Raw genomic sequence first — 72089 nt, 5'->3', positions numbered from 1 at the left:
TAGCTACATATTATAAATCTAGTTCCTACGAACTTTTCTATTTTACTGAAGCGAATCGAGCTATATATTATATTCTTTCATCACAATTTCGTTCAAGCCAGAGTAAAAAAATACAAATGTAATATATATATAATGCGGGCAAAACCAATCTAAACGTAAATGCCGTTTTTGCCGTTATACCTGTACTCGTTCAATCTCTGATACCATCGGGGTCAAAGGCAGGCAAAACTATAGAGAAACAGGTTACTTTAATGGTACTCAAACAAACCCAATCACGTGGTATTAATTCTCATCAATATCGGTGGTGCAATTGAGTCATGAATTTTGTCAATGAATTGAATGAATGTAGACAATATATATAGATCTATATAGATTTAAGGAAAGTGTTTTTTTCAAGTTCATATAGCACAGCCCGTGAAAAGTTTTTGCGTGACGCTTCGATGACTGGTACGATATGAACCTGTATAGAACCAGAAAAGTGGATACCCACACTCGCAATGGAGCTATTTATGTAACCCAAGCTTGTACTTTAACATTAATATTGAACCTGTGCAATCTGACAGGCTGTCTACTCCGGACAGAAATGGTGACTCGGATGAAGTTTGACAGTTAACAAGACTTTGTTTAAATTTCCGAAATCACAATACAATACATTATTCCGGAGGCTGACCTGTATGATCTTATCCTTGAGGCTGACCTAAAGGATCTTATCCTGGAGGCTGACCTGTATTATATGATCTTATCCTGGAGATTGACCTATATGATCTTATCCCGTAGGCTGACCTAAAGGATCTTATCCTGGAGGCTGACCTATACGATCTTATCCTTGAGGCTGACCTGAAGGATCTTATCCTGGAGGCTGACCTGAAGGATCTTATCCTTGAGGCTGACCTGAAGGAGCTTATCATGGAGGCTGACCTATACGATCTTATTCTGAAGGCTGACCTGAAGGATTTTATCCTGGAGGCTGACCTGAAGGATCTTATCCTTGAGGCTGACCTGAAGGATCTTATCATGGAGGCTGACCTATACGATCTTATTCTGAAGGCTGACCTGAAGGATCTTATCCCGGAGGCAGACCTGAAGGATGATGGCTCATCATTTTCAACTCTAGTTTTGATATAAGTATGCAGACCTTCGACTAAAATAATAAATAATTTACGAAGGAAATTCAAGTTCTTCAGTAAATGTGTCATAAAAACACAATATATCAGTTGATTTTCAAGTCAAATTTGCATTCAACAAAAATAAATCACGGTGTGCATGCTTCCTTGGGATCAAAGTATATTTTCTCTTCCAAAATGGCACATGCATAAGTGCATAAGATCTTTACCTTTGGACAAGCAAAGCAAAAAATAAACACAAAACCAGTACAACAGGCTGTATTTTCAATGGAATATGTGGTGATAGTTTTCTTGTCTGCATTTATTAAGACATTTTCGAAATTCCATAGGTAACGCTTACTTACGCAAACCGCTGAATAATTCGAGAATGGTATCAATATCAATATCAGAAAGTTACTTTGGAAATGATGAGCCAGTATCCTTAACTTTAATATACTTAACTAACACACAACGACAGTAACAACAAAGCAGGTACCTACGTGCTACGGTACGCGATGTATTAGAGTACCATACAATATACGTAGTATATCAATCAATCAGTATAATGTCCAGATTATAAGTCATTCAAATACAAAATCATGCATGCTCATTATAATATAAAATTGATTTAAAACACAACACTATCCAGAGACACGAGTGTACAAATTACAGGCGACTGAATACAAGTTCATTTTTTGAATAGTCATTAGATATATAAAAAAACCAGATTGAACATTGAATAAGGCGACATTCTTTAATCTAAAGAAACTGTTGAATTAGAAACGGAAATAAAAAAAACTTTGTATGAAATTCCTGTTTAAGGGTTTGAAATTTTCGATATTTTTCTACCAAACTTAGACATCTACTTCCCAAACTTTACAACATTCAGTAAACACGTAGGTACACATTTTATGAAGGCATTTTTACAACTAAAATGTCATGGAAGGTGCTGAAAGCGTTTACACAATTTAAGGTAAACGTATGGTAGCTACATATCAAATAAGAACAGTTAATTAAAGGAAGAACGCACACTTCAATTAACTATAACCATGCGCTAGTAATTACTGACACGATTTATTACCATTTATTCTGTTGGACGCATTCTTCTCTCTGTGCATGCTTGTCATGCCACCACTTCCGATCCCATGCAGGCGCGCATTGGCGCCGTCGACCCTCGGGACCACGTTTTGCACCAAATGACCCCCGGGAACGATGTCCATATTTATTGTGTCTTCGTTTCGTCTTTGACCTAATACGGAATATATGACGTTAAGGTAGTTCAAATTATCATAAACGGTATATATATTAAGTGACTTCAACGCATTTGAAAATCTTTAATAAGTTTATTAAGAACTTTCCAACAAAAATTGCAAAAGGATAGCTGCTCTAATAAGGAAACTGAGTATAAGTGTATGAAACGACAATTCTTGGTAGAGATTGGCATCCTCACGGCGAAATTCAAGGGTCCCACTCTCGACACACAGAGACCGTAAGTGAGCTAACCGCTGGTATTTCTAGGATGATGGTCATATGACGTATTCGTACGGGTAGACTAATAGCAAAAATTAATAAATAAGTGTATATTTTTAAATATAGAAAGATAATCATTTTCGCGAAATGAATTATTCAATCTATTTACCAGGAACATCCTTTACTTAAAAGCGCCTGATATTCTTTTAGTAGCTGTCAAGAGCCTGTGATTTACTAAGTCAAAACATACCGTCGACGAAGACGATCCTGGCTCCTCCTGCCTGTAACACTTCCTTTACGTGACGCCAACTACCTCCGGCCCGACCCATACGTAGCCTGCAATGGAAAGGCAACAATTGTTTAGTAAAATGTTCACGGACCAAAATGCATTTCTTGTAACATTATGATAACAGCGCACCACCAAATCGCGTCATGTTCGATGGAGTATCGTTAATCCGCACTTCAATAACACTTCCCGAATATTCCTGAATTTTAAACAAATTCCCGATCTATCAAACTAGCAAATTGATTTGACTTGACTTCAACCTTTTTGATATAAATACATGTGCCGTTAACCAGGGCTCAGTATCTACGAATCAGTCGTACCTGGGGGGTCCAAAGTTTGGGTGACTTTTGTTTGGCCATTGTTTACTGATGGCACGAAACGCCTTGTGGAAATCATCGTAGCCTGCATCCTCGGCAAACCGCATGTGGGGCGGTGCTCCCTCCTCTATCTACAAAACACAGACAATAGGTGAGATACAGAGGTCAAGGTCAGTTAACCAGGGCGGTGCGCCCTCCTCTATCTACAACACACAGACAATAGGTGAAATACAGCGGTCAAGGTCAGTTAACCAGTGCGGTGCTCCCTCCTCTATCTACAACACACAGACAATAGGTGAGATACAGCGGTCAAGGTCAGTTAACCAGGGCGGTAATCTCTCTCCTTTATCTACAACACACAGACAATAGGTAAGATACAGCGGTCAAGGTCAGTTAACCTGTGCGGTGCTCCCTCCTCTATCTACAACACACAGACAATAGGTGAGATACAGCGGTCAAGGTCAGTTAACCAGGGCGGTAATCCCTCCTCTATCTACAACACACAGACAATAGTCGAGATACAGCGGTCAAGGTCAGTTAACCAGGGCGGTAATCCCTCCTTTATCTACAACACACAGACAAAAGGTGAGATACAGAGGTCAAGGTCAGTTAACCAGGACGGTGCTCCCTCCTCTATCTACAACACACAGACAATAGTTGAGATACAGCGGTCAAGGTCAGTTAACCAGGGCGGTGCTCCCTCCTCTATCTACAACGCACAGAAAAAAGGTGATATACAGAGGTCAAGGTCAAGGTCAGTTAACCAGGACGGTGCTCCCTCCTCTATCTAAAAAACATATGTAAAATACAGAGGTCAAGGTCAGTTAACAAGGGCGGTGCTCCTTCCTCTATCTACAACACACAGGCACTAGGTGATATACAGAGAGAGTTCAAGGTCAATTAATCTGGGCGGTAGTCATTTTATCTACAACACATGGCAATCTGGTCAAATACAGAGGTCAAGGTTAATAACTTAGTCGAATATCGTGTGTGGGGCGTTGCTCCCTCCTCTATATACAGCACACTGTGCAAATGTCAAATATACAGAGGTCGAGGTCAGTTATCTAGTAAAAAAAAACTGTGTGGGAGGCGGTACTCTCCCCTCTATCAGGATATTGGTCAAATGCATAGAGGTCAAGATCGGTTACAAGGCCACACCATAGTCTTGACAGACCAATCACACAATAAGGTTATACAGGGCAACACTTTATGTCATACAGTGGTTTACTGACCCATCGACACAATAACGTACGTCACATAGGGACACATGGTAGACTAAACGGCTCATCAACACATTGTAGTAACTGACACATCAATTCTACAGGGACCCTACATTAGTCGCATTAAACGATCATGAAGTGAGTTTACAGCAGGCGTATTATTTTCACAACCCAGCACATTTGTACATTCAATAGTATTTATATCAGTGAAGAACTTGTATTGTACAGAGGCGTGCGTAACTGATAATAATAACTCTAAAAGTACTTCGGCTCGATCACGGGTATTGTGGTTTTGATATGCTAGATCAGCAGATTTTTATACCGGGTTATACATTTTTGTGTTTCCCCTGACATTGACCAGGCCCTGACGGTTGCTTTGTGTATACCCGGGGTCTGCGTACACACCAGACCAAATGCTTTGTTGTGGGGAGGTGTCGGGTAGCCGACAATACCGACGGTTAGGGTATAGAATATACATTTGTGTGGCGTTTAAATATAACCACGTTATAACATCCTTTGTGTCAGTGAACCGTGTCAAAATCGAGTCACAGCGATCTATTTTTCATTCCGTCAACAGTTCCATGCACACGTTGTTGTCCCTTGATTGACAGGTTCTGATATTAATATCAACTGGTTCGGAGGGGGGGGGGGTAGTCTTTGTATATCCCATCGTTCTTATAAATTAAACAAACAAATAATCAAATACTCCTCTCCTCTAAAAGAGAAGAAAAAGGAAAGATCCACCAATTGGTGTCCGACCAAAAGGATAGGACCGCCTGTTTGACCTGTGTTGTGTTCAATTGTGTTGAAAAAACACGTGGTCGGGTGATGCAGTGGTAAGCGCATTCGCTACTCGCCCTTTGCCAAGACGGCCGGGATTCGATCTGATGTCAAACGTATCGGGTCGACTACCCGACCACGTAGTTTTCTCCGGTATTCCGATTTCTTTCCTCATTCCATTTTTTTTATTTATTTTTTGTTAATTGGTTTTACACATACTAAGTATGATATCAAAATGAAAAGTTGAACCGAAATGACCTCGCAGGGGTTTTAATTCCCTGTGATCCCCTTTGAAATGATCTCCATGTGACAACAATTTGGAGTGATACTTACAGCGGCGGCCTGTGCATAGCCCCGGGGAGACGACTGGTCCATGTAGGGGTTCTGTGAGCGCGCCACTTTCTTGCCATACACGGCACTTTGGATTTCCATGTCGGCACGTGTCCCTCTAGTGGGCTGGGCCATCCATTGCGACATTAGTGCATAGTTTGTCCTGAAAACGAGAAAACTAAAGTTTTAATGGAAAAACCTACAAAATGTATGTCTCATACGAAGATACTTGATATCACTTCCGAAAAAAACGTATAAGGTCTGAAATCCAACAATATTGTCTTAGATGAAGTTTGCCTTTGGGTGCTCTTCGAAAACATTGACTTGTAGCAACGATTTCTAGTACAGAAGAAGTTAACATCTTTTTTTATCTTTTTTTTTTTTAATTCCGCGATCTTTTGCTAGAATGTTCGCAACCGTATCTGCTTGTTTTTCTTTTACATGACATACAGAGCAAAATGTTATATGAGAACAGAAAACAGAATGTCTAATAACATTATACGGTACAGAGCTCACAGAAGTCGAAAACACATAGCGCAGGCGGAACAATACCCTTCCATAGATACAACGCCAAGAACGACCAAGAACGACAGAAGGACCGAAGTTATAATTCGGGACAGGGACTACCTTACGGTGGCCGATATACGTCCATGGTAAAGATGGGGCCCATGGTATAATATGGGCGGAAAGAAGTAAAATCGCATTTTACTGGATAGAACACACAACATAGATCTAGAGATGTCAATAACCTGCCATGTGTGCCAAGACTTTGCTCCGTTGCGACATGTTCATTTTTTTCTGGACTCAAAACTAAGTGATAACATATTATAGAATCAAAATAACACAACTAATATTGGTAATTTTATGGAAAAGTAAAACCTGGATTAACATTGATGGTCGATATTCCAGACCTGAAATTTAAGAGGTAGTTAAAATTGGCTTTGACAAATATACGACAATTCTCAAAGACAACAATGGTCCGAAAGTTTTGAAGATTATGTCAAAATTGAAAAAAAAGATGGAAAGCGTATAAATATTCTGTTAAAAAAAAGTGGTTCCCGTGAACATTATAGTACGGAAAACGGGTTTAGGTTCATTTTAACAAAGATAAGCGGATTTGGTAAAGGCCTACATGCATATTAAACGGATTGATTGTCTCTTTGTACGTTACCTACCTTCACAAACAATACAGTCGTACTCTGTATATTTTATCTCCCCCCCTATCCCCAGGTTGTATGAGTTATTTAGATGCGTGTCTTCTTGCAACAATTCGTCACGTCCCAAAACAAAGCAATCACTCAGCTACGCGACAATAGGGTGACGTCACAATCTAGAATCTCAGCAACTCGCGAGATTGGACGTGATGACACGTTATCTGATTGTTGGTATGCACGGCGTAGTTTGACGTGCCCTGCTTAATGAAGGGTCTGATATTTGTGTAAATTGATTGATTAGAGCTATATAACTTTGATTTAATTGTTCAGCGTTGCAATTGTCGTTTCATACAAAATTATCCACGCGGAAACCTCGCTTTTAAGACACTCTATTCAGGCACCACGCGGAACTAATCACATGCACAGGGACCTTAAAATTTGTTACAGCTATATTTGGACCTAATCTAAGGTGTTCAGAGTAATTTTACATGTTTAAGGGGTTTATATCGACTTTCGGTTGAAATGCCACCCAATGATTATAATAATTGTTTTAGGGGTTTAGATCGACTGTTGGTGAAATGCCACCCCCAATATTACTCTGAACACCTTGCTTTAGGTAAAAATATAGTTGGAACAAATTATCAGGTCCCTATGATCACATGAACTGATTTAAAAAAAAAAAGGTAACCTTATTCAATTTACAACATTTATGATACAAGCTACTGCAATCACTCTTGTTGGCCCGGATGTCAGCACACACCGTCACACGAGATCTTGATGTGGAATGAAACCGGAGTTACCGGAAGAAAGCCTACGTGATCGGGAATATATATTATTTCACGTCCGATCGGGGATTCGAACCCTGGCCTTCGTCTTGAAATGGCAAGTTCGCTATCCACTGCGTACTAGACAACTCAACTGATTGATATAACAGGGGTATGAGATATACATCTAATCCTTAATTTTCTAATTCCAGGCTATTTCGGACATCAAATACATTGCAAACTCGTCCTTGCTATCTATTATCCCAAACCAAGATGTAGCTCTTGATAATCTAACTGGAAACCGTCATATGCTTGTAATTCGAACGATCGACGGTAACATGTGTATTTCCCGTTACCACACGTTTTTATTCTTAACTATTTACTTTTTAAGTAGAGTTTCAAATTTCGAAACCTTGTTGTCTTTGCACAGCTGATCGCGGTCCTATACTAGTGGTGCTACTTTTGGATTATTCAACTTTTTTTTTTTTTTTAAATATTCCAACAAGCTGGACATAAGAGCACGATACTAATATGATAACAATGTAAGATTTATATTGGAACGTGGTACAAAAAATATAAGATAATACATTGGAACGTAGTACTGATATAATATTTATATAAGAACGTGGTACTGATATAATATTTATATAGGAACGTGGTACTGATATAATATTTATAAAGGAACGTGGTACTGATATAAGATTTATATAGGAACGTGGTACTGATATAATATTTATAAAGGAACGTGGTATTGATATAAGATTTATATAGGAACGTGGTACAAATATAAGATAATACATTGGAACTTGGTACTGATATAATATTTATATAGGAACGTGGTACTGATATAAGATTTATGTATGAACGTGGTACTTATGTAAGATGTATATAGGAACGTGGTACTGGTACTAATATCAGATTTACAGGAACGTGGTACCGATATATGATTTATATAGGAATGTGGTATTGATATAATATCTATATAGGAACGTGGTACTGATGTAAGATTTATATAGGAACGTGGTACTGGTATACTATTTTGATATGAACGTGGTACTAATATAATATTTATATAGGAACGTGGTACTGATATAATATTTATATTGAAACGTGGTACTGATATAATATTTATATAGAAACGTGGTACTGATATAAGATTTATATTGGAACGTGGTACTGATATATTATTTATATATGAACGTGGTAATGATATAATATTTATATAGGAACGTTGGGCTGATATTATATCTATATAGGAACTTCGTACTGATGTAAGCTTTATAAAGGAACGTGGTACTGATATTAAATTTATATAGGAACGTAATACTGATGTAAGATTTATATAGGAACGTGGTACTGATGTAAGATTAATGTACGAACGTGGTACTGATGTAAGATTAATATAGGAACGTAGTACTGATGTAAGATTTATTAATGAACGTGGTACTGATATAATATTTATACATGAACGTGGTACTAATATTAAATTTATATAGGAAAGTGGTACTGATGTAAGATGTATATTGGAACGTGGTACTGATAAAAGATTTGCACAGGAACGTGGAACTGATATAAGATTTACATAAGAACGTACGTCTGATATCAGATTTACAATGAGATGAGGTACAAGAATAAGATGTGTCGGGTGAACTTTGTTTAACCTACCACGATATAAAGCCCAGTTATACTACACATTGTCTCACTATTAATCGGCCACAGATCAGATTATAACTTGACATGACCTATACAGGTTTTAGTTAAGATTAACACTAAGTCGATACTGTCCCAAGGTTTATTTATATTAAGACCATATGGGACCCGGTTAGGCCAGTTAAACGATATCCCAGTTGTCGCAAATAATCAAAATAAAGTCAGTTGTCGTTTTTCTGTGTATCAACATGCTTTCCTTATATCGTGTTCTAAACGTTAATTGAACTCAATGTTTTATGGTGGTATGGTAATTCTGAAAATAATATTCATAACTTAGGAGTCAAAAGTCTATCAACAAATTGGCCAATGCGTTACAGTTTATTTGCCGTCATGGCCACAAAAAGACAGAACACAGGATACTCGTATAACGTACGGTCTGGCCAGTGGTAAAACCGAGTCCTGTAATGATTAACACTATAACCAATCAAACTCGTCCGGATGTAATTATACAGGGACGGGGAATAGACCTGGGGGTAGGTGATATTTGGTAGGGGGTCTGAGTAGGAGTTACGGACTATTGGGGGTCGGGTATAGCGGGTTGGTTCATCTGTATATGTAACAAGTAACTTTGGACAATATTATCAGATGGTAACACATGTACAGGGACTTGGGAACAAATTACAGGTGGTATGTTCGGCCCTATACTAATGTGTAGAGATTCATTAAAATATTGGATATTTTAGTAGTTTGGATCAACACTCGGTAAACACGCATTAACCACCATTAAGGATGGTTCAGATATAAACCACTAAAACGTCAAATATTATATTCACCCCCTACACATCAGGATAGTGCCACACATAGATAACGTACATTGTTCTCTGGCCCCTGTGACCGGTAGTACTAGTGTCCTTCCATAATGCCGTTAATGATTTCATTAGATTTCACACGGATAAGTCTACCTAGACGCCGTGCCATCCGGCCTATATTACAAGTAGCTATAGACACGGGTCAATGACAGGCACCCTGCACATACTAGCAACCTTACACGTATAGATACACAATTTGGCAAAAAAATTGCAGATTTAATAACGATTCACCTATCAGCGCCTTTGCTAGACCAAAAGTTTATCTGGACTCTTTAAAACAATCAAATTGAGGCATCCTAATTTAAAACATGTAGATAGTTGGCAGCATTGAAGTTTTATCTGCCAAAATTCTACCCCTGCATACTGAAGAAGTTGGCGTTTGTTTTGTGGACACCGAATAGTACACGATTGTTTGTTGAGAACCCGACTTCATTTTTCAGTATATAATGTAAATGGACGTACGTAGCAGTTCTAACAGTGATGTCCTTTTAGATAGATAACGCTATCGTGTCGTTAGTCTGTGCTTCCTTTCACTTTTATTATATCTCATAAACGCCAGGGGACTGCTCAAGGAACGCTTGTAAAAGGCAATACCGCTAGGTGTATCTTTAGGATTAGAAAAAGTCTACAGACAAACGGTCTAATCTCAAAGCATAAATTACTACCTACTTTCGCGGTACCTGTAATTGCAGTAGTGAACTCGCGATCATTCAAACCTTATTATTGTTCGAATTCTTGCTCGTGAATAAAGATCAAGTTTACACTTATGAATGACAACCAATCATATCGGAGCTCTATTGTATGTGTTTTGAAGGATATTTATTTTAAAAAAATATATACGAAATTGAGTTTACTGATCTACCGATCTAGGTAAGACTGTCTCTGAGGCTAGGGTTCTTAAATTTATTACACTATTGTGTATTCGTGATACCGTCCCCACGGTATAAGTACCGCGTCAGGCTAGCTGAATATGTCGGAGTTTTAATTCAATGTGTATCAATTATAAACACTTCATTAAGATGTGTGTATGGAACTTTAAAGTACGTTATATTCGTTAGTGTATAAAACTATGTGGAGTATTTTGACACGAACATCATGTAAATCAATCTTCACTAAAACCTTGATATACACTGTATATATAATGTCTGGCCAATAAGTCAATTTATATATATTACGTACCACTTGTACAACGCTCAATGTCAATGAATAATTTAATACACACGTATCGGGATTATAGCGTTATGATAAATGGGGGGCTTACAACAGCAACTATGGTATTTATTTGCGTACTCGGAGACATTCTAAAGCGTTATTTTACTAGTATTGATTTTTAAAATTAAAACGTACATTGACGTTATCGCTTGTAAAATTGTTTTCAGTGCAGTTTTGAAATATGGCGATCTTGGTTATTTATAAACCTACACAGGTAATCTTACCTGGATAGAACCTACATCAGCAGTAGCATTAATGAGACACAAGATAATATATTACCTGGATTGTTCTCACAAAGGTGTGCTATTGGTTGTAAGTATTATACTGGATAGATAATAAAAGGCAGGGGATAAATAATAAAACACTCTCGCTTCATATATAACATGTATGCATGTATATGTCAAGAAATTATAAAGGTCTACTTACCTGAAACGGTTGTCAGGACGGCTGGGTCTGTAGGTAAATTTCTTAAAATCCATCGACATTTTGGTTGAGTTTATAGTTCCCTTTTAGAGTTTATAAGACTAGATTTGATATTGCTGTTTTACAAGTGTCTGGCGTTATTTTCTGTTAAATAAACACTCAAATTGATATGTGTCATACTCCCGCGAGTGTCAGCTCCATATCTCAGATGTTTCCAGGTATTAGTTAATAATTGCAGGTTTGAAATTAATTAGCAGCACGTGGAAAGTGTCTAATATCGTTTTACATTGTTGTTACACCTGCCACTTTCTCCGTCAGACTTCCGAGACTACCCGAAATAAGTCCCTACCAACCAAAGGCAGTGTCCTCAGAAGCATTAACGACACTGGCAGATTGGGGGCGATAAGCAAACGTTTAATCGACTAAGCTGGCGTTATAAAGGTATATTATTGTGCTGGATCACAGGTATATATACCTCATATTGTACACCTATATATGTATATCACAGTCAACTTATTATACCGGAACAAAGGAGTGGACGGTCACATGTACACGTCTGGATCAACTCCTCCAGTCAGGCGCAAAATGTGACATACATAATACCTATAACTTATACAGGGGTATATTTTACGAACGGTATTCATGAAATCCAATATGGAATTATATAAAGAAGAAGAAGAAGAAGGTTAACTTTCAGTCACAAAGAATTAAACTTTATGAAAGAAAGATATGTACGTAGAGAGGGAAATGCGGTGCCAGACCGGGAATTCGAACCCGGGACCACAAATCTCTATTGACGCTCTAACGAATAGAGCGACCTGGTCGCCGACGATCGACCGAGTCCAGTTCCATTACAGAAAAATACAACCTGCATTAGCATGTTTAAAGTCTGTCTACGATGAGCCACATCTATAACTAAAATAAATAGATCGAAAACTAATAACTTAATGAGGATGACATTGTTCCACCATTGTTTATAATTAAATCAATATGTTATAGGTACGGGAAGTATCACGTGAAATTAATGATGACTGTAATATTTGAGTAGTTTTTCATCATGTAAAATTAATACACCATCAAAACCTTCGATATTAAATTAAGCGTATTCGAATGGTATCATGGCCATTTCGTGTCTATCTGAGGTGAGTCTGGCGTATCCGTTTCGTGTCTATCTGAGGTGAGTCTGGCGTATCCATTTGGTGTGGTGTACTTCCTTAAATGCTTCAACCATACAACATTTAGCCAACATTTCAAACTTTGTGTATACGGTAATATCTCCTTTGACTGTGGCTTTAAGTTAAATCATTACGACGTCAAGTAGATACTTGTATATATAAATGTGTGTCGTGATCCTTTGACAGTTGATTTTTATTATTATTTGAGGGTTCTGATGAATGTATTTCACTCTGAACCATTTAAGGTTTGTATAAATGGTATTGCTCAACGATCACCCCGCTAAATAAACATTAAGCTGTATGTTTGCCCGAGCAAATACCTTATAAAAGCGCAAACATTAGAAATTATTTATTTTCAATGACATCAGCATGCACCTGTAAAATTCTCCGTCGGCAAGCATACCGTCTTTTCCGCCCTAGCTTGTACATGTATTTTGTAACTTGCGTAAACTCTATCTCCGAAATAGTTATGATAGGTACTAGGAGTGTAGCGGTTTTCTTGTTCTTGATTAATTTCGTTTTCAAACGTCATTCTATAATTTTTGTGCACTTCCCAAAGTTTTCACTTTATCGTAAGTTACTTTAAGGAGACTGGTTCAAGAAACGATGACGTTTTTGGCTTGATACTAGCTATAAACTAGGTTTAATTTATTCCAACATGTTGTAAAGATGTCTTAATTTCAGGTTGAATTGAAATGAGTTGTATTTAAACAAGTCTTCATAAGATCCGATGTTGAAGTAGGTAGGGCGCAACCGTTTCTTCAAGTACAAATCAAGCAAAACACATTCCACGGTCTTCTTGTAAGGGCGACGATGGTTCCAGTTTGCGCAGAAAGTTTCCAACATATTTTGCATGTTATGGGTAGCATTAAGAACACACTGTATGTTATAGTTAGCATTAAGAACACACTGTATGGTATGGTTAGCATTAAGAACACATTGTTTTATAGCTAGCATTAAGAACACACTGAATGTTATAGCTAGCGTTAAGAACACACTGTATGTTATGGGTAGCATTTAGAACACATTGTATGCTATGGGTAACATTAAGAACACACTGTATGTTATAGCTAGCATTAAGAACACACTGTATGTTATAGCTAGCGTTAAGAACACACTGTATGTTATGGTTAGCATTAAGAACACATTGTTTTATAGCTAGCATTAAGAACACACTGTAAGTTATGGGTAGCATTTAGAACACATTGTATGCTATGGGTAACATTAAGAACACACTGTATGTTATGGGTAGCATTAAGAACACACTGTAAGTTATGGGTAGCATTTAGAACACATTGTATGCTATGGGTAGCATTTAGAACACACCGTATGTTATGGGTAGTATTTAAAACACATTGTATGTTATGCATTGAGAACACACTGTTTGTTATGGGTAGCATTTAGAACACACCGTATGTTATGGGTAGCATTTAGAACACACCGTATGTTATGGTTAGTATTTAAAACACATTGTATGTTATGCATTGAGAACACGCTGTATGTTATGGTTAGCATTAAGACCACACTGTATGTTATGGTTAGCATTTAGAACACACTGTATGTTATGGTTAGAATGAGGAACACACTGTATGTTATCGTTAGCATTAAGAACACACTGTATGTTATGGCTAGCATTAAGAACACACTGTATGACTGTATGTTACGGGTAGCATTTAGAACACATTGAATGTTATGCATTGAGAACACACTGTTTGTTATGGGTAGCATTAAGAACACACTGTATGTTATGGTTAGCATTAAGAACACACTGTTTGTTATGGGTAGCATTAAGAACACACTGTATGTTACGGGTAGCATTTAGAACACATTGTATGTTATGCATTGAGAACACACTGTATGTTATGGTTAGCATTAAGAACACACTGTATGTTATGGGTAGCATTTAGAACACATTGTATGCTATGGGTAGCATTAAGAACACATTGAATGTTATGGTTAGCATTAAGAACACACTGTATGTTATGGTTAGCATCAAGAACACATTGTATGTTATGGGTAGCATTTAGAACACACTGTATGTTATGGTTAGCATTAAGAGCACACTGTATGTTTTGGGTAGCGTTAAGAACACACTGTATGGTATGGTTAGCATTAAGAACACACTGTATGTTATGGATAGCATTAAGAACACACTGTATGTTATGGTTAGCATTAAGAACGCACTGTATGTTATGGTTAGCATTAAGAACACACTGTATGTTATGGGTAGCATTAAGAACACATTGTATGTTATGGTTAGTATTTAGAACACACTGTATGTTATGGGTAGCATTTAGAACACACTGTATGTTATGCATTGAGAACACACTGTATGTTATGGTTAGCATTAAGAACACACTGTATGTTTTGGGTAGCGTTAAGAACACACTGTATGGTATGGTTAGCATTAAGAACACATTGTTTGGTATGGTTAGCATTAAGAACACATTGTATGGTATGGGTAGCATTTATAACACATTGTATGGTATGGTTAGCATTAAGAACACACTGTATGTTATGGGTAGCATTAAGAACACATTGTATGGTATGGGTAGCATTTAGAACACATTGTATGGTATGGTTAGCATTAAGAACACACTGTGTGTTATGGGTAGCATTAAGAACACACTGTATGTTATGGTTAGCATTAAGAACACACTGGATGTTATGGTTAGCATTAAGAACACACTGTATGTTATGGTTAGCATTATGTTATGGGTAGCATAAAGAACACATTGTATGTTATGGTTAGCATTTAGAACACATTGTATGTTATGGGTAGCATAAAGAACACATTGTATGTTATGGTTAGTATTTAGAACACACTGTATGTTATGGGTAGCATTTAGAACACACTGAATGTTATGCATTGAGAACACACTGTATGTTATGGTTAGCATTAAGAACACGCTGTATAGTATGGGGAGCTATGGGAACAAACTGTATGTTATGGTTATCATTAAGAACACACTGGATGTTATGGTTAGCATTGAGAACACATTGTATGTTATGGTTATCATTAAGAACACACTGGATGTTATGGTTAGCATTAATTATGGTTAGCATTAAGAACGCATTGTATGGTATGGTTAGCATTAAGAACACATTGTATGGTATGGTTATCATTAAGAACACACTGTATGTTATGGTTAGCATTAAGAACACACTGTATGTTATGGTTAGCATTAAGAACACACTGTATGTTATGGTTAGCATTAAGAACACACTGTATGGTATGGTTAGCATTAAGAACACACTGTATGTTATGGCTAGCATTAAGAACACACTGTATGTTATGGTTAGCATTAAGAACACATTGTATGTTATTGGTAGCATTTAAAACACACTGTATGTTATGGGTAGCATTAAGAACACACTGCATGTTATGGGTAGCATTAAGAACACACTGTATGTTATGGGTAGCATTAAGAACACACTGTATGTTATGGCTAGCATTAAGAACACACTGTATGTTATGGCTAGCATTAAGAATACACTGTATGTTATGGCTAGCATTAAGAACACATTGTATGTTATGGCTAGCATTAAGAACACATTGTATGTTATTGGTAGCATTTAGAACACACTGTATGTTATGGGTAGCATTAAGAACACACTGCATGTTATGGCTAGCATTAAGAACACATTGTATGTTATTGGTAGCATTTAGAACACACTGTATGTTATGGGTAGCATTAAGAACACACTGTATGTTATGGCTAGCATTAAGAACACACTGTATGTTATGGCTAGCATTAAGAATACATTGTATGTTATGGCTAGCATTAAGAACACACTGTATGTTATGGTTAGCATTAAGAACACACTTTATGTTATGGGTAGCATTAAGAACACACTGTATGTTATGGCTAGCATTAAGAACACATTGTATGCAATGGCTTGCATTAAGAACACACTGTATGCTATGGTTAGCATTAAGAACACACTGTATGTTATGGGTAGCATTAAGAAAACACTGTATGTTATGGTTAGCATCAAGAGCACATTGTATGTTATGGGTAGCATTTAGAACAAATTGTATGTTATGGTTAGCATTAAGAACACATTGTATGCAATGGCTTGCCTTAAGAACACACTGTATGCTATGGTTAGCATTAAGAACACACTGTATGTTATGGCTAGCATTAAGAACACACTGTATGTTATAAGTAGCATTAAGAACACACTGTATGTTTTGGGTAGCATTAAGAACACACGGTATGTTTTGGGTAGCATTTAGAACACACTGAGTAAGTTAAAGTTATGGTTGAGAACAAACTGTGTATGTTATGGTTAGAATTAAAAACACACTGTAGATACAATGGTTAAGGTTGATAACACATTGTAGATACGGTAACGGTTGATAACACATTGTAGATACCATGGTTAAGGCTGATAACACATTGTAGATACTATGGTTAAGGCTGATAACATATTGTAGATTCCATGGTTAAGGTTGATAAAACATTATAGATACTATGGTTAAGGTTGATAACACATTGTAGATACAATGGTTAAGGTTGATAACACATTGTAGATACAATGGTTAAGGTTGATAACATATTGTAGATACAATGGTTAAGGCTCATAAAATATTATAGATACTATGGTTAAGGTTGATAACACATTGTAGATACGGTAACGGCTGATAACACATTGTAGATACTATGGTTAAGGTTGATAACACATTGTAGATACTATGGTTAAGGCTGATAACACATTGTAGATACTTTGGTTAAGGCTGATAGCACATTGAAAAGTTGAAATATCGTTCTAGACAAAAAACGTGAGTTAAGGAAAAGACGAAACAACGATAGTTAAGGTTTGTTAATTATGTTTTATCTCATCTTTTATGGGCGAAACGACGAAGCCATGAAATGGCACACATCAAATCAGCCACCAAACGCTTTGCATGTCTTTGTAGTGTTTGTGACGTTTTAGTGTGTAACGACGACAGACAAATGTACTGTATGGCCATGTCATCGCTACACTGTCTGACAGAGCCTATAACTATGTCGACGGCCGTCAGACAACATCTATTGGGAAATTAATTTTTCATCATCAATCAATCAATTTCTGTTTTATAGACTGTGGGTTAGGCAAGTGTACATGTGAAAGTGTCCGACACAAACCACGTGATCAATAAACTCACTGATAGGAACTAATTGTATTTGTCTGGGAATTTACGTTTGTTGTTTATAAATTCCATGCAATTAGGAGGAAATAATCTCGATAAAACAGTATACAAAATTGACACCAGAGCAAGTTCTGATAAAGACCAAATGTGCTCTTTTAAGTTGTGCTTTTTAACGTTTTTGACTAGCCAAGGAAATATATTTATCATTTTTGAAAATGTAACATTTGATTCCACACATGCAACCTTGAACTTTGACCAAATGACCTTGACAATGTTTCACCCGCTTAAATCCATGCTTCTATATCCTACATTTGATTCAAAAGTAATCTGCCGACCTTGACATTTGACCTTTAGCAACTGCGACCTTCACATTTTTTCGTTTTGCTAAGCAAGAAGAGAATCACCTTGACATGATGAAATGACCGGAAAAATAAACACGTGTCTACATCTTAGTGAACATCGAATGGACAAATATGTCTGGTTGGTGAAATGACAGCAGTACCACAAGGGGCGGAATAATATACCCCAGTCTCATGTAGTAACCACTTAGACTTATATATATAATATAGTAATACACTTTGAATCCTTTTGGTGCATTCTTTGAAAACATTGAATTGTATCAGAGGCGTATAAAGCCAGTAGTATATACGTCTCTGATTGTAACAAAAAAATGTTATCTTAGCTATATATCTTTAAAAAGTTGAAAGTACATACTGTACTCCCTTATGCGTCAATGCATTTAAAATGTACTTTCATTGTTAAATGTTTGCCTTCATTTGCCCATATTACAAACCATAACAAATACAATTAATTATTTATTGGCATTGCCTCCAGTTGTCCATATTCTCATTAATCATACACATAAAAACTATCAAATAGCTGAGCGGTACTTTAAAATTAGTGGAAATTCAAACAGTATTATACTTGTTGATTGGAATATGTTGACCAATCAGCAGCAACATGTTAATATATATTTTTATTATTTCAGTCACCCTTGAATTTAGGGATAGCCTTTGTATATTTATATGCCTTCCAAATTCCATTAAAACTGAAACGTATCAAAGCAAAGTGATCTTGTGGAAACCAAGATGTGAACAAAGGCATGCTCCTCAGACATTTGTACATCACAGAGTATAAAATATATGTCTGCATCATTTTTTTTTTACTAATTATGAATCACATACAGGTGTAAAAATGCTATTCTGCTGCTGTAAATATATCAAAGCCTCCCCATGTCAAAGGACAAACTTACCAGGATTCCTAAACCCTCCCCATGCCAAAGGACAAACTTACCAGGAGTCCTAAAGCCTCCCCATGCCAAAGGACAAACTCACCAGGATTCCTGAAGCCTCCCCATGTCAAAGGACAAACTTACCAGGATTCCTTAAGCCTCCCCATGTCAAAGGACAAACTTACCAGGATTCCTAACGCCTCCCCATGTCAAAGGACAAACTTACCAGAATTCCTAAAGCCTCCCCATGTCAAAGGACAAACTTACCAGAATTCCTAAAGCCTCCCCATGTCAAAGGACAAACTTACCAGGATTCCTTAAGCCTCCCCATGTCAAAGGACAAACTTACCAGAATTCCTAAAGCCTCCCCATGTCAAAGGACAAACTCACCAGGATTCCTAAAGCCTCCCCATACCAAAGGACAGACTTACCAGGATTCCTAAAGCCTCCCCATGCCAAAAGACAAACTTACCAGGATTCCTAAAGCCTCTCCATGCCAAAGGACAAACTTACCAGGATTCCTGAAGCGTCCCCGTGCCAAAGGACAAACTTACCAGGATTCCTAACGCCTCCCCATGTCAAAGGACAAACTTACCAGGATTCCTAACGCCTCCCCATGTCAAAGGACAAACTTACCAGGATTCCTTAAGCCTCCCCATGTCAAAGGACAAACTTACCAGAATTCCTAAAGCCTCCCCATGTCAAAGGACAAACTTACCAGGATTCCTAAACCCTCCCCATGCCAAAGGACAAACTTACCAAGATTCCTAAAGCCTCCCCATGTCAAAGGACAAACTCACCAGGATTCCTAAAGCCTCCCCATACCAAAGGACAGACTTACCAGGATTCCTAAAGCCTCCCCATACCAAAGGACAGACTTACCAGGATTCCTAAAGCCTCCCCATGTCAAAGGACAAACTTACCAGAATTCCTAAAGCCTCCCCATGTCAAAGGACAAACTTACCAGGATTCCTAACGCCTCCCCATGTCAAAGGACAAACTTACCAGGATTCCTTAAGCCTCCCCATGTCAAAGGACAAACTTACCAGAATTCCTAAAGCCTCCCCATGTCAAAGGACAAACTTACCAGAATTCCTAAAGCCTCCCCATGTCAAAGGACAAACTTACCAGGATTCCTAACGCCTCCCCATGTCAAAGGACAAACTTACCAGAATTCCTAAAGCCTCCCCATGTCAAAGGACAAACTTACCAGGATTCCTTAAGCCTCCCCATGTCAAAGGACAAACTTACCAGGATTCCTAACGCCTCCCCATGTCAAAGGACAAACTTACCAGGATTCCTAAAGCCTATCCATGTCAAAGGACAAACTTACCAGGATTCCTAAAGTCTTCCCATGTCAAAGGACAAACTTACCAGGATTCCTAACGCCTCCCCATGTCAAAGGACAAACTTACCAGAATTCCTAAAGCCTCCCCATGTCAAAGGACAAACTCACCAGGATTCCTAAAGCCTCCCCATACCAAAGGACAAACTTACCAGGATTCCTAACGCCTCCCCATGTCAAAGGACAAACTTACCAGGATTCCTAAAGCCTATCCATGTCAAAGGACAAACTTACCAGGATTCCTAAAGCCTCCCCATGCCAAAGGACAAACTTACCAGGATTCCTGAAGCCTCCCCATGTCAAAGGACAAACTTACCAGGATTCAAGACCGCTTTGCTCAAACCAACTTTCTTGTAACAAACTTTAATCAAGTCAAACAATCAAAAAGTTAATTGTAGAAATTGAAAACAGTATTTGGCTTTAATTAATCGACAAAGTAAGATTTTATTATTAATTTACAACAGAACAAGAAATGAGGCTTGAGCACAAAATCCATGCTTGAGCATGAGAACGGTTTCATGAATACGGCCCTGGACACCTACTCATCTTCAGTTTTACGAGTCGGCACACAGAGTAAACCAACATCAGCGAGAAGTTGCATGTTGTGCCCTTCCCAATAAATCTCTGTGGAGGAGCAGAGCAGCCTCCATTCTACAAAGCCTTAAGCTAGTAAGGGAAGAAAGGTCACAGCCAATACACCTCCATGACCAGAGGGCCTGTATCGCTCACCTGAATATTTAAGCAGTCATAGCAAAATATTCTCAATAATTTTCAGACCAGGTCCGTAAATCAGGGATAGACCGAGACTGAAGTCCAAAATTGTTTTATTATATGACATTTTACAATGAGATTAATAATTTTTCAAGTCATAAACAAATGGATGGCATGGACAATTTTGGAATCACAGAGTGAAGGACTTCTTATACTTCTAAATGGTACTGACCAACTTAAACAATACAAAATAGCATACACACAAATTTAATTTCAGATTCAATTCATGTGATATTTAATTTCAAGTAAATAGTATTTGCGCAATCGACATCATCAATATTCAAATAGTTAAGAATTTGATGAGATAATTAATTTTTAGTTGAATTCAGTAGTGTGATTGGTAACAGAATGACAGACTGACTGGGAAATCACCTGGGCCTATTTTTAGTAGCGGTCTGTAAAACTTTTCTATTTATAGGTCGAGCTTTGTAACACTTTTCTATTCATAGAATGAGGTCTGTAACATATTTACAGACTCGTCACATGATGTCGTTCCTCCAATCAGGGATGGGAATTAGCACCAGTCATATAATAATATATTGCACTAAAGGTATTTCCCTCGCAAACTTTGTCGACTCTGTTGAAACTACCAGCCAAATATTATTATAAGATTCTATACTTTTTGGTTCTTCTTTAGAAGTTGTTTGACATATTTTCCCCTGTGACCTTGTAAGTAGGTCAATGTCATTTTCCTTCTCAAACTTTGTTAGCTCTATCCCAAGAAGCTACCAGCCAAATCTTATAAATCCATTCCTTTTGGTTCTTCAGAAAAAATCCTTTGAAATGTTGTTGATCTCTGTGACCTTGAAAGTAAGTCAGTCATTTTCATTCTCAAACTTTGTCGGGCTCTATCCCAGGAAGCCACTAGCCAAATTTTAAGATTCTATACCTTTAAGTTCTTCTTCAGAAGTCTTTTGAAGCGTTTGACACATTTGACCCCTGTGACCTTGAAAGTAGGTCAAGGTCATTTTCGTTCTCAAACTTTGTTGGGCTCCTACCAACGAAGCTTTCAGTCAAATATCATAGCTCTATGCCTATTCGTTCTTCAGAAGAAGTCATATAAAGAGTTTGACACATTTGACCGCTGAGACCTTAAAAGCAAGTCAATGGTCATTTTCATTCTCAAACTTTGTTGGGCTCTATCCCTGGAAGCCACCAGCTAAATATGAAGATTTTATACCTTTTAGTTCTTCAGAAGAAGTTGTTTGAAGTGTTTGACATATTTGACCGCTGTGACCTTGAAAGTAGGTCAAGGTCATTTTTGTTCATTCAAATATCATGACTCTAGGCCTGTTCGTTCTTCAGAAGAAGTCGTTTAAAGGAAAAGGTTGACGGACTACGGACGACACACCATGACATATGCTCACTTGCCCTTCAGACAGGTGAGCTAAAAACCTGTACGGACTACAAAAAACCACCAGTTCGTCTTAAGAGCCGATCTCAAAGTGATCCAGAAGAAGAAAGGGTTAATCTCTGATGGTTGGTTACCTGTCACCTAAATCACTAGTTAATTCATATATATTATAATATATGATATGTATTGTTCATATTTAATAATAATTTTACAAAAGTTTGGTAAATACAATAACATACCAACATTTGGAAATCTCTATTTATAGAACCAAATGTATCAATAGACAACAAAACTAAATTTTTCATTTGTGTTTTCTTTTTTATTATTATTTCTATGCTTGCATTGATAACAATATTTTCCTTCCACCCATTAACACAGAAAAACTTGAGCAATTTTATGACACATTACATATATACTGTAGCTGTGTAAATTATCTCTGCATGCTGACACCTATGCACACAAGTAGTGTTCCCTACACGTTTCCATCCATATCTTTACAATTTATAATTCATTACATTGTACATCATTTCATAGATTTAATCTTCCAATAAAGTAATTGTACTTAACATTTTACACCTTACACCAAAGACTGTTACTTGCTTAACCTTCTCCCCAAATAACCACATAAAACATTTAAACATGACACAGAGACTGCGGTCCCTCCCACCCTTCTCCTACAGTACAACGGTCAGACTGCGGTCGCTCCCACCCTTCTCCTACAGTACAATGGTCAGACTGCGGTCCCTCCCACCCTTCACCTTCAGTACAACAGTCAGACTGTGGTCCCTCCCACCCTTCTCCTACAGTACAACGGCCAGACTGTGGTCCCTCCCACCCTTCTCCTACAGTACAACAGTCAGTCTGTGGTCCCTCCCACCCTTCTCCTACAGAACAACAGTCAGACTGTGACCCCTCCCACCCTTCTCCTACAGAACAACGGTCAGCCTGTAGTCCCTCCCCCCCTTCTCCTACAGAACAACAGTCAGTCTGTGATCCCTCCCACCCTTCTCCTACAGAACAACGGACAGCCTGTGGTCCCTCCCACCCTTCTCCTACAGGACAACGGTCAGACTGTGGTCCCTCCCACCCTTCTCCTACAGAACAACGGACAGCCTGTGGTCCCTCCCACCCTTCTCCTACAGGACAACGGTCAGACTGTGGTCCCTCCCACCCTTCTCCTACAGGACAACGGTCAGACTGTGGTCCCTCCCACCCTTCTCCTACAGAACAACGGTCAGCCTACGGTCCCTCCCACCCTTCTCCTACAGTACAACTGTCAGTCTGTGATCCCTCCCACCCTTCTCCTACAGAACAACGGTCAGCCTGTGGTCCCTCCCACCCTTCTCCTACAGGACAACGGTCAGACTGTGGTCCCTCCCACCCTTCTCCTACAGTACAATGGTCAGTCTGTGGTCCCTCCCACCCTTGTCCTACAGTACAACGGTCAGTCTGTGGTCCCTCCCACCCTTCTCCTACAGAACAACAGTCAGACTGTGATCCCTCCCACCCTTCTCCTACAGAACAACGGTCAGTCTACGGTCCCTCCCACCCTTCTCCTACAGTACAACGGTCAGTCTATGGTCCCTCCCAACCTTCTCCTACAGTACAACGGTCAGTCTGTGGTCCCTCCCACCCTTCTCCTACAGTACAATGGTCAGTCTGTGGTCCCGCCCACCCTTCTCCTACAGAACAACGGTCAGACTAATATGTCACAAATAGAGCTCATCTTGTACATCTCAAACAGTTTTCCATCTAACATATGTGACTGTGAACAAACTGATACCACATACTGTTAGGCCAAACAAAAAATAACTGTTTCCTATAACATAAATTTATTAAAAATCAAAATCAAAAGTAGGAAAGGAAAGTACAGTAGTCACTTTGTATTTCATTTCCCCAAAAAACAAACAACTTCTTGCCAGCTATGTCAAATGGCAAATAATTTTGAAAATGAATGGTAAACACATAAAAGAAGAAAAAAAAGAAGAAAATATTTTTCGCTTGGCCTTATGAGGCAAGTAATTCACATGTGACATAGGATAGATCTAGATAATATGAAAAATTCTGTTACATAGCACACATGGGATTACAGGTGTTGAACACATTAGAAAGTTACTTAAAGTAGCAATTAAAACAAACAAAGTCGCAGTGATGGATAAGGGTATGAGGGCATCAACATAAGCTCAAAGGGGAAATGATATCATGAAAATATTTGAATAAATACCGGTTCATACCAGTATCTGGTATTTAAAAAAAATACATTGACATATATTTTTTATACCTATATGATTGAAAATTTTGAGGAAACTGACAAATGAAACAATCATGGCAGTGCCCTATATTGGGAAAATGACATTTAAGTATTTAATACATTTACCAAAGTTTCATCTTTTAGGCAAACCTGTACATGTTCTGAACACGCAAAACCTCCAGAACTACATGTACCATGTTCTCATCAGCCCCAAAACTAGATTACCATGTTCTTAACAACCCCCACAATCTACCATCTTATCAATACAACCCCCAATCAACTACCATGTTCTCAGGATCCCCAAACTACTATGCTCTCAAGTTTACCATGGAACATTTACTATATCCATGTCATGAAATCATTTCTTAATGTTGTCAATGATATAACACCGTTACAGATATCATAGCCTACGTATCTGAGTATTCCGTTACCCCCTTGTTAATACAACATAACTACACTCCAGTCTCCTCCATAGCTAAAATGTTCACAGTTACTGTAGATGGGGCTCTCCATCACAAGGACCAAACACATTCATAAATGTCTGTATGAATATTATACATCAAAGTTGAATGTGTCTGAGCCCAGCTGTGTTACACATTCTGAGTACTTCTTGCACAAGAGAGATTGAGATAGCAATAAATTAATACTGGTAATTCATTCAATACAAAAATTAAATAATAGGTAATGCACATATACAGTGAAACACACTTAATTCATACAATCTAAAAGCACAGTAAAACCTTGCTGTAAATCTGACAAAGAAATTAACTCTATAAATCAAATTACCCAATACATTGTACTGACATTTAGGTACAACAGCACTTACCAGCTACAATAACTAACTTGACAAACTTCTTACAATCTGTCCATAAAACATGAGTGCAACATTACAAAGTTTACCATTTCTATAATGGGATCAAATTTAAATGCTCTGCAATGCTTTATGGCTTCTGTTGTCAAATGCCCTTCAAATGCTATGAAATAGAATGAAAACTGAAAAAATGTATTAAAAATTAACAAAAGCGAAAAGAAATTTAATATCTATGATAAAAGGCTTCTATATAAGACATAATAAAAAATTACCACACATCAGTGAAAAATGAATGCAAGCAGACAACAGAAGTGCAAAGGCCATTCATATTTCTCTTACAGAATATTCATAACGATAACCCATGCACAAATATGAATATGACTAGTTTATAGTGTATCCTTGACCACCCCACCGTTAAACCTTTCACCCCTATAAAACCATGCATTCATCTAGACGAGTCAATTATGGTCTACAGTGTTGAAAGGGTTAAACAGGCACACCCACTCTACCTCCCTACAAATACACAATAAAAGGTACTCTGAACCTCCTATATAAACCCAGCTTACCAACCCCACACACAGAATAAAAGTTACCCTAACCCCATCTTTAGACACACAGCTTCTTGGTATTTAATCAAAGGTTAAAGCTAAAATTTCAAATTTTGTAATGTGTGTTGTGTTAAAAATAAGGAGTCCACAGAAAACACCTGTAAAAATGTCACCAATTCTTGAATTGACAATCTCACACTCACCTATCCACACTCACTCTCACCTATCCACACTCACTCTCACCTATTCACACTCACTCACACACAAACTGACACTCTCCTATCCACATTTACTCTCACACAAACTGACACTCACTTATCCGCACTCACTCTCACACAAACTGACACTCGTCTATCCACACTCACTCTCACACAAACTGACACTCACCTGTCCACACTCACTCTCACACAAACTGACATTCACCTATCCACAATCATTATCCGCACTCACTCTCACACAAACTGACACTCATCTATCCACACTCACTCTCACACAAACTGACACTCACCTATCCACAATCATTCTCACACAAACTGACACTCGCCTATCCACAATAATTCTCACACAAACTGACACTCACTCTCACACAAACTGACACTCACCTGTCCACACTCACTCTCACACAAACTGACACTCACCTATCCACAATCATTCTCACACAAACTGACACTCACTCTCATACAAACTGACACTCACCTATCCACACTCACTCTCACACAAACTGACACTCACTTATCCAAGTGACAACACAGTTTTATAAATCAAATACTGACTTAATACTGACATTCTCATTAAATACATTGAAAAATATTACCATCAGTCGCATATACCAGATACATATACATATTTTTGTTCCGGACCTATGAATTATTTGTAGATGGTCCTGACTGATAAAAATTACAGGCAATGAGAGTTAGCTAATAAGCAACATCTACACGTAGGCCTATTGTGTAAAAATACTGGACTGACAAGACATTCTTTAGCAATGCTTGCAGCAAGTTCATTGAAAAATTTGTTAATCGATGAATTCTAGCCAGTTGGAAAATACAAGCACACTTAAACAATATGAAAGGAATAATTTAATTGATATCACAGAGATTTTAACAAACAATATATTAACACTCAAAAGTTACATTGATTATATAAACAGGAAGTGGACGGTATAATGGTATAGCACCTTTACCCAAACTATTTATCTACACGGGACGGAGAGACAACACAGTGGGATTGTGTTTATCCAGACACTAACATCCAGAACACCTTGTTAATCTGGACACCGCTTAAAACTAAGTAGCTTAATAATAAGTTTCTAAAAAATAGTTGTTCAGATTTTATTTTCATAGACTGAATTGTCTGGTTATAACTAGGGTACTGTACCACATAATACATTGTAATGTGTAGACAAATATAAATAGTTAACTCATCCATCCCTGAAATTTCATAATGAACTATTCCAACCATTGAATTGGAAAGAGTTCAAATGTGTCTTCAGGGGTATATGAGTTAATATTGTAATGTGTATAGACATCGCTGTTAACACTGTAATACTGATAGGGTTGTACTGAGCCAAGCCGTCAATGAAAATGAGACAAAAAGTGTACAAAAATAGATACTGAAGAACTGGTATCAAACGGTGAATTTTACTTTGTGTTCTGAGAAAATAATTCTCCTATACTATATGGTATATATATTGTTATTCATAACTTACTAACAAACAAAATTGCACTTAACAAGATTTTGTAGATAAATGACTTTTAAATCATCAGATAATTTACAGGTCAATTAAAATCACACAAGAACAAAAAAGTAAAATGTCTTCAGCCCCAGTTGACCAAGAGGTCTAGAGTGTGCCCTCTGAGATATGCTGAACAATGTATACAACTGTTTGGAAGATAAAATATCATTTATTATTGTAAAAACCCTATTCAATCTATAATTCCAAAGCATACAGAGACTGTAATACATTTTCTACTGGTGGTGAGAACAGACAAAACAAATTCTTCAGTAGAATTGTGTTAAAAATACGTCAGTTCACAAGTTTTTTCCAGTAAAGACACCACCAGATTACCTGGTCAAGTGATTTACTTAATATATCATTGAGATTGCTGAGTCTGCAGTGAAAAGTGCAGATGACAAACAGCATTCTTGGAATCTCAGTGTGTCATATTGTTCCAGGAACCTTGGTGTGTCGTTTGCTCGGAACACCTTCTTAGAACATTGGTCTTCTGTTAAAGACAGCTATTCCTTCCAGTTCATGTATCAGGTATATATATGCATATGGCACCCTGTACATTGTCAGGCCAGCAATTAGGTCAAAGGTCAAGGTCTACAAGCTATGATTAAAGTATTCAGTCTCCCGAAAAGGTCAGCATTGATTCCAGTACAAAGTCACTATTTATTGAGACAATATTGAGAAGATCAAGCACCCTTCAAAAGGTTTACTTAAGCGTCATATGATTGCTGTATAAAACACCCAACAGCTGATTTCTGGCGTCAAACACTCTGCGTATGAAACAGAACACTTAATTCACACATCCTCATTCTGTGGCCATGATATTGGTGTTTAACGTGTGAGACCTCTGAAGTCAATTTATGTCAGTGTATGATCATCCCGGAGTGTATGTGTTGGGTGCTGTCCAGGTTTCCAGACAGTTCAAAGGTCATACTCATAAGTGGGCGTCGCCTGAGTGGTGCTGAGGCCACTGTTGAAGAGGAAGGTGGTAGTGTTGCAAACTCGTCAGCTTGTCTGTGGAGAAAGGGAGTGTAAACATTCAAACATATCAGTAACAATATCAGGGGACTCTGTCTATAAAGACCAGTATACCTATGTCTAGGAACCAGTATAGCTGTTTAAAAGGACCAATATACCTGTTATACCATAGGAACCAGTATACCTGTTTAAATGGACCAGTATACCTGTATCTAGGAACCAGTATACCTGTTTAAATGGACCAGTATACCTGTGTTTGGGAACCAGTGTACCTGTTTAAATGGACCAGTATACCTGTGTTTGGGAACCAGTATACCTGTTTAAATGGACCAGTATACCTGTGTCTAGGAACCAGTATACCTGTTTAAAAGGACCAGTTTACCTGTAATCAGTGACCAGAGTACAATATGCATACCTTTGTACAGGGACCATTGAACGAATGTACATTGACAAGTAAATTTGTGTACAGGAACCAGTATACCTGCATACAGGGAGCATTGTAACTGTTTACATGGACCAGTAAACCTGTGTACAAGGATCATGTACAGGGACTTCAGTGAACATGTATCTACAGTTACAAGTTAACAAACTATCACCTTGTCTATTTGGGCCATTTTTTATCTTCATTTAAAAATGGATCTATATTTATACTGGTCCTATTTATACAGTATTTTTACTGGTTGGCTTTCCACAATGGTTTATAACTTATATATTTTACAATGACTGTAAGATACAGACTAGCTTATACCTGCTGTATCTTTTAAGGCCAAACTTTTGTTTGGTTGTATTTGTCTAACTAATACTAGTAAATCATAAAACTAACAATCATGAAGAGCATACAGATATGGCATAACAAATTTCACTGAAATTTATGCATCAATTTGGGAGAGATTAGGACAAACTTTGCCTACAGGCAGAATTAGATTCCAGTTTATTCCCATAAACTATGTCACGGGGGAAGTGAAGGTGTTTTATAATTATATCAATCACATTAATACATGGACCAAGAATCATTGATAATTTTTGTAGATACAATGCATTATACACTTCCAAAGGACATTTCAAATTAAATAAATGTAAATTATCTCATAATGAGGCTGCTAACACTACAGGAGGGACTATAGCTACATCTCTACAATCAATATTACAAAGGAAGTTACAAAATTGTTCATTCAAATTTACAATTCATCATAAAACCAGCACACTGACATTAGGTTTTGATTAAAAATTATTATAAATATAAGCTGATTTGATATTATGATGCATCATTAGTTAATTAACCACTGCAGTGAGACACACACAAAACCACCATGCAAGGCAAACGCTCACCACACATGTCAAGTAGTACAAGTCAAGGCAAAGTCACATGCAATGTTAAGTACAGGCCAAGGTCAATTTTGTATGGGGGTCAAGGTCACATTTTGTAACAATGTCCTGTGCTATCATAACATAGGAAACATGAAGCTAGTCACACCAAACAATTGGGAAGTATGTAGTGGGAAACACAGGTGTCAGAACAATGTTTGGAAGTTTTATGATCCTTTCTAATTCCATTACTGCTAGTATCCTATCATGTGGATGGAAAGACAGTTAAAGAGAAACGGAATGGGAGGAGAATTTAAGGTAATGTACTTTCTCTTAGAAATGCACCAAAAAAGATGCAGTAAAAACTGTTTCTATGAACACATGAACACATTTTTTGGCAAATTCTTGTTTATAAAGAGCATCGTATTGGTGTCCTATAGGGTAGGAATTTTTCAGTTCAACACAAAACTCTATGACTAATTTTGGCATTACCAAACTAATTTATCTTAAGTTACCTGTAATAAGGTTACTGTACCATTCTTTCTGATAAAGATAGCCCATAGCATATACTGGGTACATAGTTACCAAGGCAAACAAGGACAACTATCTAACATATACATCTAACAGTGAAAGTGAATGTTTATGAAGTCTAAAGTTTAATCACGTTAAAGAATTATAACATTACTACAGACTTTTTGTTTGTTTAGTAGCAGGGCTAAGACAACAAAACAGCTAGACATCACCATGATATGGTACCTGTCTCAATTAGAACCTGATATATGGGAGATGAAGATGGGCGATGAAGATGGGAGATGAAGATGGGAGATGGGCGATGAAGATGGGAGATGGGCGATGAAGATGGGAGATGGGAGAGGGGAGATGGGTGATGAAGATGGGATATGGGCGATGAAGATGGGCGATGAAGATGGGAGATGAAGATGGGAGATGAAGATGGGAGATGGGCGATGAAGATCGGAGATGAGAGATGAAGATTTGAGATGGGAGATGAAGATGGGAGATGGGCGATGAAGACCAATGTAAGGAGTGATTTGTTTAATACAACCAACACAGAGTTAGGATGGGTGACAGTATACAACTTGTTATCCTTACTAGTGGTACCAGTGCTCAGCAAAACCAAGTTTGTACGGTCATAAATTGTGAGCTCTCATATATATCAGGAAGTCTGAAAGGAAATACACATCGCAAAGTGAAATCGTGTACTTAGTTTATGTACGTCACTGTTGGTAGCTTGATGTGTTGATCTTGATACCTGTATTTCAAATATTATTTGGCAAAATGTATTCCCCATATCATTTTATAATTTGGCAAATACATTTTGCCAAATACTATAACATGGACCAATGCATATCTGGTGTATTATGGTGTGTTAAAATTTTGTTAATTACACATCTCACAGAAATAGGACTCATATACATACTGTCATACACACAGGTCTAGTGTCAAATCACTCACGAAATGAAAATTACACAAGTGACTATAAGCCCAGACAATTCCATGATGATGAACCAAAACAGACCTCAAGAAATCTCAACAATGGTGGAATGTAAATCACAATACATGAACACTGGTAGTTCTCTGCCAATGATATGACTGCAGAATGTGGCACATTTATTATTTGATGATTGACAATGGGATGGGACTATGGCAGTCAGACAGGAGTACAACAGCAAGGACCAATAGTGGTCATGTGATGGTCATGTGACTGAATGTTGACTCCTGATAGTTATGTGAAACACGTATGCGAACAAGAAAAGGAACAGACACTGTTTGCTAGGACTCTCAAAATGACTGGTGTTACAATGACTCTGCTTGACCAAATACCGACACAAATACAACACTGGTCAATCTACATTGAACATGCCACTACCGTTTCCTGGGACCAAGGCAGACTAGCGTTTTCCAGCAACAAGGACTCTATCATGATACTAACAAGATACATCTACAACAATATTTGTGTCTTATAAAAATGTAATATTGATGATGAAGAGGTCAGTTTTTACATTGAAGGGTGGTGCTACAACATTGGGGTGATATTGTAAGAGACAATGGAGATGACAATGAGGCTGTGACATTTGGTCGAGCTGCCAGGCAGAACAAACTAAATACGTTAATTACTCAATTCATCAGAAGATTGAAATGACATTGTGAGCTTGTGACCTTAAGTCATGACCTCTGGCGGTGTAGGCTAGATGTAGGTGATACAGACTTGTCAGTAAACAACCAACACTCGGACGGGAACACACGAGTAAACAAACTACAATCACACAAAGTGGAGAATCTTATACCTTACCTGAACAGGCCATCAGGTCATCACTATAGTTCTACCAACAGGCAAGCATAGTGTTATATCACAATCCAGGGCTCGGCTGTTTACTTGTCCTCACATTCTCAACACAATTTATACTTAACTGGTTTACATAATTACCTGAAGTTTTCATATCATTTCAGTCTTTAAAAGAAAACTCCACAAAAGCAAGAGATAGGTAGTATGTGTCCTTAACTGGTCTAACTTAGTCAAACAACTGAAGTGGTCTAACTTAGTCAAACAACTGAAGTGGTCTAACTTGGTCAAACAACTGAAGTGGTCTAACTTAGTCAAACAACTGAAGTGGTCTAACTTGGTCAAACAACTGAAGTGGTCTAACTAAGTCAAACAACTGAAGTGGTCCAACTTGGTCAAACAACTGAAGTGGTCTAACTTGGTCAAACAACTGAAGTGGTCTAACTTAGTCATCCCCTCTTACATGAATAACTTGGCTGGTCTTATATAAGTCATTCACTCACCTGCATGACTTCTAGGTCTAAATTAGCAACTTAATCACTTCAAGCACCTGTTCTAATATAACAATTTGATTTGTTTAAGGTGAATTTGGGGCCTTATCAAAGCCAATGCCCCTTGATAAATTTTGCTTCCCCATATCATTGCAAAAATCAATTTATTTTCCTAAAATCATCCTTTTTGTGTGTTATATGTTCCCAAAGTCACAAGGCACAGGCCCCTGTCAATAAGAGGTAGAAAAATCACTGCAGACTTAGTAAGTCTAACTTATCATACTTTTAATTTTCAGTTCATAAACGAAAAGACTTATTTCTATCCCATCAATTCTTAATTATATTCCACTCATAACGTCCAGCTCAATGTTCCACTCATAACATCCAGCTCAATATTCCACTCATAACGTCCAGCTCAATGTTCCACTCATAATGTCCAGCTCAATGTTCCACTCATAATGTCCAGCTCAATATTCCACTCTTAATGTCAAGCTCAATATTCCACTCATAATGTCCGGCTTAATGTTCCACTCATAAAGTCCAGCTCTATGTTCCACTCATAATGTCCAGCTCTATGTTCCATTCATAATGTCCAGCTCTATGTTCCACTCATAACATCCAGCTCAATGTTCCACTCATAACGTCCAGCTCTATGTTCCACTCATAATGTCCAGCTCTATGTTCCACTCATAACATCCAGCCCAATGTTCCACTCATAATGTCCAGCTCAATGTTCCACTCATAACGTACAGCTCAATGTTCCACTCATAACATCCAGCCCAATGTTCCACTCATAATGTCCAGCTCAATATTCCACTTATAACGTCCAGCTCAATGTTCCACTCACAATGTCCAGCTCAATATTCCACTTATAACGTCCAGCTCAATGTTCCACTCATAATGTCCAGCTCAATGTTCCACTCATAACGTCCACCTCAATGTTCCACTCACAATGTCCAGCTCAATATTCCACTTATAACATCCAGCTCAATATTCCACTCATAACGTCCAGCTCAATGTTCCACTCACAATGTACAGCTCAATATTCCACTTATAACATCCAGCTCAATGTTCCACTCATAACGTCCAGCTCAATGTTCCACTCATAATGTCCGGCTCAATGTTCCACTCACAATGTCTAGCTCAATATTCCACTCATAATGTCCAGCTCATTGTTCCACTCATAATGTCCAGCTCAATATTCCACTCATAACGTCCAGCTTACATCACCTTATACGTAACTTCAGACATGGTAAACTTACTTTGATCTAAGAACCCCACTCTTAGCTTTCACTGGGGTTGGCTGTTTCTCCCTTGAGGGAGGCTCCATGGTGGCCGTTCGGGCCAATAACTCGTCAAACTGTTTCCTAGGGAGTCCTGATAAACACAAACGTGAGAATGAGGAAGTGCAGGTACATGTCACATGACATTGTCACACGATTATACCAAACCCATCAATTTCTCATTACAATCTGTAAGTTTTGCTGAAGCAATTGGCAATTATTTTCAATGTTATATGCACATTTAAAACATTCCGTAACCAAATTCAAAAGAAACATAAATGTAACATTTATAAAAATACACAGCACAAGCAAATTCTGAAATGTTTTTTCAAGAAACTTTTAAATTACACAATTCAGCACATATAATGATCTATTGATTGGTTACAAAGGATTATTCTTGTTCAAATTTCTCTCAAAGATGTTAAAATATTTTTTCATCAGATTTTATGGCTTATACTGTTGAATTTTAAGACAGCAGTGTTGAAGTTTTCCACTGGAAATCTACATTAAAACAATCACTACAACGCACTACAATGTACTGAAATATTCATCCAAATTTTGAAATCTTTCATTAAAAAGGGTCAACACTAGCTAAACCCTGTCTAAATTTATAATCATAATTATAAATGTATCTAATCGTATTAAAATCTACAGATAATAGTATAGTCTGGTTAAGCAAGAAGGGTAAACCTTGATATTTCCATCAAATACTTCTAAATCTAAAACTATTTCCAAACAAAAGTCTGAATAAGAGATAGAGGAAAGCAATCCCCTATCACTCCTGTAGAACTTAAAACAGTGTGATCACTGTATCTGGGAACATTTAAACATATATATATATACAAATTTATATAATGAAAAAAAGCTGTCTTTATGTACGTATACATAAAACTAACTTAAAATAGGTAAAAGCCTAAATTTTTTGATTAATGAAAATGTTAGATCTAAAACAAAATCTATATGTTTAAGAGAATTAAAAATTAAAAACCATATTTCAAATCTTTCCATATATAGATGGACATAAGGGCGACTTTACTGTACAATGTAATGCAGACTATTTTCTTGGCCAGCTTTTTCATGTTTCAGGGTGAGTCCAATGTGGTACGGGTAGAATGTAGGACTGCTCATTGATATTTGTGTTACACAATGTACAAGGTTGGTGACAATGTGATACAGGTAGAATGTAGGACTGGTCATTGATATTCGTGTTACACAGTGTACAAGGTTGGTGACAACGTGATACAGGTAGAATGTAGGACTGCTCATTGATATTCGTGTTACACAATGTACAAGGTTGGTGACAATGTGATACAGGTAGAATGTAGGACTGCTCATTGATATTCGTGGTACACAGTGTACAAGGTTGGTGACAATGTGATATGCTACACCCTTCTGCCCTGAGGTTGATTCGGAGGTATTGAGGGTTTTGTGTTTTCTGTTGTACATTTGTATACTTGTATATTTGTAATTTTGTATGGAACCCTTTTTATTATAAGAATGAAAATGACGAGTCAATCAGACAATTAAATTACATCAAACAATAATACAAGAATGAAAATTGTTTTTGTTATAAATCTAAGAAAGATTAAAAGTTATTACATGTTTCTCCTTACAAAAAGCACAATGAGAATTTCAGACCTAAAGCGCCTATACTTCAGAGCGAGGAAAACTAGCAATGACAATGGATGGTCCTCAACACAGAATTAATACACAGATAATACCAACCCACATATACCATCACATGCACTTGGGTTAGGGAGAATAGAAAAAGATTGAGATGCACTTATTCCCGTTTATATACATAGACCAAATTTATATAGCAGAATTAAAACCCGTCACCTGCAGACCTTAGAAATGAAACATATATAAAAGATACTGCATTATCCCAAGACATATATCTCCACCATCCACGTCATAATAAATACATGATACATACAAAAACATTGAGGCAAAAAAACACTAAAGGATTTGTCTACCAATGATGTCATATTGTCTGAACATATCACAAGTGGTGCAACAACAATGCTGATAAGTTTGCAGCGACATGAGAAATATCTACATAACTTCAGTGATTTTTTAAAAGGTGAAATTTGGGGCCTTTTAAAGGTGCCTTCCTTTAGATATTTTCTGCTGTATTTTTCCAAAATCATTGCAAAAATCAATTTATTTTCCAAAAAATCATGTTTTTTGCATGTGACATTTCCCCAAAAGTCACAAGGCACAGGCTCCTGTCGAAAAGAGGAAGAAAAATCACTGAAGATTATTTCTTTGACACGTAGGCCAGTTTGTACAACCATACACAGAACCTACTTCTCATCTGATGTAATGATGTACAGTAATACCAAAAATGTACAAATATGGATTGTCTACCACAGACTACAGCTAGCAACATATTTATGTGACATAGTCAGGCAACACTGTGTAAGTGTGGCCGTGATGTCTACGTATTAAATGTCTACTCCTGACCAGGAATTTACCAGTTATACGTCTAGCACTAACGCTACGGAGTTATATTTGCCAGGGAAGGACTGGAAGGAAGAGATTATTGGACAGGTTTCTTGTTTACACCGCAATTCTACTGTTATTGACATGTGTGTAATGGCATACCGCTTCTATGCTTCTTAGCAGACCTACGGGCTTCAAAACCTGCACAAAACATAATACAAACATTCACCTTAGCAACAAGACATTTTCACCAACAAAATTATGCAACAATCTTTTGAAACACAAGTAGCATGTAAGCAATGTTAGTTCAATCTTAGTTGCATGTATATGGATTTTAGCATTGTATCATCACCTTCAAATTGTTTGCCATGATTGGTTGGTTTGCTAAGTGTAGATATCATCAATATGTCAGTAAAATGATGTGAAATGTACGTTTAAATTCTATTGGCTGTTTTTGGATTTCTTTTAGTTATCGGATCCATGTCCTTTCAGTTTTGTTTTCCCTGATTTTACACACAATATTTCCAGTAAAGTCAGTTGTAAAAAAGTCGGCATGCTATTTATAACCAGGTGGTCCCCTTTCTTCAGTCAATACTGCCCTCAGTAAATTGTTGGTGTTCTCTCTACTTCAGGCTCAGCGTATTATCATATATTATTGACAAGTATAATTCATATTGAATGTAGCAGTACACAATTTTTGTGATATAGATAATCTCTGTGTTAACCCACTGACACCTAATGAGGCATTTGGACTGCTCCATATCAAAGGCTATCATAGTCTATTGTCTAAATACAGGGGTGAAAGGAGTGAATGAGTTCAAGTCAAATTTCACACTGTAAATCAAGTATTAGGGTTCACTACAAAACAAACGAATCTTCAGTATGTGATTTTTTATTGATTTGCTAACTTCTTACATGCATTCTTACGCTATGATTTTTTTTGGATAGGGGTAAAACTGGGATCATAGCTTCTGGAAATCCTCCCAATTATCTGATTTACTCTGTCGAGTACTAGGTCAAACCTTCACCCATTGACACATACTCCTTTTCATGATCTTTGATAATGTGTATACGCATTGCACCGTAGAAATACTGGGCATTTTAGTCATGTGTTATAACAGTTTTAAATGTCATGATACATATTGATTATTAAATTAAACAGTTCTTGTATAAATACATTGAAATGTTCATTATGAACAGTTTGTCATTGTTTAGTATCACAACTAAATTTATTAGGTACAAAACCAATATAACCATGCAAACAACACATGCAATGCAAGCTTCTATATATATAAACATGACAGTCCAAACACAATAATACGGCTATCTGTTTAATGTGAGTCTCACCTTTCATCATGAGTCCTATTGGATAAAACATGCAAGATAAGTATCTGGCCATATACTGCTGTCTAAACTACTAACATATAGACTACAGCTAGTCAGGTATATATCCATCTGTTGTTAAAGTCGGCCCACAGTGAATTCCCAAAGCTTACAACCAGATCTGATTAGTATGCGGTCAAAAGATTCATTTTTAATACCATGACAAAATCAAATATATACAAAATAACTACTATGTTACTGATTCTTAGCCACATTTACATGGCTGGACAGATATATAGTGTTGTTATTTCGACTACATTTTGTAGAAGACAGGAAGCATTAAGAGTTATCGTCAGTCCCCAGTTATATACTAAGTCCTACCTCCTCTGATATGTGTCCTCAATATTGTCTTGGCTGTTATCGAGAAGATGGTGACATGGCATTACTTAGTACATTATATATGTCGTCAGATTATGTAATGAAAAAGTCTTATACAGTTTTTATAATGAACGCTTCTAAATCCGTACAATGTTCTCTAGCATATTTCACCTAAAAAAGCAAACTGTTGACAGAACACATGTAGGTTTTTAACTTGCTATTTGAATCATTATATAAACATTAAATTTGTGGAAATTGAAACATTAATGATGTAAGAAAAACATAAAAAGGGTTGATTTTGAAAATAAAAATACCAAAATATTGACATTTATATATATGTATATTCATCGTAGGCATTGGTTTGATTAACCCATTCCCCCTTAAAGTCACATTTGAACCTTAGCAAATCAAAGACTGGGCAAGTCCATATTAAAAATGTAGGGGTGAACTGATTAATTAGAACAATATGCTGATAGATTTTTTTGTACATTTTGTACTTTGATTTAAAGTGTAAGTATATCATGATAAAACCAGAGCTAGAAGAAGCTGACTGGGAAATCACACGGGGGGACCTGTTGATAAAAAAATTGCAATGAATGTAACATTACAGGCATTCTCATGATACAGCGGCAAACTAAAGGCTAACGACGGGCTGCTGAGTTCTAGCTGATTATACACGGGGTCACATGCATGGAAGTATTCTGTTCTAATCATCTCTTCTAACTTTCCATAGATAGTTTTATAGATACTATACAATAAGGAAGCAAGTGACGAGGATGAAAAGACTGGTCTATCCTATAGGTTAACCTGTGTATACCTCAGTGAAATCACTTAAATGGCTTATGTCTGAAAAGTAATTAATGGTGATTTAGAAACAAAAATAGTTCTTTCATTAGTTGGAACAAAGAAAAAAGACAGATGTTTATTCATAAATATTGATTTCATAAGTAAAGTTTCCTTATTTTGAGAAAAGAAGAATTGTTGATTTTTTTCATTCTGTATAAGAAATGTAAATAAAATAATGTACAGTGCCTAACAAAATAATAATTGCTGAATGAAAGCTTTATACTAGGTATGTTTTATTGCTCCAAGTTTTATTATTCCTAGGTTTTTATTTTACGAAGATATCTCATCTCCTCCTGTTTATATGGAAAGAACATGGAAAATCGTCCCACCAACACCAAAGCATTATAAATGTGATGGCTCGGAAACAAGCTTCTTAAGCATACAGGGAAACAAGCTATGTGGTAATTGGGTGTCTATTATCAGGTGCAGCAAATATATACTTTATGTTTTTAGAAATAACATCATGCATGTCAACAACATTGATTTATATCTGATTTGGGACACAATGTTTATACACAGACATAAGAAACCGCTTCAGTTACACAACTCCCCAGGTAATTAATGTCACATCAAAGAATAAAACCGTCACCATCAGCAACACATACAGGACACATCAATAAAGGGCAGACTGGTTGCCAGATGCATAATGTATTGAAAGGGGAGATAAGCCAAGATTGAATATTGCAGTCAGCCCAATAGTCCTTTATAAAATTATCGTAACGTGGACATTTCTTACCCATCAAGTAATAAAACATTAATTTTGGACTGGCTGCAAAATTGAAATTCAATGTTATGCAAATTTTATGAAGAAGGGCAGATAAGTGAGGTCTAGAATTATATATATATTTTGTGACATATATTTTATATACTTGGTGCCTCAAAGTGAGATGCCATACACAGCTATATACTTAGGTGTGGAAATCAGACACAGTTACAAGTGCCTTCAACCTACCTGGCATCATGTAGCCTGGGATCTGACTGCTTTTCACAGGGCGGGTAGGATCCTTTACCGGAGGTAACTCCGACGATCTTTGATGACCTGCACATAAATATACATCAAAATTATATCTTATATACAGTACTGTAAAATATCTTAACATATCTCAAAATTATATCTTATGGTATACAGAGAACTGTAAAATATCTTAACATACGTCAAAATTATATCTTATATACAGTACTGTAAAATATCTTAACATAGGTCAAAATTATATCTTAAATACAGTTGTGTAAAATATCTTAACAGCATACAGCAAAATTTTATCTTATATACAGTAGTGTAAAATATCTTAACAGCATACATCAAAATTATATCTTATATACAGTAGTGTAAAATATCTTAACAGCATACATCAACATTATATCTTATATACAATACTGTAAAATATCTTAACAACATATGTCAAAATTATATCTTATATACAGTACTGTAAAATATCTTAACAACATATGTCAAAATTATATCTTATATACAATACTGTAAAATATCTTAACAACATACATCAAAATCATATCTTATATACAGTACTGTAAAATATCTTAACAACACATAACATATCATGAACTTCCTTATAACCTTCAAGGTATTCTCTGGCATAGAAATACATCTGCTGGATCTTTCTTAACAAGAAGTTAGAAAGGGCTGGGGTCATGCATATTCAAAATTTTATAGGGATGTAGATTAAAAGGAACTGGTCCATTAGAATAGTTTGAAAATAGCCCTGGGCGTGTCTACCAGGGCGTGTCTAAGTAGTTAACCCTTTTATTTTAAACATGTTAATAAAAATCATTGAAAATTATAGGCCAATTTCCTTTTTCCATAGATGTCATAAATAAGTTCAAGCTTATCTCACTCACCATCTCCCAAGTCTGTGTACGCGCTTCTCTGATAAATTTCATCTCGTTTCTTTTTCTGTGTTTCTTTATTTGCGTGCCATTTTCTAAGAAACTGTCTTGATGTTTCAGTTATTTCTTTTCCATCTAGTACCTCTGTATAAATTAACGAGAAAAATATTAATATTTCTTTTTAGCTTTAGTATAAACATTATTTATAAGCAAATAAAAGAGGAAGACAAATCTAAATTAACTTTATGAAAATCTTTTATTTTTTATCTTTTTTTATTTTTAGAAGTTAAATTCAAGATTTATTTAACACACAGTTTTTATCAGAGGAAACAAATGATATGCATATATACTAAGTTATATTATTTTTTTGGTCATTTTTAACTTTTATATGACAAGTTCAGTTGAAAGTTTTATGTAGTTTTTAACAAAAATCTCAACTTAACTGCAAAAGTAATTCTTCTTACAAAGTTGAAAACTTTCAAACTGAGCCTTACCCAGAGTTTTTGCCATCACAATGATCCTGTCTCTGTACTTTGCCTTGTGGCATACAGGGTTTCCCATCAGTTCTAGCCGCCATAACACAGGCCAGTTACCGAAGTTGTGTGCCAGGTCCTTCATGTCACTTAACTCATTGTCATTGGCCATAAACTGGGAAACGTTCCTCAGACCAATCATGTCGCGGATACTATCCAGTCCGTTACCGGACACGTTGAGCACCTGTAGCGACAACTGTAACAAGCAAGATTGACATCAAGATCAAATAAAAATGTACTTTTCACCACAGATATAGATATATGGTTAAGAGCTAATGTTATTGTGATATTTTAAAAATATATGATAAGTAACATCCTGAATTATTTTCTAAAATTCTTGATCTTTAACCGAGCAGCAATATGCTACCCACCTTTAGAATTCATAACCAGAAAGTGTTATACATTTCTTGATATCTCTGTTTAGCAAAAATATGTTGATAAAAGCCATTTAACAGTTAAGCTGTTCTCTGGTGTTGAAAATCCTTTTAGCTAGAAAATTACCAAATCAATGTCTTAATTAATTCTTGATCAAACTACAAACTAGCAATAATAAAGGTTTAATGCTATTTATTGTTCTTGGTTTATTGCTGACAAGCAACGGATCAAGTCAGACTATTGGTGCTTGTAATTTCATCGATTCAAACATACATCCCAATCCATGAACTGCCAAGTTATTATCGTTTATCATGGATCAAACTAAAAACAATGCCAAATGTTTTAATTTGATCACACTTACAGCTATTCCTCTTAAAGACCTTGGGTCAAACAACAGTTTCTCTCCTGGAGGTAGCCTTTGGTTTTCAACATGAAGTTCCTGAAGTTTGTCCATTTTGTCTAGGCCTTCTAAAACAGTTATACAATTACCTCCCAAGTACCTGTCAGGAGATAAATGAAATTTTGATAAAACATACAAGTGATCAATACATAAAAGATATTGATTAAATAAAAAAACAACCACTTAATAGATATATTTTTTATTAGAGTTGAACCTTTAATTGCAATAACTGATTACCAAAACACACTTTAATAGCGGTTATAAAGATATTAAACAGCCTGCAAACACAGATTTAAGAACACTTCAGTTTATAATTAGGAGCACTGATTTATCACTGTATTACCTTTGTCTGTGAAGAGCATGTTATGTTTTCATTAAAATTCAGAAAATTGTGTAACGTATAGTCCATTACTGTTTTGAAGTTCTAGATGTAAAAATCATCAAACCATGACAAACACAATTTAAACATGACAGTCTCTTATGGTTCGTTGCAACATGTTATGGGGTGATTGTAGCAATTAAACAATTTCAAATATTTATAAACCTGATTACTCACAATTTCTGGAGACGAGTCAGTGGGGCAAGGTTTTCTACTTTACAGATATCATTATTTTGTAGGTACAACATGGTCAGGTTCATGTTGTGATGTAGGGAGGGTATCCTGTTCAACTGGTTGTCATACAAATATAATACTGTCAGATTGCGGCACATGCCGATATCGTCTCCCTGAAACATTAATTGATACAATGTTTTAGACTCTTGGTGAGAACACTTCAATTTAAATACTTGACAAGAGAAATAAATATGTATATACATCAGAGTCAAATATGGATACAGTAAAAGTTGATATAAAATATGATCACACAAATATTTATTAGATTGTTCAGATAATAGATAAAATATAGAATATATAGTCAACTTTCAAAACCATTGACAGCGCAAAAAGTAAACAGTGCTATTGAAATATCTTTGATCCTGAGAATATCATTACTTGACATTAAACCTACACTACCATATTTATTAGTAAACCACTTCAATATCAGAGAATATATTATTGCTTGTGACAAATCCACTCTCATGTCAGACAATGCACCTGCATACCAAATCTGCAAAAAGTACAAGAGATCTAGATATGTCTCTGACCATCCTCAATACTCCAGGGGTTACATGCTCACTTTCGCTCTCTACACCCCTGGATGTCATAGAAAAATTGAAGGCTCAGTGTGCACCACTTTGTGGATTTGATTACATCAAAAGAATCTGTCGGTCACGTAACTGTAAAATTGACTGGCTTTGAAGTCGGGTGTCGTTACTCTGCAATCTTCAAAGGACAGATATCAGCCCAGCGAGTAGCAGTTGGGTTATTTTTTTTTTACCAGAGACCAACCAAATATCCAGGAGTGTGTCTTCAATTTTGTTGTGACATATTCCAAGGGTGCATCGAGTGCAAATGAGCGTAACCCCTGGAGTATGGAGGATGGTCTTTAACAAACTGTTTCAATTATTTGGGTCACAGGTCAAAATACAGGTCACAGTGACCTGTTTTGGTATATTTACACCTTGTCATCTGAAGATGTACCTAGATACATGTACCAGAAATGGACAGCTCTAGAAGGATGAACGAGGTGAGAACACAGAATAGAACTGGTTTGGAACTAATAATTTGATGCACATTTCCAAATAACATATGCACAAGGCTGTGTCAATCTCACATCTGTGAGATGGAGTGGAAGAATTACATAAAATAACAACTTTACCACATCATCAATGCTTCTGTCTTCCAAATACAAATGTGTCAGTCGTTTGAGATACTGTTGCATAGATTCATCACGCTTCTTTTTTGTATACCCAGAGGTGCCCCTGGCAATGAGGTCGAGTGTCAACTTCACCATGGTGTCAATATTAGTGAGGCTGAAGGGATGGGGCTACAGATCAGCTAGGTCTTCAGCATCGCATGTATTCTTACATACATCTTGAACCTCCTCCTGTCTATATGAAAAAGTTAAAATTAAAACCCTAAATCAGAAATCAGCAACACTGACAATGTACAAAGGTGGTGTTATGTATTATTATTTTGTACTTTTTGCCTGCCAATTATGGTTATAGCAGCTCTTTTTTGAGCTGTGAATCTGAAGTGCAGGTTTTCTTTTTAAATTCTGCCTTTTTCCAGATTTTATTTGAGCAACTCTTTACATTAATAGTCACATACAAAAAAAATGTACCACTCTAGTTTGTATCTTTGGTTGTTGTCCAGATGGTATACATACAATGTATCAGTTTATCATGAAAATGGTACTTATAGAACTGCATGGATGAGAAAATGCATTAACCATCCAGACCAGATATTAACCTTGGACATCCTTATAGATCATGGACACTATAGGTTCCAACAGTAACAATCTGAACTACAGTGTACATTTATAACTTATCATCAGATCAGAGTTGATGGGTCTGTATTTAAAGACACAAAACCAAAAATGAAGTTCACGTTGATGAGGGGAAGCACTCGCCATCTTTGGCTGCCATGCAAATAACAGCTTACCATGTGTTGAAAAGACATTGCCACTGTAGACCACTAAACAAATTCACAGGTTGAAAATACTAAATTGAAGGGTCCAAAATCGTGAGTCTCCCTCCTAAAAAGGGAGGTTTTAGCATGAAGCAAGTCTAACAAGTTGTGCCGTCTACTTAAACCGTTAGAGTATCGTTGAGAGACAAGTTGGAGTAGATAGACTACATGTATACAGTTACCGGTGCAATATAATTTATATATATAAAATAAAACTCGATAGGTAGACAGGTAGGGAAACGGTTCATTCTCTGCAAATGTACAGCCAAGGAGTGTTGATAAATTTATCAATCGTTAGACGGAGCAATGGAAATAGTTGTCGTGTTACCTTTTCTGTTAATGATTCATACTTACATAGCTACATATGGGTTTGTTGGTATAAGTGTTGAAGTGTGTTATTTGTGTTATACTTCAACTCCTATGTCCATTTGAGCCTAACAACATATCCATATTTCCTCCGATATAAAATAGGTCATTATATCGTTTCAATATGATAAGATTGTCTGGTTACAAATACAGAAATTAAATAGTTGTTTTCTTATTCTAGAATAAGCAGGTCAATGTCATAGATCAGTTTCTGTTTTAGTAATGTTTAAGATTTTTAATACAAAACTGTATTTGTGCGGAGGAATAGCAAATTACCTACAGCATCGTCACGTGACCTGTTGTCAGGCAACTTAGTATTCAATTATTTATATTCTGTTTGTGTGATGTTCAAGTAATTGATTTCAGGAAAAAGCACATACATTATTAATTTAGATTGGTCTCTTTATTTTGCTTTCTGCATGTTTTACGAGAAATATCAGAAGTCTTTAAAATCGACATTTGAAAATATCAATAAAACATTTTGGATACCCCGATCATCAAAGGGACTATTTCATTAGATCCGCACTTGGGGCGCGCACTTGTTCGTTATGTTTACATTCCTTAGAAATGGAAAATATAAATTATTATCACATCGATTGAAATATTGTTTCTTTTATAAAAATTCTCATTAGCTCAAACACAAAACTTCATTTTATTTTTTATATATCAATCCGGGGCAAATCGTGGCAAGATGGCCGACAAAGGTGGTTTGTTGGCAAGGTCCGAGTTTCCACTTTATGTTGTTAAATCTTTAGACGAAAGACATTTTCTTGTAGCTGGCGGTGGTGGGGCTGCAAAGACTGGTATTGCTAATGCAATTGTAAGTTTGATAAATTTGTCATGGAATAGATCATATTTCTTGTATCGGCTTACATGGTTCACAGCTGTCAACTGAATAACACAGGTGACAGGGGCCGGACGAATGAGAGAGTGAGGCTTGTGCAAGTCATAGTACCGACTTCGAGAGTGTCGTTGTATCAAGTTACAACGAACGGTATATCAGCAAAAGTCCCACATGTACTTGTTCGCTGGATAACCAGAACCATCCGGTAGTGAAATCAAAGCGGACGTTACACAGGTGTTTGAACAGCCATTGGGTTTGTCTCATTATCCGGCGTTAAAGAATACTTGAAATGCGGTTTTAAAGGCCGCACGCTACGTTATTTCGTTTTATAGGGTTTAATGTTTTTTTAACAGCTTATGTCATTTAAGCACGCGCCTCCATGTGTGTAGTGTACTACCATCAGGTCTGGGAAAACCACCAATTTGCGTATAATACGCAAACTCGCCTATTATACGCCAGTTGGAGTATGGATTTGTTACTAAAAATAATCCAAATCGCTTTAACAGTAACTTTTGCGATATATTATTAAAAATCGCATTAATTAACGGCAACGTAAATAATATTTTGCTAAAAGATGCTTACTGAAAGCGTTGGCTACTTAGAAACTTGTAATCTCGAACACTTTTCAGAGACCTCAGTCTTAAAACCGTCACTGGCGATTGCTGCGATAATTCAGTCCAAGGTGGAAAAACGAACTCGCTAATGTTACGTTTTTAGGATGCATATTGCAGTGTGGATTTTCATTGGTTGATCGATACATTGTCTAACAAATAAACCAAAAGGCGGAAAGACCATAAACCCGGACAGTATAGGCATAAAAAGTCGGACACCAATTAACTTTCTAAAATATTCCATTGAAATATGTGAATAAGACAAACTGCTGAATTGGTCTTAGTACTACATGTATCTTCACAACTTTATTAATACATCACACTACCATATATGGTTCAAGACGAGAAAATATTTCGAATAGCTCTCTGGAATTAAAGTTGTATATGAAATATTGCTATCATTCAGCATTTCCACCAAATAGTTTTGTATTCAGTGATATGTTTAAATGTGCACAATGAGTTTGAAGTAAACACGAAAGAAAAAACCCCAGAAAATTATAGGCATGTTTAAATATTGGTTTCTGGTCCTATTAACCGAGGATGAATATTTTTTCATGACAATCTGCACATCAACTCGTCGAAATAAAAAACAGAGCCTGCGAATGTCATATGTCATTTTAGGTAATCATTGCCAAACAAGTTATGCAATGTCGCTTCATGTTTTAGCGTTTTATTTTTAAATAGAAATTACTTAGAATGAAAAAATTCCTGAAAATGAACCACCATGACATTTTTTTGTGAAGAATAAGGAAACTGTCTAGATATATATGATCATTTTTTTTAAATATTGTTAAAAAACGTGTCTAAATTGGAATAGCGTCATGTTAGATCAGTACAACACTCAATTGTTCCGCGGATATGACAATACAAGGCGGAACTCTAACTTTATAAGATGTATATACTGCAAAGAAGGTGGCATGTTCAGTAAAACAAAATCCATTAAAATATGTACATTCCACATGTTGATTGTTACTATATAATCTTCATAATTGTAGTAATTCTACATCACAATTGCCACACCACTCGTATTATTTCACATTACATGGGTCTTTTTTTAAAATTTAATTTGTTCTGCACCCTTGCAACTTTTCTTCCTCTCTTTTTTGTCTTTCTTTTCCTGAACACTCTGTTTTTTCTTTACAATATTGTCACTTGTCAGGAGACGATGCGACGTGTTTCTTTTCCTTTTGTTTGTGGTTTCCTCTCTAACGACCTTTGGAGGAAGGAACATATGTTCTATTTCGGTGTTCCAAAATGTCTCTAAGGTTTCCTCCTCAGTGGGCGGAACACTTTCAACAAACAAGTCGAAAAGCACATCATGGCTTTTATCAGACAATGTTTGTTCAGCAACTATAAAAGGCGCGAGAAGGTTTAGTGTATTGGAATCTGCGGCCAACGTAGGGTCAGAAACTGGAGAGCATGCGGTAGATAAAGGAGTTATCGGAGTAGACGCTGTGTAGGGAAACGCTAATACGGGGGATGGGGTCGAGGCGGGAACCATCAGGTGGAATGTGTCAGGGAAGGTACTGGGGACAGAAACTATTGTGGAGGCAGTGTCGGGCTGTTGGCGGATGAAGTCGAGGCGGGAACAAGCACATGGGTTGTGTCGGGGGAAGGACTGGGGGCAGGAACTATTGTGGGGGCGGGGTCGGAGGATGAAGTCGAGGCGGGGACAAGCACATGGGGTGTGTTGGGGAAAGTACAGGGGACAGGAACTATTGTGGGGGCGGTGTGGGAGGATGAAGTCGAGGCGGGGACCAGCATATGGGTTGTGTCGGGGGAAGTACTGGGGACAGGAACTATTGCGGAGGCGGTGTCGGAGGATGAAGTCGAGGTGGGAACAAGCACATGGGTTGTGTTGGGGGAAGTACTGGGGACAGGAACTATTGTGGGGGCGGGGTCGGAGGATGAAGTCGAGGCGGGAACCACCATATGGGTTGTGTCGGGGGAAGTACTGGGGGCAGGAACTATTGTGGGGGCGGGGTCGGAGGATGAAGTCGAGGCGGGGACCAGCATATGGGTTGTGTCGGGGAAAGAACTGGGGACAGGAACTATTGTGGGGGCGGTGTGGGAGGATGAAGTCGAGGCGGGGACCAGCATATGGGGTGTGTCGGGGGAAGTACTGGGGACAGGAACTATTGCAGAGGCGGTGTCGGAGGATGAAGTCGAGGGGGGAACAAACACATGGGTTGTGTCGGGGAAAGTACTGGGGACAGGAACTATTGTGGAGGCGGTGTCAGAGGATGAAGTTGAGGCGGGAACAAGCACATGGGTTGTGTCAGGGAAAGTACTGGGGACAGGAACTATTGTGGGAATACGTCGGAAAACCACTGCTCCCCAATTTTGTCTGCTATACATCCATTTTCTTGCCACGCCCATTTTGTACCGGTGGGTGCTGCGCTTGTATTGAACCCATGGACAGAGGCAAAGGTTTTCACCTTGGCCATAATGGTGATGTTTGTCCTGTTATTTGTCGTCCTCCCCACAACATTACGCGCGCCCTTTTCTGCTATTACTCGCACAGGGGTGTGTTCAAAATTGCACCCGGTTTCGTCGCAATTCCAAATTTGGGCGGGTCGGTTCTTTATGTTGAGTTGATCCAGTACATTGCCTTAATCGTTCATGTACTTCTGTACACCCACCGGGTTGAGCATTGAAGCTCAGGCAGAAGCCAACTTTTCCGGTTTCCTAATGGTCAATTCAGGGTGTCTTTTTTTTAAGCCCTTCCCACCACTGTTTTGAAGGTGTAGCTTTTTTAAACACCGTTAAAAACGTCTAAAACGCTTGCACAGATCACCGGTTCTCACCAGCAGTTGTTTCCTACTTATTCCAATTCCTTGCCGGGACGCCTCTTTCACAGTTTCAACATTTTTATTCTCTATAGCCTCTGGAAGGGCAGGTTTTTGTCCAGGTGAGCATCTATGGCAGATTTTTCTGTAATTCTGTCATACAGGGTAGATTTTGGGACGCCAAATGTTCCCGCTGCCTTCCTAATAGACATGGTCCCGCTCTTCACAGAATTACAGCATGTTCTAAATTCGACCTATCATATTTGAGCTCTGGTCCCCTTCTGTGTTTTGTTTTATTTTTCCTTGGCATCTAAAAAATTAAATAAAAATTGATATAAAAATCATTTAGATTGTGCTCGTCACTTATCATTCACCAAAATTGTATATATATGTTCTGTATAATCTACATATATACAATGTATATTATAGATGAACAATGCATATGATATATATATATATATGTTTATTGGATGATCCATTATGTTTCCATTTTTAAAACTGTCAAATTAACAACTATATACCTTCAGCATTGTTTAACCTCTGGTCTAGAAGTGTGTCCGAAATTAAATGACCAAATATCAATTGTGTCATTTAAACTCGGACAGTGTATTTTGTATTTTTTTCTTATATTTTGTACATATTTTTTTTTTTTATGTGTCAGAATAATAAATAAAAACATATTTAACCAAAAAATCACATACTACAAATATAATGCCCTTAAAACTTGCCTTCTTTCACTCCTGGAATTCCTTACACTTAATACGTTAACCTTGAAATTTCCCGGGATGAAGACTCTGTATCACATGGGTGTCTGGAAAAAATCAGATTTTACCGGCATCCGTTCCGTTTTCTAGTATCGCCTTCTTTCGATTTCGTTTCCGGTTTTGTCAAAGTCACACAAATGATTAAATCAGTGACGAAAAACAACAAACGCTAGAAATAATTGAAAGGAAACAGTGCTTTAATGCAAAACGTCCGAGTTTATATCCTTGTCCGAGATTAAAAGGATTACCCCTTACTCTACCGGAAGTATTGCATCTATTTTTGGTATTTTCCCACATGCAAATAAAGTTTATTTTTGCATTTGTAAGATGTTTCATAACTAATTAAATGCAACTTGGACAAACAATTTGAAAAAGTTAAGCTTAAAGTGATTTTGGCTATTTTCAGTAACAAATCCATACCCCAATTGGCGTATCATAGGCAAACTTGCGTATTATACTCAAGTTAGTGGTTTTCCCCGACCTGACCATGTGCACATAAGTGTATGTTAGTATGAGTTTCCTCTATACCTGACACAAGACTTTTTTACAGAGAGGTGTCTGGTGTGGGACCAGAGTGCACTACTATATGAAATGTGCATGGAATTCCCCGACACTGTTCGGTATCGGAGAGTTTTGAGGTGCTGACAACAAAAATCTACTATGACAACACATATCTTACATATATTGATAAATGGGTTATGTATTGATCCAAATCTGCCCTTATTATCACCAACAGCTGCTACATTCCGTCAGTAGAGTCCTCGGTTTTCAATCGTTAAAAATTTCCCACCTGAGCAATGCCATTTTATATTTCATGGGAGTGACTTATCAACAAACAGTACTGATGCGGACCGAAAAAAGAAAAATATTATTCTGGTTTAGAAGATTTCCAACATTTCGATTTCCAAAATTTTGTTGATAAGTCACTCCCTGACCTACCAAATGGAGTCGCTTAGGTGGGAAATTTTGAGCATGGTGAATTTGCCTCCTTGCGATCGAGCAGATCTTATGTAGAATTTATAGTGTTACCTCACTGAAATATCATGCCAAAGGAACCCAGCACAGTATTCCATCCTGTCACATTATACTGAAGATGGGTAAAGCAGTGGCTGCAATTTCCCTTAATGCTGAGTGTTGAGCAGGGAATATAAAGATATCTTGATGTCTTCTCTCTACTTCCTAATATCCTTTTTTTTTAGTGCCTCGCTTGGTAAGACCTAACTTTTGACGTTAGTGCAGGACTGAGTGTTCTCCCAAGTGGGGTGATATATGATAAAGTTATCAACATTTTATGTCAATAGATCAAAATACTTCCATAATGATTCCACTTACCAGGAAGTTTGTTTATTATCATATTTGTTAGATTATGTCAATAAACAAAACAAAGATAAAAGAAAATTTCCTGTTCAATACCATGAACAGTGTTATCATGTCAATAGAAGTGTCTAATAGACATTTATGTAGAACTGTATTTAAGAAGTAATATCAAAAACAAAATAATGCAAAAAACAAAAAAATCCAGAAGGATGTCCTTGTTAAACAAGGTAAGAACAAAAAGCAAGAATTAGACAAAGAAAAAAAATCACAAAAAGTTATATATTTTACTTTCAGTAGTTGAATAATTTACAAAAAACACACCTAGTGAAATGCTTCCATTTTTTATCATCTAGGGATCCTATTAATGAATAGAATTGCTGTGTAATCCTATGTACAATTAAAATCTGCCACACAGGTTTTTTTGTATGTACTGTTCCTCCAGGAAGTAGGATTGACCAAATTGTTTATTTTTGAGAGACAGATATCCATTGAAACTTGTATTAAACGATATATTGCATGTATGGAATTCTTCTCATGCTGTCCTTCTATGTTTGAGGTAATATCGCAGTGTACAGGGAAAAATATTCAGCTTACTTAAAAAAAAATACATTATAGAATGAAAACACATAAATTTCGTTGTAGCTTTTGTTGCCAAAAAGGGTGTATTTCTGGAAACATGACTGTTCTTATTACAGGCACAATGAAACATTAGTGCTCAAATTCACACATCAGACCTGTGTATTTCACAAAATGTACAACTGATAGGCCATTGTTAAATGGATCACAGGTGTGGATGTATTTTCCTGATAAAAAAAATGCATTGTAAATTACAAGTTATATGTGTGAGTAAAACAGTGGTATGTTTTGTCAAATCTACAAGATACTTGTAGACATTTCTACTATAATGGTCACACTACCTATTAATGTAAGTACAGCTCATGTTTCATTCATTGATCACAAATAAGATTTTACTGATGTTTGTGACCCTGTATCTGTGATCTGTAAGGTGACCTTTGTTAAAATGTGTACGATAGAAAAATACAAAATATTCAAATGGTCAAAAGATTGTTGTTAAGAGTCCACAAATTAAAGCATCTTTTTACTTTGAACAGTGTCCTGATTCTTGACTAGTTTCTGTCATTGATAGAAGTGTAGGTTTGCACACAACTGATTTTGTGACTTCAATTAAAATGTTTACAGGAGGTGTATGAGGTGGAGCTTCAGGATGGCAAACTACAAGCGGTCAGTATCTGTAGACACGACACGGGGTCACAGGCCATCATGAACGGCTCCAACGTCTATGATGGAAGGAACCATCAGTTTGCAGCAGGACTTGATGATGAATGTCATGTTTATTCACTGAAATACAAAGTTGTTTCTCCAAAGAAAAAACCTTCAGGTATGAAACAGTCCACTTTGTATAAATTACCTGTTTATAGTTCTTAACTTGGATGTTACTATTTTGCAGTGGTTTTAATATTGTGAAAGTCACATTTATACATATGTAAGTTCATCTGTAGTGATTGATAGCTGAAATGTATGAATTTCTGCCCATCTTAACTAAGGATACCAGCACTTACATTTACTACAAAATGCAGTTAATTATTTTGTCATTTCAGTATATTGTTGTGTTACCTGTAAAGGTAGTATGTAGAGATTACTTTGTCTATTGTCACACTTCGTCAGTTATTTTGTCATTTCATTATATTGTTATGTTACCTGTAAAGGTGATATGTAGAGATTACTTTGTCTATCGTCACACTTCGTCAGTTATTTTGTCATTTCATTATATTGTTGTGTTACCTGTAAAGGTAGTATGTAGAGATTACTTTGTCTATCGTCACACTTCGTCAGTTATTTTGTCATTTCATTATATTGTTGTGTTACCTGTAAAGGTGATATGTAGAGATTACTTTTTCTATCGTCACACTTTGTCAGTTATTTTGTCATTTCAGTATATTGTTGTGTTACCTGTAAAGGTGATATGTAGAGATTACTTTGTCTATCGTCACACTTCGTCAGTTATTTTGTCATTTCATTATATTGTTGTGTTACCTGTAAAGGTGATATGTAGAGATGACATTGTCTAATGTCACACTTCGTCAGCATACTCATACAATAACTTCCAGGTGTCATCTGGATCTTTCAGGAGTTAACAGCAATTTCATTAATCTGTAGAGGGTGCTATAAGAATAACTTGTAGCTAGCTAGACGGTGGTTGTACACAGACTAGTGTTTTAAGGGTCCCTGTCTCGTTGCACTGTGTTTTTTTCTCTGTATATACAGTAACTTAATGTCGTTTTAGATATAACTGTGGTAGAGATTGGCCCGGGACACTTCCATTGACCAGGTAGCTCAGTCGGTTAGAGTGATACTATATCAATCTGAAGTTCAAGGTTCAAATCCCAGCCTAGCTCCGCTAAAATATTTACACTGGGAACAAAGTTGTTTATCATATAATTGTTTATTTTATCTAATTATTTTTTATTGAAGTCCTGCAAGGTATGATTTTCTTTTCATAAATGAGTTATCAAAGTTATGGTGAAATCAAAAAAGTGGTATGGGGATCCTTAGTTTTATTAATCTAAAACAAATGTAGCATCTTAACTAAAATTATTGAAATGACATCATCTTGACTTCATGACATGTTTTCTTTTTATTCACAGAAGATGGAAATTTACGAAAAAGGAAAGGAGATACCTCTGATGATACTCCAAACAGCACTGGAAAGCAAATCATGTTTGAAATTGACAAAATCAAAAGTACTAAGACAGATTTCAATAAAGACAGCAGCTTTCAAAAGGTTGCCCAGATCAGTCCAAAACGAAGTCTTATAGCTACAGGAGGTACTGATGGTTACCTCAGGGTGTGGAAGGTAAATGTATACATTTACTGAGTACCTTAATATAATGCATATGAATTATTCATTATTGTTTGTTTATATATCCAGAAATAATATTTCTAGGGAAAAAACCAGATACATGCATATGGCCTGTGTCTGACACTTGGGGTAGTCTTAATTGTCCCTGAGATTTGCTGTAGGCTTGTGTGTGTGGCTTGTGGTAATTCTGTGTCTGAGAACTTGTGGTAGTCCTGTGTGTGTGACTTGCAGTAATTCTGTGTCTGAGAACTTGTGGTAGTCCCGTGTGTGTGACTTGTGGTAGTTCTGTGTCTGAGAACTTGTGGTAGTCCTGTGTGTGTGACTTGCAGTAATTCTGTGTCTGAGAACTTGTGGTAGTCCTGTGTTTGTGACTTGCGGTAGTTCTGTGTCTGAGAATTTGTGGTAGCCCTGTGTGTGTGACTTGTGATAATTCTGTGTCTGAGAATTTGTGGTAGTCCTGTGTGTGTGACTTGTGGTAATCTTGTGTGTGTGACTTGTGGTAATCCTATGTCTGATATTTGTGGTAAACCTATGTCTGATACTTGTGGTAATCCTGTGTCGTGGACTTGTTGTAGTCTTGTGTCCGAGACTTTTGGTATACTGTGGTAATCCTGTGTCTGGGACTTGTGGTAATCCTGTGTCTGGGACTTGTGGTAATCCTGTATCTGGGACTTGTGGTAATCCTATGTCTGACACTTGTGGTAATCCTATGTCTAGGGCTTGATGTAGTCTTGTGTGACCTTTAGTAGACCTGTGTCTGGGACTTGTGGTAATCCTGTGTATGTAAGTAAATTTTGGTAGTCTTGTGTCTGAGACTTGATGTAGACTTGTGTCTGACACTTTTGGTATTCTTGTGTCTGAGATTGTTGGCAGTCTAGTGTCTAAGACTTTTGGTATTCTTGTGTCTGAGATTGTTGGCAGTCTAGTGTCTGAGACTTTTGGTAGACTTACTTATTCATAGTTTGAATTTATACTTGTCCTGTGTCCAGGACTTGTATGTGTGTGTGTGGTAATCCTGTTGACGGGACCTGTGGTTGTTCTGTGTACCAGACTTGCGGTAGATGTACATCTGAAATCTGTCATAGTCATTTGTCTAAGAATAATGGTAGTCAGGTATCTGAGACTTATGGTAAATTGTGTATCTGACTTGTGGATTTTTACATCTCTGTAAGAAAATATTATTTCGGTAAATTTCATTTCAGAAAAGTTTTATAAAATAAAGTAAAATATTTGATTGTAACATTTTTCTTTTTATGTACCTTACTACATTAGTTAATGCAGACATAACACATTCTTTTGCTTATTGATATTTCTCTTTCTTCAGTTTCCAGAATTGGAAAAATTGTACGAAGTTCATGGCCACAAAAATGATATAGATGATATTGATATTAGTCCACAAGGAGACAAGGTAAGATGTTGTGTGGTTTGTCTGTGTAATACAAGTACTGTTACATGCTAATCTTGTAGATAAATTCCAGTAACAATTCAGGAAAAGAAATACATACCAAAAGCATTTTAGGTAATCTGAGACTTTTGTTTTATTTCTTTAGATATGATAACTTATAAAGACACAGACACAAAATATTGAAAGCATGCATATTATATATGTTATATACTTGTTATATATATTTCTAGGGAAGTAGAGAATATTGTTCTTTGTGTTGACTGTCCTAATATGTATTATAAAGCTAGGCCATTATAGATTGGTTTAAATTTCTTCCTATAATGGAAAATAATTAATAAGGTTCAGATGTGATCGGCTAATGCTTGTCCTGAAAGTATTCTTCTAAAAATGCTTAGCTCAAAAAATAAGATATTTTAAGTGGGAAGCCTAAGTTATTATATTTTGTTCATTACCTGGTATGTAGTATGATGCTTATCATTTCCTGTCTGACAGATAGTGACAGTGTCCAGAGACCATTGTGCCTGTGTGTGGAACTCTAAAGATGGCAGCAAGATCACCAATCTCAAGTGGCCTCTACAGGCAGACGAACACAGATACAGGTGTTGTAGGTAAGTACACATATCAATTTTAGAGCATTCCTGTGACCTTGAAGTGACAGATGTGACTCCTAAAAATGGATTGCTTTCAGACCAATACCCATAGGTCATATATATTATCCCTCCAACAAACAAAGTTTGGGGAGGTACATGTATAGAGGAATTGCCCCGTCCGTCTGTCTGAACTTTGTAAGTTCAAGTCCTCTTAAATTATATGTTGGATTTGTTTGTAACTTGACATAGCGAAAGAACATCACATGCAGATATGCGTGAAGAAAGATATTTGTAATTTGACTATTTTTTCTAGTTTGAAGTAACTTGATTGCCCCTAACCCTAGCAAACCTCCACATATGCAATATGGATTCAAGCAAAGTGTTCCCTAAGAAAAAAACAATTTAAATATTTGACACATTTGACCTCTGTGATTATGAATATTGATGGACATAATATATCCTTCACAACAGCAAAGTATAAACTAAATATCATGATGGACAAAACCTAAGTTGACACTGAATGGACAGACACTGAGTGCCACTTTTGTGTATAGCTTAAACACTCTGTGTGCAAGCTGTTGAGCTATTGTATAGCTTACAAACTCTGTGTGCAAGTGAAGCTATTGTATAGCTTACAAACTCTGTGTGCAAGTCAAGCTATTGTATAGCTTAAACACTCTTTGTGCAAGTCAAGCTATTGTATAGCTTACAAACTCTTTGTGCAAGTCAAGCTATTGTATAGCTTACAAACTCTTTGTGCAAGTCAAGCTATTGTATAGCTTACAAACTCTTTGTGCAAGTCAAGCTATTGTATAGCTTACAAACTCTTTGTGCAAGTCAAGCTATTGTATAGCTTACAAACTCTTTGTGCAAGTCAAGCTATTGTATAGCTTACAAACTCTTTGTGCAAGTCAAGCTATTGTATAGCTTACAAACTCTTTGTGCAAGTCAAGCTATTGTATAGCTTACAAACTCTTTGTGCAAGTCAAGCTATTGTATAGCTTACAAACTCTTTGTGCAAGTCAAGCTATTGTATAGCTTACAAACTCTTTGTGCAAGTCAAGCTATTGTATAGCTTACAAACTCTTTGTGCAAGTCAAGCTATTGTATAGCTTACAAACTCTTTGTGCAAGTCAAGCTATTGTATAGCTTACAAACTCTTTGTGCAAGTCAAGCTATTGTATAGCTTACAAACTCTTTGTGCAAGTCAAGCTATTGTATAGCTTACAAACTCTTTGTGCAAGTCAAGCTATTGTATAGCTTACAAACTCTTTGTGCAAGTCAAGCTATTGTATAGCTTACAAACTCTTTGTGCAAGTCAAGCTATTGTATAGCTTACAAACTCTTTGTGCAAGTCAAGCTATTGTATAGCTTACAAACTCTTTGTGCAAGTCAAGCTATTGTATAGCTTACAAACTCTTTGTGCAAGTCAAGCTATTGTATAGCTTACAAACTCTTTGTGCAAGTCAAGCTATTGTATAGCTTACAAACTCTTTGTGCAAGTCAAGCTATTGTATAGCTTACAAACTCTTTGTGCAAGTCAAGCTATTGTATAGCTTACAAACTCTTTGTGCAAGTCAAGCTATTGTATAGCTTACAAACTCTTTGTGCAAGTCAAGCTATTGTATAGCTTACAAACTCTTTGTGCAAGTCAAGCTATTGTATAGCTTACAAACTCTTTGTGCAAGTCAAGCTATTGTATAGCTTACAAACTCTTTGTGCAAGTCAAGCTATTGTATAGCTTACAAACTCTTTGTGCAAGTCAAGCTATTGTATAGCTTACAAACTCTTTGTGCAAGTCAAGCTATTGTATAGCTTACAAACTCTTTGTGCAAGTCAAGCTATTGTATAGCTTACAAACTCTTTGTGCAAGTCAAGCTATTGTATAGCTTACAAACTCTTTGTGCAAGTCAAGCTATTGTATAGCTTACAAACTCTTTGTGCAAGTCAAGCTATTGTATAGCTTACAAACTCTTTGTGCAAGTCAAGCTATTGTATAGCTTACAAACTCTTTGTGCAAGTCAAGCTATTGTATAGCTTACAAACTCTTTGTGCAAGTCAAGCTATTGTATAGCTTACAAACTCTTTGTGCAAGTCAAGCTATTGTATAGCTTACAAACTCTTTGTGCAAGTCAAGCTATTGTATAGCTTACAAACTCTTTGTGCAAGTCAAGCTATTGTATAGCTTACAAACTCTTTGTGCAAGTCAAGCTATTGTATAGCTTACAAACTCTTTGTGCAAGTCAAGCTATTGTATAGCTTACAAACTCTTTGTGCAAGTCAAGCTATTGTATAGCTTACAAACTCTTTGTGCAAGTCAAGCTATTGTATAGCTTACAAACTCTTTGTGCAAGTCAAGCTATTGTATAGCTTACAAACTCTTTGTGCAAGTCAAGCTATTGTATAGCTTACAAACTCTTTGTGCAAGTCAAGCTATTGTATAGCTTACAAACTCTTTGTGCAAGTCAAGCTATTGTATAGCTTACAAACTCTTTGTGCAAGTCAAGCTATTGTATAGCTTACAAACTCTTTGTGCAAGTCAAGCTATTGTATAGCTTACAAACTCTTTGTGCAAGTCAAGCTATTGTATAGCTTACAAACTCTTTGTGCAAGTCAAGCTATTGTATAGCTTACAAACTCTTTGTGCAAGTCAAGCTATTGTATAGCTTACAAACTCTTTGTGCAAGTCAAGCTATTGTATAGCTTACAAACTCTTTGTGCAAGTCAAGCTATTGTATAGCTTACAAACTCTTTGTGCAAGTCAAGCTATTGTATAGCTTACAAACTCTTTGTGCAAGTCAAGCTATTGTATAGCTTACAAACTCTTTGTGCAAGTCAAGCTATTGTATAGCTTACAAACTCTTTGTGCAAGTCAAGCTATTGTATAGCTTACAAACTCTTTGTGCAAGTCAAGCTATTGTATAGCTTACAAACTCTTTGTGCAAGTCAAGCTATTGTATAGCTTACAAACTCTTTGTGCAAGTCAAGCTATTGTATAGCTTACAAACTCTTTGTGCAAGTCAAGCTATTGTATAGCTTACAAACTCTTTGTGCAAGTCAAGCTATTGTATAGCTTACAAACTCTTTGTGCAAGTCAAGCTATTGTATAGCTTACAAACTCTTTGTGCAAGTCAAGATATTGTGTAGCTTACAAACTCTTTTTGCAAGTCAAGCTATTGTATAGCTTACAAACTCTTTGTGCAAGTCAAGCTATTGTATAGCTTACAATCTCTGTGTGCAAGTCAAGCTATTGTAAAGCTTACAAACTCTGTGTGTGCAAGTCAAGCTATTGTATAGTTAACAAACTCTTTGTGCAAGTCAAACTATTGGTTAACTTACAAACTCTCAAATTGAAAGGGCAACTTGAGATATGTCACTGGTTATCGAGTGAAGATTCATCATGATAATGATTTCTTGCTTATTTGTTTGTTTCTATTCCTCAGATATGGTCTGATAGAAGGAAAAAAGGACAAATTTAACCTCTACACCATCAGTATACCTAACAAACGATCTGCGCAGAAACCCCTTCCTTGTTTTTTAACAATGTGGTGCAGTGAGAAATTTACACCAAAACGTATGGTCACTGCTGGAACAGAGGTCCTGTCATGTCTGGCAGTGAGGTATTTACATTCATATTTCATTATTATATACATCTGTGTATTCAGAAATAGTTTTAAACAAAAAAAATTGAAGGCTAGTAAACTGATACTTTATACTTGTTTCATGATAGACACTTGTATAAAATCATCTATGGCGTCTCAAAAGGTAGATCCCTTTTTGAAAAATATGTTCCAAGTTTTTCAGGTCTGCTTCAATTTTTGGACAAAGAAATGTTATTTGTATAAGATGTCTGTATTATGAACTGTTTTACAGTGATGACGGTGTGTACCTGGCGGTAGGAACAATATCAGGAAGTGTGGCTGTGTATATATCCTTTAGTCTACAGGTACGTATAATTTCAAATATTTGATTAGGATTAATCAAAGTTTTAATCGACATCTTGAATGCTATTTTAGTTTTAGTCTAAAATGTACATTGTAAAATATAAATTCTTACAGAAAACTTCCCCAAAACTCTATGCATTATACCACTTTTAATGTTTTCATATGAAACACTGCCCATTTAAAATTATTCGTCAGGTATTTAAAAGTATGGTTAGAAATAAATGATTACTTGTTACATCCCAAAATGTTGTCTGAAAATTGTTTAAGTAAACTAATAATGAATTGTAAATTTTGAATGATGTGATCTAGAGTAGCAGGGTTGCCAAGGGTACATTCGCGTATCCGGTTGAAACGGTTGAACTTGTTAAGAAAACGACAGGTACAGATCTGAACCGAGGCTGACCTCAGGAAAATTTGGCATGTGTAGATTGAGGGGTCCAGACGTACCTGACTGAAACTAAAATGCTGACTATTGCCAGTTTTCGCTATTTCTTTCTAGAACAAATTCAGTGGACGAATGAAAGAATGACATAATATTCTCAATACATTGTTTTTTATTCTCCGAAACTGTGCATTTTCAGCTCTGCTTATAGAACGGTCCAAGTTCATTTATTGTAGAACATTTCTGTGCCACATGTACCGTTTCAACCGGGATACGCGAATGTAGCTCAAGTCTCATGGCATGAGACAAAATCTCACGCTGATATGTCAGTAGAGGTATTGCTCCATATGCAAATAGTGTGAACGTGTAACTTGTTGGGTTATCTCCCTTTGATCATCCATTGTTCTGGTCTGTAATCAGATGCGTCCTTTTGGATATCACGCTGATTGCTGATATTAATTATCCATATTCTGTGTCATTTTGTTTTCCATATTCATGGTATAGATTAGATTACATTTCTGTACTGGTTGTGTTTCTTACAGAAATTGTATTATAAGAAAGAGGCCCACAGTATATTTGTGACAGGAGTAGAATTCATGCCAAGTTCCGAGGGAACGCGAGAAGTGACAGGAAACCAGGACTTTACCTTATTAAGTATATCGGCTGATAACACTATCCGCATGCATCAAGTAGCAGCCAGAAGTAAGTATTGGTGATAATCTATGGATACATATTTAGGGGTTTTCAATTTCATATAGAATATAGCCTGCAGGTAGATTTTGACAAATAATACCAGCCCAAACCATATTTTCATGGGACATACTGAAAATTGTCACAAGTACATTCACATAAAATCTACTTACCCTGTATCTCAAACATCGGGCAAATAGAATTGTACACCCCCTGGGATAATCAGGATGACTATCCATTTTCGATTAATAATTTTGGTGTGGAGCATTTGAAATTAACACATGTCAATGGTTTCGTCCACTTCTAGCAATCTCATATTGTAGACAAAAATCGAGAATTGTTGCTTTAATTAAGTAAAAATTTGGTTTCAAAATTACTGTGCCACAGTGAGTGTCTTTTTAGCCCACCATCATCTGTTGGTGGGCTATTCAAATCACCCTGCGTCCGTGGTCCTTCCTTAAACAATTCTTGTTATCAGTATTTCTCAAGAAGTACCAGAGGGATCTTTCTCAAATTTTATATGTATGTTACCCTTGGTCCTTAGCTGTGCAGGGCAACCTTTGAGACTGATCGGATAAACAACATTGCCGACAGGCAGCCAACTTGGATTTTGATAGTGAAAGTTTGTTATCGCTATTTCTCAAGAAGTACCAGAGGGATCTTTCTTAAATTTTATAAGAAGGTTCCCCTTGGTCCTTAGCTGTGCAGGGCAACTTTTGAGACTGATCGGATAAACAACATTGCCGACAGGCAGCCAACTTGAATTTTGATAGTGAAAGTTTGTTATCGCTATTTCTCAAGAAGTACCAGAGGGATCTTTCTTAAATTTTATATGTAAGTTCCCCTTGATCCCTCGTTGTGTATGTTATATTTTGAGACTGATCATAAAAAAAAAATGGATTAAAAGAAGAACTAAACAGATCTTTCTCATATTGCAATGATCGATTCTATTTCCTTCACATTAAGTACTGTACTAGAAAATATGTGAAATGACAAACTCACTTTGAAGGTTGGCTTTCATACACAACAGTATTAAGTTTAGATCAATAGTTACCTCAAGGTGCATTTACTGTTAACATGACTCGATCAAACAGATTAGAGGAAAGAAGAGAAAAGATCGAACTGACAAAGAACTAATGAAGATGGTACAAAGGTGGGCGCCAAGATCCCCCTGGGATCTCTTGTTAATTTGTATATTTGTTGGACAATCTCCCGTAGTTAATTGCAAGTAACAGATTCTGTTTCTCTTTGATTTCAGATTCAAAAACATTTTTGTGCTGTTGGAAATAAATGATACTGTATGATTGACCTTGTCACTGTGTCTTTATCTTAGATATGTACATACACAGCTTTTCTAGTGGTATTAGCTGGTGTTTAGTCAGGGATGGGTTTTCTTGGCAATTATTTATAATTTGATTCTTTTACTTTTCAGACTCCTACAGTGTGCTACTGATTGTATTGGGTGCTTTACTGATTGTAATCTTGCTGTTCATGTTGCTCGGTGAGTACGGCATCTGAGGAAAAATGATCTTCGTATTTAAAACCCCAAGAAAATCCTTGAAGTCACTGAAGGCCGGCGTAACTAAAGGCAGCTAGTAACCTGTAACCACAGGGCTGTGGAACTCGTGTAGTACTCCTGTAATTCTGGAGCATGATTTGGTGTTGGTTTTATTACTGGTTGACATGTTGGTATATTTTTTTTAAGAAAAAACCTTTTGATGTTTAAAGGAAGAAATTATAATGTAACTGGTATAATTATTATAATTAGTGCAATCACTTTTTAAGAAAATATGTTTGTTGTGTAAAAGAGAAAAAAAATTGGTAATATTACTGGTATATAATGATTAATGCAATGAAGATTTAGAAGGGGGGTAATGTTATTGATCTGGTGATGTTTAACAGTAGGATACAGGGAGTAAACAGATGGTGGTTTGTGACCAGTGTCACACAGCCTGTAGGTTACAGGGTGTAGGTAACAGGGAACATACTGTCTGGTGATGTTTACCAGTAGGATACAGGGAGTAAACAGATGACTGACTGTTGACAAGTGACATATACCTGGGTACACAGACTGTTGATTTGCAGAAATATACAAGTGTCCTAAATATTACTGGAATCCAACATCTACTCCACGGCCGTACAGCAAGGATCTAGCAAAAGATGTGCAATATGTTTTGTTAAAGGTGGTGTGCTGTTTAAACCCAAGTTTTCATTCCATTGTGTTTGACTGATCTAGGTGATATGTATTGTTGTGAAATTTAACGTTCTGTCCATACCATCTTAAGATTTTTTGTTACATTTCTTAAATAACATCAGGCCTGAATATGTTAAATGTTTTTATTGCTTCCTTGAATGTCCTGATAGGATTCAACTGAAAAATTGAAAATTAAAATGACAAATAAAAAATTTGAACACTTTGACTGATGTTAAAATTACAAAAGGTCGATAAACATCAAATCAGGTGGTTATTTGTTCTACAATTTATTTAGCAATGAATAAGATTATGTTTTAAATTTCCATTTTACAAGCAATTTGGATCAGTGTATAAAACTACATTGTTTATGGAAGCTATGAGACAGGAGGTCATGAAGCCATGAAGGGTGTGAAGATATTGATGGTAGTGTATTTAACAATGGTTTTTGTCACTACATTGTTTATAGAAGCTATGAGACAGGAGGTCATGAAGCCATGAAGGGTGTGAAGATATTGATGGTAGTGTATTTAACAATGGTTTTTGTCACTACATTGTATATGGGGTGAAAGATGTCATTGATGTGATACCAATGACACAAAATGTGCTTTAGTTGAAGGTGAAATGAATGATTGTGTAAACTGAGTCAGACATATTGTAATCTATTAAAAAGGATACAATATAAAATGGCTAGAAATACTGTTTTCTGTATGGTTTAGAAATATAGTTTGTTTAATTTACTCTATCCCCACTCATCCCCTCTGCCTTCCCCCACTCCCTATGTGGCTGTCCAGGGAGTTAGGTCTCCAACCAAGGGAGTTAGTCCACCATTCCAGGGTGTTAGGTCTCCAACCAAGGGAGTTAGTCCTCCATTCCAGGGTGTTAGGTCTCCAACCAAGAGAGTAAGTCCTCCATTCCAGGGTGTTAGGTCTCCAACCAAGGGAGTTGGTCCTACATTCCAGGGTGTTAGGTCTCCAACCAAGGGAGTTAGTCCTCCATTCCAGGGTGTAAGGTCTCCAATCAAGGGAGTTGGTCCTACATTCCAGGGTGTTAGGGAGTTTGTTTGAGCAAATTTCCTTCAGCTGTTTCTGTAATTTAACAGAAATGACTGCGCCATTCACATGTGAGGGCGGAGACTGTATTCAATGTTAAATCCTCAGTCAGTTAGTTTATCACTTGAGACATCAGTGCAGACAATAGCGAGAGCATAGTTTCCACTTACAATGTTGCTTTTTTTTTTTAGATGTTTGAGCATTTCGTATCGGTAAGTTGATGGATTTCAGGATTCATCTTTACCACGAGTAATATACCTGGGCTTGGGGAACTAGAAACATTCTATATCCCTGAAGCCTATGATTTAATATATAATAATGTATATAGCTTATTCTATTTATTAGGGATTTGGGGTAGCAATATCTATGTTGTAAAATTAGAATTAAATTAACATGAAAATATGAACTGTTTGACATCATTTTAACAAGTGCTGTAAGATACAGTAACAAGTTTTGGATGGTAATTGCTGAAAGGTAACATCATATTAACATGTGGGCTTGGTTGATGATTCCTGCTTATGGCGTTACCACACATTCAGCTTATTTTATGTCTAAAGGATGTTTTTATAATAGATAAACTGAAAAAATGTACATGATCTGTACTCCTTTTTCCGATGAAAACATATATTTCTTATTGAAAAAGGTTAAGATAGCAGGGGGACAGGATTACCTGGGTAGCTGATTGGTTAGGGGATGGTTTAGATAGCAGGGTTACTGGATTACCTGAGTAGCTGATTGGTTAGGGGATGGTTTAGATAGCAGGGGGACTGGATTCCCTGGGTAGCTGATTGGTTAGGGGGTGGTTTAGATAGTAGGGGGACTGGATTGCCTTGGTAGCTGATTGGTTAGGGGGTGGTTTAGATAGTAGGGGGACTGGATTACCTTGGTAGCTGATTGGTAAGGGGGTGGTTTAGATAGTAGGGGGACTGGATTACCTGGGTAGCTGATTGGTTAGGGGGTGGTTTAGATAGTAGGGGGACTGGATTACCTGGGTAGCTGATTGGTTAGGGGATGGTTTAGATAGTAGGGGGACCGGATTACCTTGGTAGCTGATTGGTAAGGGGGTGGTTTAGATAGTAGGGGGACTGGATTACCTTGGTAGCTGATTGGTTAGGGGGTGGTTTAGATAGTAGGGGGACTGGATTACCTGGGTAGCTGATTGGTTAGGGGATGGTTTAGATAGTAGGGGGACTGGATTACCTGGGTAGCTGATTGGTTAGGGGATGGTTTAGATAGTAGGGGGACTGGATTACCTGGGTAGCTGATTGGTTAGGGGATGGTTTAGATAGTAGGGGGACTGGATTACCTGGGTAGCTGATTGGTTAGGGGATGGTTTAGATAGTAGGGGGACTGGATTACCTGGGTAGCTGATTGGTTAGGGGATGGTTTAGATAGTAGGGGGACTGGATTACCTGGGTAGCTGATTGGTTAGGGGATGGTTTAGATAGTAGGGGGACTGGATTACCTGGGTAGCTGATTGGTTAGGGGATGGTTTAGATAGTAGGGGGACTGGATTACCTGGGTAGCTGATTGGTTAGGGGATGGTTTAGATAGTAGGGGGACTGGATTACCTGGGTAGCTGATTGGTTAGGGGATGGTTTAGATAGTAGGGGGACTGGATTACCTGGGTAGCTGATTGGTTAGGGGATGGTTTAGATAGTAGGGGGACTGGATTACCTGGGTAGCTGATTGGTTAGGGGATGGTTTAGATAGTAGGGGGACTGGATTACCTGGGTAGCTGATTGGTTAGGGGATGGTTTAGATAGTAGGGGGACTGGATTACCTGGGTAGCTGATTGGTTAGGGGATGGTTTAGATAGTAGGGGGACTGGATTACATGGGTAGCTGATTGGTTAGGGGATGGTTTAGATAGTAGGGGGACTGGATTACCTGGGTAGCTGATTGGTTAGGGGATGTTCACATTGATAATTAATCCTATTCGTGGGTGCTACGAACCAGGATATATGTAAACCATAAATACTCTACAGGGTCCTTTTATCTTCACAAATCATGCCGTAATTATATGAAAGCGCACTTATTAATCTAAATAATACATGTAGAACTAGATATGTAGATTAATCATTGCATTTTGGTATATCGGTAACGTTTATCTTACACACTTGTTTTAAATTATATACTATAGAAATAGTACTAAACTCAGCCTAGGATTTCAGGGACGTTCACAATCACACAGGCTGTTCTTTTGATATTTTACATATAAAATATAATCTGTCTTATGCTGTGAATTTTCAGAACACTTACCCAATTTTATTCTTAAAAGTCAAAGATTGATTTATTTTTGACTGAAATCTAGATTGTCATCAGACTCTACTATGATTTACTTCTGCTATTTTTATTTTTATTTTAATAGAGTTTCTACAATATTTTCTGACTTGAGTAGTAAGGGTGAAGATTTGATAATAGTAATAGTCTGTGTGACTTTATGAGTGAACTATATGCATTTGTATAGTGGATATTTGGATTGTTGTTTATCATTGAGCATTTGGTTTAAGTTTCCAGATTTGAGAGTGTTTCATCATCTGTCCATAATTAAAAAAAAATGTCAAACAATTGTCACATGTAAATGATCTCAGCGTATATATGTATAGGTAGCCAATGTATTATAAGTTCTTACACAACAAAGCTTTATAAAAAAAAGATCCGTTTTACATTTGTAATGATGTGACCTTTACTGCTTTATTGTAACCCTCGGTTAACGTATAAATCTTGACTTCATATAGTTTAGTGGAGTTACAAATGATATGCGATATAAAATGTGTCTTTATTTTAAATCAACCTATTTCTAGGAAAATCCACTTTGCTGGTCAGAGTAAAAAGTGTCTTTGTAATAATAAATTAAATCATAGCTGTTTATATATATAGGTAGTGACCTAGTTTTGCATTAATGTGAAAGTAAGAATTGTAAATGTGAAAGCTAACCCTTAACAGTCATTTGTGCATCAAGTTTTTATCTTGCATTTGGGGAAAGGAGAAAAATATCAAAACATTTGTAGACCAATTTCCTTCTGTTGAAGCATGCCCACTCCTGTTGATGGTACATATGTAGTACATGTATATTATGATATTTAAAATGGGCACAGAAATTACCCGTAATATTTTTTAAGTGGAGCAAACTTGGTCATAAAAACAAGTTAAATTAACTTGGTTTTATGATCAAGTTAGTTCTTTCAAGATTGAAAAGATTAAAAAGTTTGATATAAAAGGTTTAAAATTTGTTTTGTTCCGCTTGATATATTGTATATATTGTTTTAACTGATGATATTTGCTTTTAAAACATTCTCTATGAAAGCGACGCTGAAAACAGGCAAGTTTTCCCCTGTAATACATGTTCTGTGTATGGTGTCCTGAATGTTGAATGAAAAATATTTTAAATGAGATGTACCGGTAATCTGTTACAATGCTTTTACCAGAATGTCTGGACGAAGTTATACTTTGTGAAAAAAATATGTTACTCATTTGATGAAGTAGATACTATGTTGCATTTTTTTTGTATATTTCCATATTTCAAAGAAAATAACTTGAATATTGTAATTTATTTTAGTTTTATTTGAACCTAATCGGAAAGGCAAACGGCATGCTTATTATGTGTCGGTGAAGGTGAATGTATTATAACTTTGTAGTTCAGCAGAACTGAAATACGATATCTGGAATGTTACAGAAAACGAGCTTTTCATGTCTTCTTTAAACTTAAGTTTTATCAAAGGTACACAAATCAACTGATTATTTATTTTCCCTTATGAGCCATTTTTGGTTCCTGGGCATCAATATTATCTTATTATATATTTTTTTAAGAAAAAGTTTGTGATCCCAATGACTTTAATAAAAAAAACAACAGAAAGAGGCAATTTTATGGCCTACAGAAGTTTGAAAATTGATTTTAAGATTTCTTTTTGAAAATTTGATTTTAAGAAATTGTTTCAATCGCCAGTCTTCAGTCTAACTTGGGGATCACAAAGATGTATGACTGTTTCTGTTGTATTGGGTGCCTGAGCAGTGTACAGGTACTGAGCAGTGTACAGGTACTGAGCAGTGTACAGGTGCCTGAGCAGTGTACAGGTGACTGAGCAGTGTAAAGGTGAGATTTAAATCCTAGGAGGATAACTGATTTGAATGATGTTGAAATTCTGTCTGTCGTGCGTCTGTGATACCGGTTTTAGGGATATTATTAGTATTTGTACTTTTATATGTTATCTATTTTCATTGTTATTATATCATGCTATTCATTTATCATGGTGAACTCCTCATATTATTAATTTTATTAATTTCATCACCAGGAATCCTCAGATTTAAAGGATAACTGTAGCAGGAAAGAGAGTAGTGTGCTTCCTCTGGGGATTAAAACAGCAGCCCCCAACTTCTCAGTCCGCTGCTTTCTATAATAGGAAGCTAGAAGACGATTGCAATTGTATAAATGCCAATGACCATATCGTGTATGTAATGTTGGTCTCACAGAAATTGTTTACAAATGACTCGGTGTTATTTAAGTAGATACCTGGTATGATCACATATTTCATGGTACAATAATGGAAAGGTGGCATATTCCAAATTTTATTTTTCAGTTCTGATGATATAACTGAGTATACATCTAGACCATGTGATGTTTATTCTGTGGTAAATCTCTCCAGTTTTGTAGTACTGGTTCACCAATTCTGTCATGATCACTGCCAATCTTATATGATGTCACAGATAATTATGTGCAACATGTGCTATGGAGATAAATCATTACGTAAACAAATCAGTTTTGATGTTGTTATTGTAAATTCGACATGTGATGGTGCTTCTTCAATCTTCTGTTTACGTAGCAAACCTGTGACCCTGAAAGCAGATGAAGGGCTGTACAGATCTGTTCAAAATAATGACCTTGACTTATCATTGCGTCGCCTGCAACACGAGGCGACATATAGGTATTACTTTGTCGGTTGCGTCGTCCGAAACAAGGTTTCTGTGCGTTTTTGGTGGAGCAATGCTCCTTTTTTTGCCAAATAAGGGCATTGTGTAGTAAATGCAAGAACTTTTTTTATTTTTTAATCAATTCTTTTCAAATTTTGTATGGTAATGCTAGAAGCATAATGTTCAACATATATTACGAGTTTCAACTTTCTGTGTTTTGGCATATCTGTTTACGCGATAACTCCAGCCAAAACACTTTTATTACTAAAAGTGCTGAGCAGGCGACACATCCACTCCCATGAAATTCTTGCTTTCAAGGACATCAGGGTTTAAAGCTTAGCAAATTCGTTTACAGAAGTAGGATGCCTAGAGTTATAGGACCTGTATACAGCCTACACAATCCTACAGGTCATCGTGTGGACACGGAATATCAGTCGTTGATAAAACTATAACGAGCTGAATTTTTGCATGGATATAAGGAAATTGTCAACATTTTCCTATAAAAGTCTAAATGAGAATATAAGATACCATAACTTCAATATCATCGTATCACTTTGTGTCTGAAAATGTGTGTGATAGCGTCGGCATAATAAAAATATATAAAACATAATAAAATCTGCTACTTCTATATATTATATGGATATAACATGGTACCAAACAAACCTGTCGTAAATTACTAGTAATAGATGAATTGATTGTAATTAGACGGGACTTAGGTAGAGGGAACAACTTCATCAGATATAATCACTGAGAGAGGGGACATAATCACAGAGAGAGGGGACATAATCGCAGAGAGAGGGGACATAATCACTGAGAGAGGGGACATAATCACTGAGAGAGGGGACATAATCACAGAGAGAGGGGACATAATCACGGAGAGAGGGAACAACTTCAGCAGACATAATCACGGAGAGAGGGAACAACTTCAGATAAAATCGTGGAGAGAGGGGGCAACTTCATCAGATATAATCACAGAGAGGGAACAACCTCATCAGATATAATCACGGAGAGAGGGGACATAATCACAGAGAGGGGATATAATCACGGAGAGAGGGAACAACTTCATCAGATATAATCGCGGAGAGAGGGGACATAATCACAGAGAGGGGATAAAATCACGGAGAGAGGGAACAACTTCATCAGACATAATCACGGAGAGAGGGAAGAACTTCATCAGATATAATCACTGAGAGAGGGGACATAATTACGGACAGAGGGGACAACTTCATCAGATATAATCACGGCGAGAGCGGACAACTTCATCAGATATAATCCCGGAGAGTTCCACTCAGGTTTATCATAACTCGTGACCATATGACAAGATTCTGTAGCGGAGAGAGGGGACAACTTCATCAGATATAATCACGGATCACGGAGAGAGGGAACAACTTCAGATAAAATTGTGGAGAGAGGGGACAACTTTATCAGATATTATCACTGAGAGAGGGGACATAATCACGGAGAGAGGGAACAACTTCATGAGATATAATCACGGAGAGGGAACAACTTCATCAGATATAATCTCGGAGAGAGGGAACAACTTCATCAGATATAATCATGGAGAGAGGGAACAACTTCATCAGATATAAGCACGGAGAGAGGGGACATAATCACGGAGAGAGGGGACAACTTCATCAGATAGGACATAATCACAGAGAGAGGGGACATAATCACGGAGAGAGGGAACAACTTCATCAGACATAATCACGGAGAGAGGGAACAACTTCAGATAAAATTGTGGAGAGAGGGGACAACTTTATCAGATACTATCACTGAGAGAGGGGACATAATCACGGAGAGAGGGGACAACTTCATCAGATAGGACATAATCACAGAGAGAGGGGACATAATCGCAGAGAGAGGGGACATAATCACTGAGAGAGGGGACATAATCACGGAGAGAGGGGACATAATCACGGAGAAAGGGGACATAATCACGGAGAGAGGGGACATAATCACGGAGAAAGGGGACATAATCACGGAGAGAGGGGACATAATCACCGAGAGGGGATATAATCACGGAGAGAGGGAACACCTTCATCAGATATAATCACGGAGAGGGAACAACTTCATCAGATATAATCATGGAGAGAGGGAACAACTTCATCAGATAGAATCACATAGAGAGGGTACATAATCACGGAGAGAGGGGACAACTTCATCAGATATAATCACTGAGAGGGGGGATAACTTCATTAGATATAATCACTGAGAGGGGGGATAACTTCATCAGATATAATCACTGAGAGGGGGGATAACTTCATTAGATATAATCACTGAGAGGGGGGATAACTTCATTAGATATAATCACTGAGAGGGGGGATAACTTCATCAGATATAATCACTG

General features: G+C 36.9%; 4 protein-coding genes across 12 annotated transcripts in view; 2 read left to right on the top strand and 2 right to left on the bottom strand.

Annotated features, from left to right (window-relative positions):
• LOC110445154 overlaps positions 1 to 12009 on the bottom strand; it is a 13595-nt gene extending 1586 nt beyond the window's left edge. Inside the window, exons 1-6 of one of the 3 annotated variants that reach the window (XM_021489593.1) lie at positions 11582 to 12009; positions 5510 to 5669; positions 3180 to 3307; positions 2824 to 2909; positions 2185 to 2352; positions 181 to 228 (exon numbers count right to left, since the gene is read on the bottom strand). In XM_021489593.1, coding sequence (XP_021345268.1) covers positions 191 to 228; positions 2185 to 2352; positions 2824 to 2909; positions 3180 to 3307; positions 5510 to 5669; positions 11582 to 11640 — 639 coding nt within the window. In that variant the 5' untranslated portion in view covers positions 11641 to 12009 and the 3' untranslated portion in view covers positions 181 to 190. Of the gene's footprint in view, positions 1 to 180; positions 229 to 2184; positions 2353 to 2823; positions 2910 to 3179; positions 3308 to 5509; positions 5670 to 6681; positions 6839 to 11581 lie in introns of those variants that run through there. The other 2 variants (XM_021489592.1, XM_021489594.1) reach the window with 2 other exon arrangements.
• Positions 12010 to 22589: 10580 nt separating this feature from the next.
• LOC110445133 (uncharacterized protein PB18E9.04c-like) lies at positions 22590 to 24387 on the top strand. The gene is made up of 2 exons (XM_021489554.1): positions 22590 to 22619; positions 23272 to 24387. The coding sequence occupies exons 1-2, from the start codon at positions 22590 to 22592 to the stop codon at positions 24385 to 24387; spliced, it is 1146 nt and encodes a 381-aa protein (XP_021345229.1).
• A 2183-nt stretch (positions 24388 to 26570) lies between these two features.
• On the bottom strand, positions 26571 to 45451 carry LOC110445153 (protein phosphatase 1 regulatory subunit 42-like). 6 transcript variants are annotated; one of them, XM_021489591.1, is made up of 12 exons: positions 45361 to 45451; positions 44195 to 44426; positions 42994 to 43163; positions 42399 to 42537; positions 41624 to 41858; positions 41142 to 41273; positions 40237 to 40323; positions 38085 to 38099; positions 36900 to 36938; positions 34272 to 34386; positions 32528 to 32558; positions 28863 to 28947 (listed from the first exon to the last, which is right to left on the bottom strand). In XM_021489591.1, exons 2-11 carry the CDS (start codon positions 44327 to 44329, stop codon positions 32540 to 32542), a joined length of 1086 nt encoding a protein of 361 aa, XP_021345266.1. In that variant the 5' UTR covers positions 44330 to 44426; positions 45361 to 45451; the 3' UTR covers positions 28863 to 28947; positions 32528 to 32539. The 6 variants fall into 6 exon arrangements, with proteins under 6 accessions (XP_021345261.1, XP_021345263.1, XP_021345264.1 ...); XM_021489586.1 differs by lacking the exon at positions 32528 to 32558 and having other exon boundaries at positions 26571 to 28947; XM_021489588.1 differs by lacking the exons at positions 32528 to 32558; positions 36900 to 36938; positions 38085 to 38099 and adding an exon at positions 38442 to 38474 and having other exon boundaries at positions 26571 to 28947.
• Positions 45452 to 46057: 606 nt separating this feature from the next.
• Positions 46058 to 69587, top strand: LOC110445152 (prolactin regulatory element-binding protein-like). 2 transcript variants are annotated; one of them, XR_002462323.1, is made up of 10 exons: positions 46058 to 46192; positions 52898 to 53096; positions 54364 to 54572; positions 55903 to 55986; positions 56476 to 56591; positions 60017 to 60193; positions 60447 to 60519; positions 61442 to 61601; positions 63022 to 64750; positions 64835 to 69587. XR_002462323.1 is itself a non-coding variant. In XM_021489585.1 (9 exons), the coding sequence occupies exons 1-9, from the start codon at positions 46064 to 46066 to the stop codon at positions 63105 to 63107; spliced, it is 1233 nt and encodes a 410-aa protein (XP_021345260.1). In that variant the 5' UTR covers positions 46058 to 46063; the 3' UTR covers positions 63108 to 69587. The 2 variants fall into 2 exon arrangements, 1 of the variants encoding a protein (XP_021345260.1); XM_021489585.1 differs by having other exon boundaries at positions 63022 to 69587.
• The last annotated feature ends 2502 nt before the right edge of the window (positions 69588 to 72089 follow it).

This window comes from Mizuhopecten yessoensis, unplaced genomic scaffold (assembly GCF_002113885.1).
Source record: "Mizuhopecten yessoensis strain PY_sf001 unplaced genomic scaffold, ASM211388v2 scaffold2091, whole genome shotgun sequence".
NCBI lineage: Eukaryota > Metazoa > Mollusca > Bivalvia > Pectinida > Pectinidae > Mizuhopecten > Mizuhopecten yessoensis.
Note: the sequence above shows the minus strand (reverse complement) of the source record. Positions and strands in the feature narration are given on the sequence as shown.

Excerpts from the sequence above, each read along its gene's own strand:
- LOC110445133 (XM_021489554.1), top strand. The coding sequence starts at position 22,590 with ATGACATATGCTCACTTGCCCTTCAGACAG. Across the intron at positions 22,620-23,271 it reads CTCACTTGCCCTTCAGACAG|TACAACGGTCAGACTGCGGT; the intron begins GTGAGCTAAAAA and ends CTTCTCCTACAG.
- LOC110445153 (XM_021489586.1), bottom strand. The coding sequence starts at position 44,329 with ATGGTGAAGTTGACACTCGACCTCATTGCCAGGGGCACCTCTGGGTAT. Across the intron at positions 41,859-42,398 it reads GGTCTTTAAGAGGAATAGCT|TTGTCGCTACAGGTGCTCAA; the intron begins GTAAGTGTGATC and ends TGCTTGTTACAG. Across the intron at positions 40,324-41,141 it reads GTACACAGACTTGGGAGATG|GTCATCAAAGATCGTCGGAG; the intron begins GTGAGTGAGATA and ends ATTTATGTGCAG.
- LOC110445152 (XM_021489585.1), top strand. The coding sequence starts at position 46,064 with ATGGCCGACAAAGGTGGTTTGTTGGCAAGGTCCGAGTTTCCACTTTAT. Across the intron at positions 53,097-54,363 it reads TCCAAAGAAAAAACCTTCAG|AAGATGGAAATTTACGAAAA; the intron begins GTATGAAACAGT and ends TTTTATTCACAG. Across the intron at positions 54,573-55,902 it reads GTTACCTCAGGGTGTGGAAG|TTTCCAGAATTGGAAAAATT; the intron begins GTAAATGTATAC and ends CTCTTTCTTCAG.